This window comes from Antechinus flavipes, chromosome 2 (genome assembly GCF_016432865.1).
Source record: "Antechinus flavipes isolate AdamAnt ecotype Samford, QLD, Australia chromosome 2, AdamAnt_v2, whole genome shotgun sequence".
NCBI lineage: Eukaryota > Metazoa > Chordata > Mammalia > Dasyuromorphia > Dasyuridae > Antechinus > Antechinus flavipes.
The window spans coordinates 232740132-232812220 of NC_067399.1; the positions used below are offsets into that span (position 1 = coordinate 232740132).

Below are 72089 nucleotides of genomic sequence, written 5' to 3' on the forward strand. Positions count from 1 at the left end.
TGTTGAAAACTATCTTTTCATGTTTTGGGAAAAATAAAACACTATTATAAAAATGATTATTATAACAAATGAAAAAAATTAATTTGAAAGTGTTTAACAAAATAAATAAAGCTGCAATACAACATAAAAATAAATGTGCTATTATAGCTTATTTGTTAATATTTTATTTAAAAGTTTTACATCAATGTTCTATTGCTTTATAATTTTCCCCTCTTTTTTGTTTTCCCTAGTTTAGGCAGCAGAACCATATTTGTATTAAAGAAAGAGATTAAAAAGAGTGTCTGCTTTTCCTATTATTGAAAATAGTTCATGTAATATTGAAATTAACAATTTTAAGTGTCTAATAGAATTTACTTGTAAATCCAATTGGTCTTGGAACTTTTTTCTTTGGGAACTCATTTATGGTTTGTTCAATATCATTGCTGCTTGGTTGTTTAAATTATCTTTTTTTTTCTTTTGTCAATCTGTATCTTTCTTTTTTATTATTTATTTCCTCTAAATTATAAATTTTGTTGGCATGTTATTATGCAAAGTCATTTCCAATAATTTCCTTGATTTCTTCTTCAATTGTTGTGGATTCTCCTTTTTCATTTTTGATACTAAAAATTTGATTTTCTTAGCTGTTTTTTTTTTCAAATATCACCTAGTCTTATTTTTAAAAAATCCATTCTGATACTACTCTCTTCTATCTTCCTGTAAGCTTTTACAATCAGACTATATGAATGATTAAAATGTTCAGATATTGAGCTCCAACTTGGTGCTTACAATATACTGCTAGTGTTTTGAATAAGCCAGAGTTGGTATCAACCAGTGATGATGCTCCAAAGATTTCTCTGGGATTGGACACATCAGAGCCAAAATATTGTCCTGTTGACATTATCAACTTTTATCAAACTTTGGACTTGCTTTGGTGTGGCACAAATGGATAGTCTTTTGTCACTTATTTCATTGAGTTGTAATTCTATCAGTGACAGCAAAAGAATATTTTTCAAATGTCTGAGCTCTTATTTTTCTACTGTTTTCTTTACAAAGAATATTAATCTTTAGACTGAAAAAAAGTGGTTAATAGAAAGGTCATACCCAAGATAAACAGGGAGAGAGTAAAAGAGTGCCTGGTTTCCCTTTGATGAATTCAAATCACCAGGCCAAGATAAACTATATCCTGGGGTACTGAAAAGAACTGGCGAATGGGATTGCTGAGTCATTCATTGTTAGTGATATCTGAAAGATTATGGAGAATGAGGAAGCTCCCACAAGACTGAAGAAGAACACATTTTAAAAGAGGAGGCTAGAGAATCTGTGAGCTATAGATCAATGAGTTTGACTTCTGTCAAAATTCTAAAACATACAATTAAAAGCAGCCACATGGAAATAGTAGTGGATAATGTTGGACTTGGCATCAGATAGGCATGAGTTCAAATTCTGCCTCATACATCTAATAGCTGTGTGATGTTAGGCTAATCACTTAACCCCTCTCAGCCTCATTTTCTTTATTTATAAAACAAGGATACTAATAATTTGCAGGAATGTTATGAAGTTATAGTGATATAACATATATAAAGCATTTTACAAACCTTACAACAGAAATGCTGCCTCTTATTAAGGAGATTGTTAATGGACATCTGAAAAGGAAGTGACCACAAAGAACCAGTGTAGCTTCTTCAAGAACATCATGTCAACACTATCTTTATTTCCTTTTTTTCACAGGCTTATTCAACTGATAAATGTGGGAACTGTTCTATATATTCTATAGTTGATAGCATTTGACAAAGTCCCTCATGTTATTCTTATGAATAAGATGGAGAAATGTAGTCCAGAAGATGCTACAATAAGATGAATTTGGAGCTAGTTGAATGATTAAACCCAAAGAGTGGTTTTTAATGGTTCAATGGTACACTTTTGGAAAGGGTGTAGGGCATTGTAGAATGCCTTGAGTATTTGTGCTTAATCTTACATAGTTTAACTTTTCTGTTAAGATAATAATATAGGTAGTAGACTAATAATTTACATGTGATACATAGTCCTGAAGCATAGATGATATGCTGGATGAGATTCAGGAACCAAAAAGATCTCAATAGTTCAGGTCATTAGACCAAATCTAATCAGAGGAAATTTGATAGGGATAGATTTAAAATCTTACAGTTAAGATTTTAAAATTAACTTTTATTGGACATGAGGTACAATTCAGAACTTCCAAATTCAAGTGATCCACCAGCCTTAGCCTCTGCAGCAACAGAGACTATAGTGATTGAAACTGCTAGACACCAGTACTACAGAAAAGAACCTGATCATAGATTTGAAATAGAGGTAGGGACCACAAAAAGCAATTTAGATCACCATGACTGCCAACTATTATTATATGAATTGAATTGGGTTGGTGAGCTGAAAAGGGAAGACTGATTTCCAATGATCACCTGCTTTTTCTTTTCACATCTGAGTTCCTGAGATAGGATGTAGGTCACACAAACTTTTCTTTACTTTCCATGTACTATAGATATGGATGGTGTAGGAATTTCCTCGCAACTCTTCCAATTCTTCTCATCATGAAGAATTAGTAGAATCAAACTTACTGGAAGACTTAGATTTAAAGTCCTGCCTCTGATTTATAGTGGATATGTATCCCTGGACAAGTCACTTAATTTCTCCTAATGGCTGCCAACTCTTTAAGACTCTCAGTTGTACAGTGAAATGATTCAGGCCAATTCCAATAGACTTGTGATGGAGAGAGCCATCTGTATCCAGAAAGAGAAAAGAAAAGAAAAGAAAAGAAAAGAAAAGAAAAGAAAAGAAAAGAAAAGAAAAGAAAAGAAAAGAAAAGAAAAGAAAAGAAGAAAAGAAAAGAAAAGAAAAGAAAAGAAAAGAAAAGAAAAGAAGAAAAGAAAAGAAGGAAAGTAGAAGGAAGGAAGGAAGGAAGGAAGGAAGGAAGGAAGGAAGGAAGGAAGGAAGGAAGGAAGGAGGGAGGGAAGGAAGGAAGGAAGGAAAAAAGGAAGGAAGGAAGGAAGGAAGGAAGGAAGGAAGGAAGGAAGGAAGGAAGGAAGGAAGGAAGCTTTTAAGAAGATTATACCATATATGTACCAGAGACTATGAAGGGACAACTTGGTCGGTAGCTTGAGTAGAGTACCACCTAGTGGGCAACTCAGATACCATACCTCATCTAATAACTACAATGACATTACCTTTAGACTTAAGGATAATAGCATAAAAGTTGATTTGGACTTCTTGTAGTAGTACAAATACTACTGATGTCACACTCTAGTCATTTTTTCCTCAGGCTGTTCTTTATATCTGGAATATAATCCTTCCCTCTCCACTGTATAAAATCCCTACTTTCTTTCAAAGCACAGTTCTGGTAACATACCGACAAAAGACTATTACTGATTTCTCCACTTGTTTGTTCTCTTACACCACCCAAAATTATTGTGTAGTTATTCTATATCAATCTTATATATTTTATCTGTGTACATATTGTTTCCACTTAGTAGAATATAAACTGTTGCACTTTTGCCTGTGAATCTCTGTCATTCAGTACCATATGTGACACATACTAGACCTTCAATAAATATTTGCTGAATGTAATTTAATTACATTGAATTACTACCAACTTAATTTCTATTCTCTTTCCCCATCCACATTCTTTCTTTATCACTTCACAGTCTAGTTTCTAAAATCAATACCTTTAAAATCAAGGTCAAGGGTATGTTCCTCCGGGATAGTTTTAAGGCAGTTTCCTAAAATGGGACATGGAATCACTAACAACTGTGTGAGCAGTTTGTCAAACCTAAATGGCAGATCTGTTCCTCCCAGCATCTCTAAGCAATTTGTTCAAGCCATCCCCCACACATATAAAAGCACCTGGATGATAAAAGAGCTTTGGGCTTGGAGTTTAAAAAACCTCATATATTAGCTATGTGATCTTGAATGAGTCATTTAATGTATGACTTATTCAGTATCTTCTATTGCAAAATGGGGGGAAATCGCAGTGTCTTATCTCCTAGAATTGCTATGAGAATCAAATGAGATTATATTTGTAAGTCCTTGGAATAGAGTGGGCAATATATAAATGCTAGCTATTACATGGATTGGACCCAACCATTTCTATTTAAATATTTCCCTCTCTTCAAATCCACTGAAGATCAAATGAGATAAAAATTATAAAGCACATCTAAACCAAGAGAAAGAATTTATTGTATCTGAATATAGATTGAAGCATGCTTTTTTTTTTACTTTATTTTTCTTGAGGGTTTTTTTTTTCTTCAGAGAGGGAGATCTGTTTTCTTTTGCAACATGACCTTTTTTTTAATTCAATAGTATTTTATTTTTCCAATTACATGTAAAGATATTTTCCAACATTCATTTTGAGTGCCAAATTTTCTTTTCTCCCTTTTCCCTTATTTCTCCCCTTTCCAAGACAAGACAGTAAGCAATCTGATATAGATTAAACATATTTCCAAATTACTGATGTTGGGAAAGAAAAATCAGAACAAAAGGGGGAAAAATACAAGAAAGGAAAAGAAAATCAAAAAATTTTAAAAGGCAAAAATAGGATGCTTTGATCTGCATTCAGTCTCCATAGATCTCTCGCTGGATGTGGATTTTTTTTCTTTCCCAGGTCTATTGGAATTGTCTTGAATCAGGCAACGTGATTTTTATGGAAATATTTTGCATAACTTCACATGTACCCCATTGAGGGGTAGGGAAATGGGATGGGAAAAAGAGAAAGAATCTAAAACTCAAAGTTTTAAAAAATTGTTTCATATGTAACTGGGAAAAATAAAATATCAAAGAAAAAAGAATTATAAAGCACTTAGCCCATACCTGGCACATAGTAAGGACTATGCAAATGTTGGCTACTACTACTATGATGGTCATCATCATTATTATTATTTCTGATGCCATGTTTTACCTAAAGCCTTTTCTCTCCCTCCATATCCTTCTGCCTGCCCCCCATGAAAGTGAACTTTGTCTTTTCAAATTCTTCATAGCATTTTTCATTTGTCTTCCTCACATTTTACATTGCATGAGATTTCTTCATGAAATGAGGAGGGAGAACATTTCAGGCTCAGGGCTCAGTCAGGGAAAAGCTGAGAGATGAAGTGTCAAAATCCCATCTTCTATAAGAAGATTTTCCTGATCCTGCTTGGTTCTAGAGAATTCTTTATATTATTTATCTCCAGTTTATTCTGTCTAGATCTTGTTGTACACAATTGTTTTCATGTCATCTCCTCCATTACACTGTAAGTTATTTAATTACAGGAACTTTCTAGGAATCCCCAGCATTTAGTATAGTGCCAGGTACATAGAAGGTGCTTAATCAATGCTTACTGAATGATATAAAAGTTGGATAATAAATATTAATTGATTTGAATTCTGAACTTTTAGGCATTAGTGGAATTAGTAGAATCAAACTTACTGGAAGACTTAGATTTAAAGTCCTGCCTCTGATTTATAGTGGCTATGTATCCCTGGACAAGCCACTTAATTTCTCCTAATGGCTGCCAACTCTTTAAGACTCTCAGTTGTACAGTGAAATGATTCAGGCCAATTCCAATAGACTTGTGATGGAGAGAGCCATCTGTATCCAGAAAGAGTTCTATGTTGTGTGGATCACAACATAGTATTTTCACATTTTTTGCTGTTGTTTCTTGCTTTTTGTTTTCTTTCTCATTTTTTTCTTTTTGATCTGATTTTTTTGTGCAACATGATAATTGTAAAAATATATATAGAGCTGCACATACTTAACATATATTGGATTAATTGCTATCTAGAGGAAGGGGTGGGAGGAAGGGAGGGAGAAAAAATTGGAACACAAGGTTTTGCAAAGGTGAATGTTAAAAATTATCTTTGCATATATTTTGAAAATAAAAAAGCTATTATATTTTTTTTAAAAGACTCTAAGTTGTAAAGAAGATATTGATATGTATTATGATAAGCTCCCTATATTGATAAAATCACAAGCTTGGGGAGGAAAAATAGAGCTGGACTGGGGAGAGCTATGAGCTCCCACCCCAACAGAGCATTGTCTATTAAGTCTCCAAGGAAGGTGAACCTGATTGTGAGGAGACTCTCCAACTATTCAGAGGATTGGTGGAGAAACTAAAAATACCTACAAAGAAAAAAAGTAGAATGAATTGAAAAAGCATATTTGAATAATATTTTATTTTTTACAATTATATATAAAGACAACTTTTAACATTAATTTTTAAAAATACTGAGTTCCTGGAAATTGAATGGATGCCCATCAATATGGAGAAGTTATGGTATATAAATGTTATGGAATGTTATTGTTCTATAAGAAATTGTTGGAATCTTTACAAACTGCTAACTAATTAGAAGATTTTGGCCAGAACCTGAAACAAGGTACTAAGTAGAACTAATTAGTACAATGCTTGTGTTTACACCTTTGTGTTCACACCTCCCTTAAAGCTCTTTGGGCCAGAGAGCACTATGGGAGAAAACCCATAATCCCATTCACTCAGAAGATTCACATATAAGGCCAATGAAGAGAGAGCTATTCCAGAATATATTTTCCACTTGGCTGGCTGGTCGCAGAGGAGAGTTCAGCTGGACTGGAGAGGAGCGACTCTGGTGCAGACAGAGAGCACTTTGACAGATTTCAGCAGAATTACGCCAGAAGCCCTCTCTCCGAGGCTAGCCAGAATATTTTCCATTTGGCTGGCTGGTGGCAGAAGAAGAGTTTTCAGAGGAAGAAGCTACGAGTCGAGAGTTCAGTGGACAACCAGATTCATCTTCATCTCACACTACTGTGGTAGGTGGCTGGGCTCCTGCACTCCCCCCACTGAGACCAAGCTGGTCTGAAAGACTCACCAGAAAGCTAGCCGAGCCCCAAGTGAGGGAGACAAGAGATTCATTCCATCTCTGTGCTGGCTGGAGGCTGAAGAAAGCAGAGGCAGAGGCTGAAGGACCAGACCTTTGGATTTGGCGACATTCGGAGAGAGCTCTTGGAACCAAGCAGAGAGATAGGCCTCTAAGCTAACTGGGCTATATTGGAGATAATAAAAGATCTGAACTTTTATCACCTGGCTGTGTTTTGAGAAGAAAAAGCTCACCACAAGAAATGATCAGTAGGTTAATTTTAGGCCTGGAGAGACTTACATGAACTGATGCTAATTGAAATGATCAGAACTAGGAGATCATTGTAAATGACAACATCAATATTATACGACGATCAATTCTGATGGACGTAACTCTTCCCAACAATGAGATGACTGATGCCAGTTCTAGTGATCTTGTGAGGAAGAGAGCCATCTACACCCAGAGAGAGGACTGTGGGAAGTGCATGTGGGTCACAACATAACATTCTCACTCTTTTTGTTGTTGTTCATTTGCATTTTGTTTTCTTACTCATTTATTTTCTTTTTTTGATTTGGTTTTTCTTGTGCAGCAAGAAAACTTGATAAATATGTTTATACATATTAGATTTAGCATATATCTTAACATGTTTAACATATACTGAATTGCTTGCCGTCTAGGGGAGGGGGAAAGGGGAAAGAGGAGAAAATCTGAAACACAAGGCTATGCAAGAGTAAATGTCAAATTATCTGTGCATATGTTTTGAAAATAAAAAACTTTAAAAATTATTAAAAAATCATTTACCCACAGTCATAAACTTGTTTGTTGCTAACAAATAAAGAATAAACAAACAAAGATAGTTTAAAAAAAACTGAGTTCCATTTGCTCTTCCTTCTTCTACTTTCTCCCTCTTCTTTAAGACAATTTGATCTAGATTATATGTGATAGATTTTCACATATGAAAATATATTTTCATATTACAAGTTGTGAAAGAAAACCTAGATTATCCCCTCTAAACACACACACACACACACACACACACACACACACACACACACACACGAAAAATTGTATTTTTCCATCTCTTTCAGATTCCATCAGTTCCTTCTGTAGAGGTGGCTAACCTTTTTCATCATAAGTCTTTCAGAATTACCTTGGTTCATTGCATCGTTTAGAATAGCTAAGCCATTTACAATTGATCATCATACAATATTGATGTTACTGTTGTACAATGTGCTCCTAATTCTGCTCATTTCATTTCATTTTGCATCAGTTTAGCTAGAGATCTTTCCAGGTTTTTTGGAAAGCATTCTGCTCATCATTTCTTATAGTGCAATACTATTTTATTATACTCACAGACTACAACTTGTTCATCCATTCACTCCTTTAATTTCCTTTTTTAAAAATTCCATTTATTTATTTATTTAATTTTATTAAAGCTTTATATTTTCAAAACATACATGAATAATTTTTCAACATTGACCCTTGAAAAACCTTGTTTTCCAATTTCCCCCCTTTTCCCCCACTCCCCCCAGATAGCAAATAATCCAATATATGTTAAACATGGTAAAAAATATTTGTTAAATTCTGTATATGCATACAGATTTATACAATTATCTTGCTGAACAAAAAAAAATCAAATCAGATAGAAAAAATGAGAAAGAAAATAAAATGCAAGCAAACAACAACAAAAAGTGAAAATGCTATGTTGTGAACCACACTCAGTTCCCACAGTCCTCTCTCTGGGTATAGATGGCTCTCTTCATTACAAAGTCATTGGAAGTGGTCTGAATCATCTCATTGTTGAAAAAAGCCACATCTATCAGAATTAATCATCAGATAATTGCGTTGTTGCCGAGTACAATGATCTCCTGTTCTGCTCATTTCACTCAGTTTCAGTTCATGTAAGTCTCTCCAGGACTCTCTAAAATTATCCTTTTGATCATTTCTTATAGAACAATAATATTCTATAACATTGATATACTATAATTTATTCAGCCATTCTCCAACTGACAGTAATCTACTCAGTTTCCAGTTTTTTGCCACTACAAAAAAGACTGCCACAAACTTTTTTATACCTATGGGTCCCTTTCCCTCCTTTATGATTTCTTTAGGATACAAGCCCAGTAAAAACAATGTGGGGTCAAAGAGCTATGCTCAGTTTGATAGCCCTTTGGACATAGTTCCAAATTGCTCTCCAAAACGGTTGGATTAGTTCACAGCTCCAACAGTATGTTAGCATCCTAATTTTCCCACATCCCTTCCAACCCTTATCATTTTCCTTTTCTGTCATATTATCCAATCTGATAGGGGTGGGGTGGTACCTCAGAGTTGTTTTAATTTGCACTTGTCTCTGATCAATAGTGATTTAGAGCAATTCTTCATATGACTATAGATAATTTTTATTTCTTCATCAGAAAACTGCCACATATATCTTTTGACCATTTATCAATTGGAGAATAATTTATATTCCTATTAATTTGACTCATTTCTTTATGTATTGGAAAAATTAGGCCTTTATCAGAGATACTTGCTGTAAAATTTGTTTTTTAGCTTTCTGTTCCTTCTAATCTTAGTTGCATTGATTGTATTTATACAAAACCTTTTAAATTTAATAGAATAATTATTCTATTAGGTTAATCATAGAGAATTTTGGAATTGGAAAGGACTTGAGAAGATCATCTTTAATTTTCATATGAGGAAGCTGGAACCCAGAAAGGGAAAAACAGTAAGATGCCCAAGCTCACAAGCTACAAGAGTTGGGATTCAGGTTTGGAAGCCAAGTTTTGTGATTTCAGATCTTTGCAGGTTGGCCTGCCATGAGATGGTTTTCTCATCTTCCCTGGGCCGGTTAATCCAGTCCGTGGCTTGTTTGTAAATAACTGTGCGTGTATATATGTGGGAGATGGGGAGGATCGATTTACACACACATACACACACACAGAAACATATATATATATACAGATATGTATACATATATACACATGTACATACTACAAACACACACACACATTAGGAGCAGGGCAAACCTGTCTCTATCTTGTTTTCATGGAAGCCCGTGTCTAGTTTTCCGGGGCACTGCTGGAGAGGCCCCCTGCATCCCTGGGCCATTAGCTCCGGTCGAGCTAGTCCCTACGGTACTTGCACCGCGCAGCCGGCTAGGAGCGGGAGCTGGTTCCCAACTGATCCACCCCCGGGTAAAATCTTGGCCAATAAGGGCTCTCTGTCCTCGTCCCAAAAGGGGAATAAAGGAGAATGGAGGTGGGAGCTGTGGAACACCGCAACCTCACGGGGGCAGGAGGGCGGGTACTCGGTCCACCGCGGGTGCTCTGGCAGGGTAGTGAAATACACCATAGCAGGTACAAGGAGCCTGCGGTGCTCGGACCTCTGCGGGGGCCGGCAGGCCTCGAACTCACAGAGAGAACAACCGACGATCGAGGATAGGTTCGAACAGCGAGACCGCTGCGCCACAGAAGCGCAGCTCCGAGATCCTGCTCAGGGGCGGGCTGTTCCGAGCATTCGTGCTAGTCTGGCTGCTCCAGCCTCTAGAATCGCTGCGTTCTAGTAGGTCAACAGTCTACGCAGCCCACGAAACTCCCAGTTAGGCAAATCGCCCCCGGCTCCCCTTGGATTTCATAATCGATTCCTGCGTGGTTGGAGGAAGGCGCGAGAATAGAAAGCATTTCCCCATTCTTCTTTTACAAAGAAAATGAAGGGCTTAGGGAGGAAATTGATGGCGTCTCGGTTCCTGCGGTCTTGTTTAGGAGCAAAGGAATAGTCCTTCCCACGCACCACAAACACGCTTACTTGCCGCCCCCTGCCCTGGGACAAGGGTCCCTCCCTTTCTGTTCCAGAAAGTACTCCTACCATTGATATACGGGAAGTCCCAACCCCACTTCTTAGCCTCAGTTTCTTCAACTGGGAAATGAGGATAAACAAAACCTGCATTGTTAGCTCTGGGGATTGCTGTGAAATTTATAAATAAATAAAGCACTGTAGGAAGGAGTTTGTTATTAAAAATAAAAACTGGAAGGGCTAGCTCTGGAGTAAAAGAACCCGGGTTCTTTCACTTTTTCCTCCCTTTTCTTTTTCCCGCTTTCATTTTTAATAGTACCTGTTTGACTTTGGGTCCCAGTTTCCTAATTTGTAAGAGTAGTTGGACTAAATGGTTGGTCTTTAGTAGTCCTTTACATGTTGAATGGGTTACAGTATATCCTAGATACAATATATGTGTGCAGAACCGAACAGTTTTCTTGTTGCACAGGGAGAATTGAATTCAGAAGGTATAAATAACCGGGGAAGAAAAACAAAAATGCAAGCAGTTTATATTCATTTCCCAGTGTTCTTTCTTTGAGTGTAGCTGCTTCTGTCCATCCTTGATCAATTGAAACTGAATTAGCTTTCTTTATCGAAGAGATCCACTTCCATCAGAATACATCCTCAAACAGTATCGTTGTTGAGGTATATAATGATCTCCTGGTTCTGCTCATTTCACTCAGCCTCAGTTCATGTAAGTCTCGCCAGTCCTCTCTGTATTCATCCTGCTGGTCATTCCTTACAGAACAATAATATTCCATAACATTCATATATCACAATTTACTCAACCATTCTCCAATTGATGGGCATCCATTCATTTTCCAGCTTCTAGCCACTACAAACAGGGCTGCCACAAACATTTTGTAAGCCTCAGATATTGGACAAACGCGTGGTCTAGAAAAGGATCCCTCCCTCTGTTTTCTCACGTGTAAATGAGAGGTTTGGACCAGACGATTTCTAAGGTCTCTTCTAGTTTATTTGTGTGGTGCTCCCTGGAAAGCTGTTTTCCTTCATTTTCGAGGAAGTCTGTGACGTCAGAGACATGATGCCATGATATGCAAGTGAATTGGATTTAAGTGAGAGAGGGCTGTGCATCTCACCTGCCTCACTTTAGGTCACTAGCCTCACTTTCTCCATCTTCAGGTCCAGTGGCAAGATATAGATCAGGATGACTGGAATATGCAGTCATGGTGAACTCCTTTGTCCTTTTATTTCTCTCTATATACCCATAGCATATATTAAGTAATCACTGAAGTGTGCTTATATACCCTCATTTCACACTTCAACACTACTATTCCTCTCGTAATCAAATTCCAAATAACTAGATCGAAATGAACAACTAGAAATCACAGACTGATTTGCCACTTAACCAATTTTAGGTGCTTTCAAATATTTGCTCAAGCTTTTTGCACAGGCACCAGCTGTATATGTGAGTATAATTGGACAAGGGTTTTCTTCAAGGCAATCAGGAATAAATGAATTAATTGGAGAAGAAATTTGGAAAACCAAAGCAATGAATCCCCAATTAACTAAGAACATCGGATTTGAAGTGTGATAGAATGTGAGTTAATCCTGGCTGCTTCCAACTTGTGGATCAAATGAGAAAAGGTATGTAAAAGCATACTATGTATATCTTTATCAATGCAAATTATTTGGCAAGTCACATCTGCTTTAGTTCTCAATTTTATCTGTAAAATGAGACTAAAAGATCTCTAATGTCTCAAATAGTCATTTAAAGACCTGGATTTCAACACACCTTACTTTACTGTGAGGTCTTTCACAGATAATCATTTGTTTTCAGAATCTCTGATTTCTTTGATAAAGGAATTCTTATATCCTAGTAATAGACCTGGTTCCTGACCAACATTTATTAGTTGTCTTGCCATGAGCAATTAAGCTCTCTGAGCTTCAGTTTTCACATCTGTAAAATGGTAGTACTACTAGTTTTTATACAGAGCTGCCCTGAGGGCCAAATGAGAAAAAGTACAATATAAATGCCAGCTATTATGATTATCTATAGTTTCAGGAAGCACGGGTTAATTGACTTGATCTAGATCACACAGTTAATATGTCCAAATATATCTTCCTGACTCCAACATCCTATTGACCCTCAAACTAGTTCAAATTAGGGTTAAAAAATCAATAAAAACTTGCTTTTCTAGAGGAAAAGTTGAACTTTTTTTGTAACATTTTTAAATATATTTTGGAAAACCTATAACTGCTTCTGAGACAGTGCAGGTTACCATAGGATGAAGTTCTTCATCTGAAAATTTATCTGTGGGTATCCCAGAGTCACTAATATTTCTGATTTGCCCTGAGCAGTCCTTGAAGGATTTCAGATAAATTACTACATCTCTGACAAGAAAACAGAAAAGGAATTTGCTTCTTGTCCAATTTCCCATAAAATATTAAATATACATGTAGTTAATATTAGGGCAACTAGATGATGCAGGGCCTAGAGACAGGCCTAGAGACAGAAAGATCTGATTTTAAATCTGAGCTCAGACATTTACTAGTGTGTGACCCTGGGCAAATCACTTAACCTTGTTTATCTCAATTTCCTCAGAAAAGGAGGTGGCATACTTCTCCAGTATCTTTGCCAAGAAAATCCCAAAGGGGTTTTAATTTAGTGAAGAATCAAGACTGAAAAATAACTGAACAACAACTGATAGGTCAATATTTCCTTTGGGCATGTTAGGACATTCCATTCTCAAATGGAACAAGAACTGGCATATCTCTGCTTTCTCATAATCATTTCACTTGGCTTTGAATTCAATTTAATTCAACAGTTACCAGTTGTCTACTATGTGCACATCAAAGTGACAGATTAACAACAAACAGAGATGTAGGATAAGAAGTTAGAACCTGCACACTATATATATGTCAGTTAGAATCTGACATATATATACTGTGTGTAAGTATTCCCTGATGGGGAAGCTATAGAGCACAGCTTCCCCTCTGCTGGGATTCTTCTATGTGGTCACTCCATATCTCCAGTTCCCCAAATGTCAGATGAGACATCTATCCCATGTCCTCTGAGAAATAATTCTTCCCAGAGGTGACTGTGTAGGTTGACTTATTGAGGAACTTTATAGAACTCTATTCACTAAAGACATCAGAAAACTTGGATTCTAGCTCTCAACTAGCTTTGTAACTCTCTCTAGGTCTCAGTTTTCCCAAACTATAAAATGAAGGAATTGGAGACTAGATGATTCTTCTAAGTCCCTTCCCATGAGCTTATAAAGATTATTTCTATGATCTCTTTGTGTAATGTTCTTCTCTAAAATATAATGTTCTCTGGGAGCAGGTTTCTTGAGGGGCTTCTGGAGGCAGCCTTCGTTTCAGTTCAGTTATCACCCCAAATGCAGTCAGGAGTTAAAGTCCAAATTCTTTATCGTCTCCATCGAAGTCTTGCCTCTTTTCTTGGGCCTAGTTAGCTTTCTTAGAGGCCTATCTCTCTCCTTGGTTCCAAGAGCTCCTGCCGCTAGTCCTTTGCCTCTGCCAGCTTCAGCCTCCAGCCAGCACAAAAGTGGAAGATGGCATGAATCTCTCTCCTCCTCCAAGAGCTTCTAATAGGCTTGTGTCTGGCCCTGAGAGCTTCTTGCTTATATGCTCTAAACTGAGTACACACCAATCGTTATATCACCAGGAAACCATTATTTGTTGTAGGACTAAATCAATGCTAAATTAGAGTTAACCACTGTCTCCGCAATTCCACTTACTTAGCATCTTGTAAGAATCCTAACACCTTTGTGTTTCATGATTTATTGACTGTGGTCTTTGTGCTATAAAGGCAGACAGGACACAATACTCCTATTAAAGAGAAAGAAATGCAAGAAACACAGTACTATCTGGAAAATATCAGTTCTCCCAATATGTGGAAGAGGACCTTTGGCAACTCAAATACCATTTCTTTCAGGATATCTTCCATGATTCTTCCTGTATCTAACAATATACTTCCTCAGACCTCCTAATTCAGTTTGTTTTGTAACACTGTAATTCATTTATCATGCAATAATATGTGTTAGACAATGTGGTATAATGGAAATCCCTTAGAGCAAGAGAGATTGGGGTTCAAGTCCTACCCACATGACCTTCAGGGCAACAGTCCTCAAAGTGTGGCTGGGGGACCCCTGGAACTCCCCAAAAACCCTTTCAAAGTCAAAATTATTTTCATAATACACTAAAAATCAATTGATATAACCAATTACAAAAAAAAATTGTTTGGGGAGTACTATTTGACAAGTAGTAAGAGATTTAAGAATAAAAAGATATCAAGAAGTTTGAGAACAGTTGCTCTAGGCAAATCCTATAAATTGTAGAAAAGGTCCCCACCTGCTTTGGTAGAGAGATTTTCCTCATCTGGTAATTCCTCATGTCAAAAAAATTAAAAGTCCAGTCCTTAAATCCCTTCATTGTGTTTTAAAACTATCTTTATACACACATATCCTACACCCCCACTAAAAAGGGAATTTTTCTTACCTGTATTTTGTATTCTTCCAACGCTAAGTATTTAGTGCTACACAAAGCTGTCCTAAAATATATGTTAACTTCATCTTCTCTGGATCTTATTTCCTTCTCTGAAAAAAGAGCAATTATCTAGATCACAGGTTTTTAACTTGGTCTATAGACCTGGTATTTCAGTTTTTTAAAAAATATTTTGATAACTATATTTCAGCCCAATTGGTTTCTAATCCCATGTGTTTTATCCTATGCTTGTAAAAAAAAATATATTTTTTTGAAGAGGTCTGTTGGTTTTACCAGAATGCCCCAGGGGTTCATGACATACAAAAAAGATTAATCATGGCTTAGATGTCTTAAAGGCTCTTCTAGTTCTGACATTCTATGATTCAAATGTAAGGCTTCCATCCTTCCCACTTCTCCCCCACCTACATACCCACAGAGACAAAAATGACCAGAAACTCCTCAGCCTCTTCTCATAGGAGAGAATGAAGCCTGTCTCCAAAGTGTGCTCTTTTATTGTTTAATCTTTTTTTCTTTCATGAACACCTCTTCTTGATGCTGTAGTTTGCATTTCATCACATTCTTGGCATGAGAACAAGTTATCTTTGAGAGATCGTCTCCAATTGTCTCATTTTATAGTGCAAGGAAACAGACTCAGTGAGTGCCACATAGCTATAAAGAATCAGGACTAAAGAATGCAAAGTCTTCTGGAGTCTAACCCAATTCTCTAAGGTCTAAGGTCAGATCCTCCTCCCCATTTGGATCCTCAAAGATACAAAGAAAATATAATCCTGTGTATTCTGATAGAAGTGGATTTCTTTGACAAAAAAAAGATCTAACTCAGTTTCAATTGATCAATGATGGACAGAAGCAGCTACACCCAAAGAAAGAACACTGGGAAATGAACATAAACTGTTTGCATTTTGGTTTTTCTTCCTGGGTTATTTTTACCTTCTGAATCCAATTCTTCCTGTGCAACAAGAGAACTGTTCGGTTCTGCACACATATATTGTATCTAGATGGCAGTCCTATATATGCTTGCCATCTAGGGGAGGGAATGAAGAGAGGGAGGGGAAAAGTTGAAACAGAAGTGAGTGGAAGGGATAATATTGTAAAAAATTACCCAGGCATGGGTTCTGTCAATAAAAAGTTCTAATTATTAAAAATAAATAAATAAAACAAAATTACTATAGACAAAAAAAAAAAAAAGAAAGAAAAGAAAATATAATCCGAGGTAGAGGAACTCCATTCAATCAGAATAAGACCAAGCAGAGGCAGTTACTAGCACCCTTCCCTTTCCCTCCTCCCCCAACAGAAAAGCACAAGGGGAAGAGGGGAGGTAGGTTAGTCCCTGGCACAAAACTCTTTCAATTCAGGGACTAATGCTAGACAAATAAAACATCAAGCAGTATCAAAATTATTACTAAGTCTAAATCATCTGAAGATCTACAGATCTTTATCTAAATCTAAAGATCACTCCAAAAGAACAAGTAATAATGTAACAACTAAAACTAGAAATTAATAGTAAAAAATGGATGTTCTACAACTACTATATGAATTCCTAGGAGAAACAAAATAAGAAATCAAAAAGGAAAAAGAAACAAAAGCTTTGGAGGAAAGAAATGGAAAATAAGTAACTTAAAGCTTTCAAAATAAGATGCTCCTTGTGGAAAAAAATAGAGAACTAATGTACTACTGGTGGAATCATGAACTGATCCAATCATTATGAAAAACAATTTGGAATTATGCCCAAAGGGATATCATATTACATACCCTTTAACCCTATATCACATTATTATATGCACATTATTTTTATGCTTTAAATTTTCTCTTTTTTCTTACATCTTGTTTAAATCAAGGTTCTGAGTAGTAATAAACTTCTGTATTTCAACTTTTTAAGTCTGTGCCTGTTGAATTTGAATTCTGAAACTAGATTAATCTTACAATCCTATAAGACCTGGCAGATTCAACAACAAATGCAAGATCTTTGCAATATAATATTCCAAAAGACAAAGTAAAAAGGCTTACAATCAAGAATAATTTAACCTGCAAAGGTTAAGTATAATCCTACATGGGGATATTGTCTTTAAAGGAAGAGGATTTTCAAGTATTAATAATGCAGAGACAAAAACTGTGTAGAATTTTTAAATACAAACATGAGTTGAAATCCAGAAAAATAAATGAGGAATTGGAAGTTATGGTTCTGATATCATAATAATGAGAAAAGTAAGTGTCTCTTTAGAATCATAAAATCTTCACTAGATATTGAAGGAATTAAATGAAAACAAACAAACAAGGTGGGGGAGGGAGATTGGCTATATTCTAGGGTTTGAAGTGAGGAATGAGAAGGAACCGTAAAAGCATGAAGTATGAGGAAGCAGAGACACAGACATTACATTTTTGGACACTATAATTTGGTTTTGTTCATCTTTGCACACAAGGCAAAAGAAGGATCTTTTTTCTCTTTTTTAAATTTTAGAAAGTAAGGTAAGGTAAGGGGATTTAGCAGTAGTGATACAAAAAGAGGGGGCATGGTAACATTTTTTAAATGCACAGAATAGAAAGTTCATTTGGAAAGAATGACTAATAAGGAGGATAGTTTTAAAATTATATACTTTTTAAAAAATGATGTGCAGTGGAAATTTATAATTTCTTACAGATTCACTTTTTATGTTCTGCCACATGTGTACAGAAATGTTCTTTTGGGGGATAAATCCAGGATATAAAAAAATTAAAAATAAAATCTCAACACAGGTTTTGGTAGCCTCCCTGGGAAATTTATTTGGAAATGAACTATGTGGAACTACCACAGAATCTTCTATCCAACCATAGATCGCTTCCTTCCTCTCAGTCGTATCTCATCTAACTTTTTAAGCACAGGGCCTGACTTCTTGGATTCTGATGAGTAACTTTTTAGAAGGTCTTGGTACAGTGTCTCAGTGTTGGGGTGTGTGCTAAGGAAGGCCTTTTCTAGGACATATAAGTCTACACCTTTATCTTCAGGAAGAGCAGAAATAAAACTGAGCCCAAAGTCTATGAGTACCAGGCTTAGCTGTTCAGTAGGCATTTTCAGAAGCATGTTTGAGGTGGTGAGATCTCCATGAATAACATCTTCATCATGCATTTGTGCCAGAACCTTCCCGATCTTTTTTGCTAAGAGGGAGAGTTTTTCTGGATCTGTCTCAGTGGCCTGAATTGATTGAATATAGTCCCTGACAGTCAAGGATCCTTCAATATCTTCCAGGTATAGGCAATTGGAGGCATAGTCCACAAAAAAGACAACTGGGGCTAATATTCCTGTGGGAAAGACGGAAAAGAAAAAGATAGTTTTTATTAAATTATTTTTAAACATTTTCATTAAATACATTTTTAAAGATCCAAGAGTTTTCTTATCATGCCAAATAATTTCAGTAAGAGCAACAAAACTAGGGCTGGGTTTGTATCTTATCTAAACTTATTATCAAAAAAAAAAAAAGAATTCCGTGCTGTCAGTGTACAAGGGGTTGACTGAAGTTTTCCTCATGTGCCAGGAGCTTCAAAAAGTGCTGGGATAATCAATTGGAGAATGGCTGGGTAAATTGTGGTATATGAATGTTATGGAATATTATTGTTCTGTAAGAAATGAGCAGCAGGATGAATACAGAGAGGACTGGCGAGACTTACATGAACTGATGCTAAGTGAAATGAGCAGAACCAGGAGATCATTATACACTTCGACAATGATATTGTATGAGGACATATTTTGATGGAAGTGGATTTCTTTGACAAAGAGACCTGAGTTTCAATTGATAAATGACGGACAAAAGCAGCTACACCCAAAGAAAGAACACTGGGAAACGAATGTGAACTATCTGCATTTTTGTTTTTCTTCCCGGGTTATTTATACCTTCTGAATCCAATTCTCCCTGTGCAACAAGAGAACTGTTCGGTTCTGCAAACATATATTGTATCTAGGATATACTGCAACATATCCAACATACAAAGGACTGCTTGCCATCTAGGGGAGGGGGTGGAGGGAGGGAGGGGAAAAAAAAATCGGAACAGAAACGAGTGTCAATATAAAGTAATTATTAAATAAAAAATTAAAAAAAAAAAGTGCTGGGATACTACAAACACAGACCTCAAGGGGCTTTCACAAATTAAATTGCGTTTCTTCCCTTAATAGAAACCTGAAATTCAGACAAGGTTAGGAACTCTGTGGCAAGGCTTCCCAACTAGTTGCTGCAGTCTCCTCTGCTTCTAAGTCTTTACTTTACAATAACGCCGAGCATTTGTATGGCATTTTATAACCAAGTTCATTTGATCTTTTCACAACCTGGAAGGTTAAGGTGCAGCTATTATCATTTCATGTTGAGAATGGGACGCCGGTGAAAATGACCGACGCTCGGAGCCTGGGGCCCGATTCCCGGCGCCGCCTCCCAGCTTCCCTGCACGAGATAACTAGTATTTACTAGTATGTGTATATAGGAGGGGCAAACAAACTCCCAAGCCCAGGCGAGAACCCTTCCCGGCGCGCACGAGGCCCCGCAAGACCGCTCCGCCCACCCCCTGCGCGCGCGCGCGCACGCTCGCGCTCACCAGCGCGGCGGCAACGCAGCAGGGCCCGAGCCTCCTGCACCGTGCGCCGGCGGCTCAGCCGCGTGTCCAAGGCCGGGTGCCGATAGCGCTTCGGAAAGCGCTCCTTGATCACCGCCGGGCGGCCCAGGAAGTGGCCGCGGTACACGCGCGCCTCCGCCCCCTGCTTCACCAGTTCCAGGCCGCGCAGGAAGTCTCTGCTCCGCTCCCGTTCCCGTTCCAGCTTCCGCTCCTGGGGCGCGGCCAGCTCCTCAGTCTCCGCCGTCCCGTTCTCTGTCTTAGCGGCGGTTGCCATCTTGCCCGCCTCTCAACTGCGGCTTATTGGAATTCTTCGGCTCTTTTCGGAAGTCCTCGGTGATTGGTCCTCCTCTCTTTTTCCGGAAGCTCCGCCCCCTCCCCCTCGGAATTTTCTCAGGCCCGGAGCTCGAGAGTCGGGAGTTGTCCGAAGTCCCAGGCCTTGCTTTATTCTCCTAAGGCTTACCTTTTCAGTGGACGGGGGAGGGGCCGGAGGGAGAGAGAATTGGAATCCAAGAGTTTTTAAAATGAAAGTTTTAAAGTAATTTTTAAAAAGTTTAGGGACTTGCCTAATGTCACACCGTCTTGCCTCTTCTTTAGACTGTGACTCTTTGGTGGCAAGGTCTGTCTTTTGTTTGTGTCTACAATGAATGGCGCTTAAATGCTTGTTGACACAAATAGTTAGTGGCAGATATGGCGATTCAAACTCATTTCCTAAAATTCCAATTCTTCGTCGTCTACCATGAATGAATGAAAAAACATTGACTTATTTTAAGGTCTCACATTACAGAAGGCAAAAATATAAAAGTGAAGGTTGTCCCTGACCCAAGAACTTTATATTCAACTAGGGGAGGGGGAGAGTAGAGGAAAGGGGTGTTTTGCTTTGTTATTAGGAGAGTGAATGGAAGAATTAGGGGCTCAAAGTGGCTCTTTTTAGAAGCAGTGGCAGTAAACCCGTCTTCTAGTCCTGCCTCTGAAACAGCCTTCACCGTGGGCAAGGCGCTCATCAGTGCTGTAGACCACTCTGCATGCTGCAGAGAAGAGCCATAGTTTCCTCAGTTTTCTTGGCCCCACTACTCACAACTATCCAGGACCAGTTTGGGAAGGAACATGCCAAGAGAGGACTGGGATCTACTTGAAATAGTGAGCCGAGTCCATAGGTCCTGATCAGAGGAGTGGGTCACAAGTCACTGTTTGGGGGGAAGGATAGAGGATGAGTTCTGAAAGGTCTAAGCTCTCCAGGGCATTGCCTCTGGTCCAGGTTTCGAGGCAAAGGGCAGAAACGTAGCCCAGGATTAGGGAGAAAATGTCTAGTTTACTCGTTTCTCTGCTGAGCCCTCTCATCTTTCCAGAAGTCCTGTCTCTTCATAAGATCCTCTAGTCCAACCTACTCATTTTACAGGAGAGAATACTGAGGCCCTCAGAATGAACCTGCCTAAATCATACAGCTAACAGTAACAGAGTATTCCACTTCCCATAAATTCTTCATGGACTTTCAGTCCTTCCTATCTGCTTCCAGAAGGTTCTTCCAAGATGCAAGGTCATTTATTCATTTATTGCCTCATTCACCAAATATTTGCTGATTAGCGATTAGACATAGAACAAACATTACAGTTTCAACAGACATGTATTAAGGTATGTTTAGGTCTTGTTTCATGGGTGAAATTCACACAGGGCTTCTAAATCGATGAAGAAAGCATGTCTTCAGACTATGGCTTGCAGTTTTGTAGGTAGCCAATCCACTCTGTTTTACCTACTTGTGGATGTTCCCACAGGAGAATCTGGAGAGGAGGAGAAAGGGCGAGAGTGAGAGTGGGGAATGGAGAGAGAAAGAACAGTGGCTACATTTGGATTTAGTTCTCTGGAGGGATCCCATCATATCCAGGTAGCTAGTGAACAAAAGATCCAAATATAGAGTAGTTGATGGGCTAAAAGGTGAGGTGCAAGAAAATGAATCTGAGATAAAGTGGGAGGCCAGTGATAGATTGGTGAAGAACTTCTGGACCAAACTTTATTTACCCAAAAGAAGAGTTCCTGGACAAAGTGAGAGCTGAAGATCAGGAGTAGCAAGGGATGAGTTAATGATACAGAAAAGCAAATCTAGCTCTTGCTCTTTGGTGGGACAGTGAGTTGTAAGAGGTTTGTTTGTTTTTTCTTTATTAAAACACATATATGGACAATTCTTCATCATTAGCTCTTGTAAAACCTTGTGTTCCAATTCCCTCCCCTTCTCCCCATGTCCTCCCCTAGATGGCAAGTAGTCCAATACATGTTAAACATGGTAGAAATATATGTTAAGTCCAATATATGTATATACATATTTATACAATTATCATGCCTCATAAGAAAACTCAAACCAATAAAAAAAAGTGAAGCAAAATAAAATGCAAGCAAACAAGAGTGAAAATGCTATGTTGTGAACCATACTCAGTTCCCACAGGCCTCTCTCTGGCTGTAGATGATTCTCTTCATCACTGAATAATTGGAACTGGTTTGAATCATCTCATTGTTGAAGAAAGCCACGTCCATCAGAACTGATCATCGTATAGTCTTCTCATGTACGATGATTTCCTGTCTCTGCTCATTTCACTTAGCATCAGTTCATGTCTCTCTAGGACTCTTTGAAATCATGCTATTGGTCATTTCTAACAGAACAATAATATTCCATAATGTTCATATACCATAACTTATTCAGCCATTCTCCAAACTGATGGGCATCCACTCAGTTTCCAGTTTCTGGCCACTACAAACAGGGCTGCCACAAACATTTTTGCACATGTGGGTCCCTTTCCTTCCTTTAAGATCTCTTTGGGATATAAACCTAGTAGTAACACTGCTGGATCAAAGGGTATGCACAGTTTGATAACTTTTTGAGCCATAGCTCCAAATTGCTCTCCAGAATAGTTGGAGTCGTTCACAATTCCAGCAACAATGTATCATTGTCCCAGGTTTCCCACATCCCCTCCAACATTCATCATCTTTTCCTGTCACCTTAGCCAATCTGAAAGGCATGTAGTGGTATCTCAGAGTCATCTTAATTTGCATTTCTCTGATCAATATGATTTAGAGTACCTTTTCATATGACTAGATGTAGTTTCAATTTCTTCATCTGATAATTGTCTGTTCATATCAATGGTCAAAGGATACTTTGACTATTATAAATTTGAGTCAATTCTTTATATTTTAGAAATGAGGCCTTTATCAGAATCTTTGAATGTAAAAATGTGTTCCCAGTTTATTGCTTTCCTTTTAACCTTGTCTGTATTAGTTTTGTTTATACAAAACCTTTTTAACTTAATATAATCAAAATTATCTATTTTGTGATCAATAATGAATTCCAGTTCTTCTTTGGTCACAAATTCCTTCCTCTTCCACAGATCTAAGAGGTAAAGTATCCTATATTCTTCTAATTTGTTTATAATATGTAAGATGAGTTTTGTGATGAAGTTTTGTAGTTTGGTGAATGAAAAGGGAAAGCATTTTCTAAATGTTTTCTATTATGCTAACTGCTCTCTAAAAGTTCACTTTCTAACTAAGGAAGACAATACACAAAGGAGATTTTGTGTATTATTTTAAGGAATTTTACAGGCCACTAATGGTATCTGAGTCCCCACTTTTCAGAAAAGCAAACTTATATCCCAAAAGTTTAAATGACTCCATGTAAGACTATACAGCTAGCGAATATCTGAAATGGGATTTGAACCCAACTTTTATTCTCCATAAACACTTCCTTACAACTTTTTATTTAACCTTAAGTACGTTCTACTTTTGGGAAAGGAGAGGAGGGATAACCCAGATAATACTAAAAGAGAGGAAATATAGATCTCTGGAAAATGAGCTCATTTGAAAGTAGATGACGTGAATTTGTAATGAACCCAGTCTGGAGGGTACTAAAAATCCTCCATTGGTGTTCAATAGCTTAGTGGAACCAATTGAGAAGAAAGGCAGAATTGATTCAAGGCTAAAGATTGGTGGTAATGGTAGTAAGACAAGGCAACATGGGAGATAAAGAAAGGGGGATATTGAATAGTTATTAACTCTAGGTAGGATCAAGACTGGAGAGAGCCTTTACTATAACTATGCTCTGGAGATCTTAACCCTTTCAGAACTATGTCCCTTATCTCCCACACTCTCCCCAGAGCAAGGGTAATGTACTGGGAGAATAGGAAGGGATGAAGGGTCTGAAGGTTGTGGTGAAGATGAAGAACAAGTTTAAAAAACAATCATTCATTCAATGAGCATTAAGGGCTTGCTTTGCATCTGGCACTGTACTAAGTATTAGCAATTCCAAAAAAGGCAAAATCCCATGTGTGCTCTCAAGGAGCCCACTTTCTAATGGGAAAGACAATATGCAGTCGACTATATACAATCAGAATATACACTGTATAAATCTGAATTAATCAGTAGAGGGAGAGTAGTAGTTAAGGGGGAATCTGGAAAGGCTTCCTGTGGAAGGATTTCAAGAAGATCAAAAGAAGCCATAAAGGAGAGTATTCTGGGCATGCAGATTACTCCACCTCTTGTTAGAGGGATTGAAGAGGCCAATGTCACAAGGAATGCTTGGGGGATTGTAAAGTGTAAGAAGACCTGGAAGGTAGAGATAGAGACAGGAAATGTTTTAAAGGTAAAGTCATAAGGTCTTGTCAAGAGATTGGAGAGGGAGGGTTGGGGGTGAGAAAGAATGAAAAGCTGAGGATAAGAGACTAACCTGAGACTGATGGTAGAAGGAAAGAAAGGACTGGACACTGTGATCAGAGAAAGGAATTTCATAGTTCACGTTCATAGCTAGAAGTGATGGTAAGGTTTCTCTGTGATAGACTTACATGGAATGAAAATAAAGTCCATAGGAATTAAGGAGACAGGTGAAATGGGAGAGTGCTTGGGGATGTGGCTATATTGAAGCCCACCCCTACCTCACTTCCACTTTCCAAGCATGGGAGCAGGAGTCCAGGTGGAGACTGAATTGTGAGTCAGGCTTAAAATTCTAAGAAATGAAGGAAAGGGACTTGGAGGCCAAAATTCGATATGGACAAAATGATATAAATGAATGGACTGAACCTCAAAGGCAGAGAGAATGCTCAATGCTGATAGCAAATAGAATGAATGGAAATTCCTTGAAGATTTCATTATTTTATCTTTGTGTCCTTAGCATCTCCTGCTATATCTGGCACGTATTAGGCATATAACAAATTCTTGTTGATTGATTGATCTATTGATTAATAATGGTCATGGGGAGACAGGAATACACTTGCTTCGCCTAATCAGCATGCTGGGAAACATGAGATGTGGAACAATCCACCTTTGGAGAAGGGGACTCTCCCATCTGGAGAAAGCCCTATCTCACCAAATCCGGAACGATAATGAAAAGAGACAGAGAGTGAAGAGAATGGTTTGGTGATGAAGTGGATTTTCCAAAGGGCCAATAGAAAAGGCAGGCAGAAGACAGAAGAGGTTGGGGAATGATAGATCTAATCTATTTGCCAGAGACATCAGGGGAGGGATGTTTTTCTTTGCTTTTAGTAAAACAATGGGATTATCTCTAAAGTCCCAGCTTCAAATCCTGTGTTTCTGCTGACTTCCCACATCCATTCTTGCTGTAACTTCCCTTTCACGGTCTAGTTCTTGTCTTCAAAACTCTGGAATCTCAGAGGAGAGAAGGACCAGAATGGTTTAAAGTTGCCCCTGGAAAATCATTTTACCTCGCTGTGTCTCAATTTCCTTCTCTGTAAAATGAAGTCATTGTACTCATAATCTATAGCCTTGAAGAGCCCTTCCAGCAGTGAATCAATGAATTGTGACTTTTTGTTTGTTTGTTTTTGCATGGTTTTTAGAGGCAATTGGGGATAAATGACTTGTCTAGATTTACACAGCTAATAAGTGTTAAGTGGATTTGAACTCAGGTTTTCCTGACTCCAGGACCAGTGCTCCATCCACTGTGACATCTAGCTGCTCTGATCCCATGATTTTTAAGTGAACAATAAAAACTTACATTTCCTTGATTCTTCACGAAGCACAGGACCTTCCAAAGGAGATAGGGCAGGCATTCTCATTTTACAGAGGGCTTCAAGAAAAAAAGTGACAATGCTTGTGGTCTGATCAGAACCAAAATTTTCCCAATTCATGTACACCTCTTCAGCCCATCGGTAAGGTATTTCTGGTTCTCATCTACCCATCCATTTTATACAGCTGGAAATGAAAGGGAAAAGGAATAATAACTCCCCCTATTATTGTTTATACTTCATTCTCAAAGAGGACCAGGACATCAGGGAGATGATGTAATGATATGCAAGTGAGTTGGATTTAACTGAAGTCAGGCTGTGCAAGGTCACCTGCCACACTTTCCCTTCTAAAGCCATCTCAGTTCAGTGGCCAGATAGAGATCAGGATGATAGACCTCAGTTTAATTAAGGCAATGTCCAATTAGTGATTAAGGCTAGGGAAGAAATGAGGAAGAGATATATATGAGGAGAGGAGGGGAAGACCTTCAGGATTTCTGGCCAAAACAGAAAACAATTGCTATTTACATTCACTCTGAGCCAATTAGGACTCAAACTTAATGAGGTGAAGGATGTACCCACCTTGGACAACCAAACCAACTCCACAAAGGCCTGATAACAGAGCTGTCTGCTATTGCTGTCTTCATAAAATACAAATTCTTGATCATTTTCTCTCTCAAAACAACTAAAGCCTACTTTACAGCAATCATCCCTCCATTATTTAGTTTTCAAATTGATTACTCACTTAACATGATTATTGGTATTATTGTTATAACCATCTCCAGAGTTACCAACCCTTTGGGGACACCTGCCTAATTAAGTCCCTTTGACAATCTGTTTTTGAATTCCATCTTAATAAGATTATATAGTCTTATATAATAAACAGCATCTACCAGTCTCCTTATTCTATTATTATATTCATTCTATTATCCTTCAGTTGAATAACAATATCTCTAGTTTATGAAGCTTTTTGAGTATAAAGCATTTCTCATACATTTTCTCTTTTCACTTCAGAGAAGGTGCCAAAGGCAGTTATTATTTTCATGCATTTTATAGAGGCCTGTCATAATGTGAAAGAGAAACAATTATTAATTATCCACTGCATGCCAGGAATTGTGCTAAGTATTCTTTACAAATATTATCTTAGACAGTCCTGGGAACAAATCTCCCAACTCTAGGAAGTACATGTTATTATAATTCCTCTTATACAATTGAGGAAACTGAGGCAGAAGTTAAATGGCTTGTCTAAAATCATAATTGGATTTTAATTATTGTTTGATTAGTGTTTGAGGCCAGATTTGAATTCAGGTCTGCCTGACTGTGCACCCATTGCTTTATCTACTGTACCACCTACTTGGAGATTAATTCTCTGATATATTGGTTGATTGTCTCAATCTGTGGGATCACCTATTTTCAAGGATCATTTTCTCATCTTCTTGGTGGACACTATTGCAGTCCTGGGTATAGAAAGCTTAACGAGCTCTGAATAGGCAGATGAAACATCAGTATATGATAGACCCTGAGGAAGACAAAATTATCTGAGGCTGTGTTGCCTTCATGATATACTGTAATGCCTTTGTTGTTCATAGTAATGCTGGGTCCAGTTCCAGCTCGCTCCCTTTCCTAACCCCTGTGACACTTACCTGTTGGCATTTTATTACATCCCACTCAGGGGTATCCAACATAGGGTATTTAAGAATATTTAATAACTATGTTATCCTACTGAGCTAATTTACTTTATATCTATAATTAAAGCGATAATGTGCTACAATGAATAGAGATCTGAACTTAGTGCCAGTAAGAACCAAGATTCAAATCTTTCCTCCAACATAACACTGGCAGAGTGACTCTAAGCAAGTCATTTTACATCTCAGTTTTCTAGGTAATTCCCCAATACTGTAAATGGTAGAGAAGGCACAAGCCTACATTGGCAGAAAGTGTTTCTCATATCAATGAATTATATTCAGGTTTTCTCTCCTTTATTTTTAATATATATATGGTAAACTCTAGACATTTATTTCATTTGAATAGAACAGGGAAGTGTGCTGGAAACCAGAAAATGTTGGAATCCCTTATTCAAATTTATTCTCAAAGTCTTCACAAAGGAGCAGGGATGTTAGAGCTGTTAGGAATTGTCTAGCTCAAATCCTTCATTTTATAAAGATCAGGCTCTCTGAAGAGAAGGGAAAATGAGGTGGGAAAGTAGAGTAAAGCTATAAGAAAAAGGGACTTGAGAAAACTAAATTTCAAAGCTGGAAGAATTCTTAGAGATGTCTAGTCCAACTTTCACATTGTAAAGAGAAAAATTCATTAGGATCAACTGGACCATAGAACCTATAGTGACAAAGATTGTGTCTTTTACTTTTCTCATATCTGCTATATCCTCCAGCAGAGAACTAGGCACATAATTGGTGCTACAATCCCAGCTTGCAGATTCAATTTTTTTATTTTTAAAATTTTTATAATAAACATTCTTCTTTTCTGAATATATCCCTCATCCTCCCATAGCTAGGAAATCAACCTAACAAAGATTGTAACAAAGATTTAAAAAGGAAAAAAAGCAGTTCAATAAATCAACTAATAGCAACTTATACAATATTCCACATCCACAAACCCCATCTCTTTAAAGAGGAAAAGGAGGTTGGCAATTAGTTTTTTCTCTTTACCTAGAAATGGCAGAAAGAGTAGTACTCTCTTTATAGAAGTCTGTGCACACAAGACCTATTCCAAACTTACTTTCATGATTTGAGCAACTGATGCCAAACCTAATTGTACTTTGGTCAGTTGTAAGTTTAAAATGTGAAAGGCAAGCAGAAAAGATCTATTTCAACAGCCTCATGATTTCAAAGACAAATTAAGGGAAGTTTTCAGAATAGAAATAGATTGCCATCTGTTTCAGTGTGAGAGACATCTGCCCAAGGCCATCCAATGCTCCAAGAGCTGGGTTAATGGGATTCTGTTGTAAAAGGGTCACTTTAAAGTAAAATTGAGTTTAGCTGAAGTTTCATTAGTACCAATTTTTTTTGTAGTGGCAAGAAATTGGAAACTGAGTGAATGTCCAACACTTGGGGCAGGGCTGAATAAATTATGGTATATGAATGTAATGGAATATTATTGTTCTGCAAGAAATGATGAGCAGGCTGATTTCAGAAAAGCCTGGAAAGACTTACATGAACTATTATTAAATGAAGTGAGCAGAATCAGGAGAACACTATACACAGCAACAAGGTTATGTGATGATCAACTCTGATGGACTTGGTTCTTTTCAGTAATGAGGTAGTTCAAGGCAATTCCAATAGACCTGTCATGGAGAGAGCCATTTGCATCCAGAGAGAGGACTGTGGAGATTGAAGATTGTTATGGGCCAGAACTCCAAAATAAGCATTCTTACAAGGTGTTAACTCAGTGGAATTGATAAAGACAATGGTTATCTAGTTTAGCATGGTGATTAATAGTTCTCTAGTTCAGTACATGTACTTAGTACTTAATATAGTTCTACAAGATTCACACCCATGCTAATGTAATTATAAGAGAGCATATAAGGTGGGACAAACTCAGCCAGAGAAGACAAGCAGACTGGAGGTGGGAGCTCAAGCTCTTGGAGCCAAGGAGAGAGTCTCAGAAGGGCTTGGAGAGAGACTCTGAAAGGCCAGACACAGACTGGGAAGGGAGGCAGAGCCAGATTCATTCATTCCATCTCACACAACCTTGGTGGCAGGGCTCTCCTACTTAGTTTCTCCACTGAAAACAAGACTCCAGAAGGCCTCTAAGAAAGCTGGCCCGAGCCCCAGGAAAGGAAACAAGATTGTGAAGGAGATAATAAAGGATTTGGACTTTAACACTTGGCTACTTTGGTGGTGATTACTCTACTGAAATGAAGGCTGCTCCCAAGACCTCCAGAAAACCAATAAGAACATTACAGAAGGTAGATCACAACATAGTATTTTCACCTTTTTTTTCTTGTTGTTTGTTTTCATTATCATTCTCCTCTCCCTGCCTTTGATCTGATTTTTTTTGTGTGTGTATGTGTGTAGCATGGTAAATGTGGAAAAATGAACAGAAGATTTATATATGTATAACTTATTTGCTTGCTGTCTAGGAGAGGGATGTGGGAGAAGGGAAGGAGAAAAATTTTGGACAGAAGGTTTTTCAAGGGTAAATATTGAAAACTATTTTTGCCTGTATTTTGAAAAATAAAAAGCTACCATTATAAAAGAAAAGAAAAAAGAAGGAAAGAAAATATCTTTCTAGGGCAGCTAGATGATGTGAGGATAGAGCACCAGCTCTGAAGTCAAAAGGATCTGAGTTCAAATCTGGCCTAAAACACTAGACTTAACTGTATGATCCTGGGCAAGTCACTTAAACCCAATTGCCTTACCAAAAAAAGAAAAGAAAATATCTCTTGGGGCAGCTATCTGGCCCAGTAAATAGATCACCAGTCCTAGAGTCAGGAAGGTCTCATTTTATTTTATTTTATTCTAATTTATTCTCAAAGCCTTTACAAAGGAGCAGGGATGTTTGAGCTGTTAAGACTGTTAGGAATTGTTTAGCTCAAATCAAATTCAAAGACTTAGCTATGTGACCCTAGACATGTCACTTAATCCCAATTTCATCACCCTCCCCACCCCCCCAAAAAAGAAAAGAAAATATCTTCCTGTGCAAAAATAGCAACCAACAAGCATTTATCAAATGCCTGTCAGTCAATCACACACTTTTTGAGCACTTATTATCACTGTGCTGGGATCTGAGGATTCAAAGACAAAATTTAAAACAGTCCCAGTCCTTCAGAAGCTTACATTTTTATGAGGGAGCCATAGATATACCTATTGTAAGTACCTGAAATATAAAAAGTAATTTCTAGGGGACACTAGTTGTTAGAGAAGATCAGCCAAATTCTGTTATAAGAGCCAGTACTTAGCTAAGTTTGGGGGGAAGCAAGAAATTCTAGGAGGAAGAAGAAGGAAAGGCATTTCAGACATGGAGAACATCCTTTGCAAAGGCATAGAGGTAGGAAAGGGATTGTTTTGTCCTAGAACAGTAAGTCAGGTTGGCTAGAAGGGAGAGTATATGAAAGGGGAGCAATATGTGAGGTTTGGGAAGTTTGGCAGAATTGTAAAGGGTCCTTAGATGTAAAACAAAGGAATTTATATTTCATCCTAGAGGCAATAAGGAATCCTTGGATCTTTTTGAGCAGGGAAGTAACATGGTAAGACCTGTGCTTTAGAAATACCACTTTCATAGCTGTGTGGAAGCTAAATTCGAGAAGGGAAAGACTTGAGTCAGAGAAATCAGTTAGTACTTTGTTTCCCCCAGTAATGTAGATTCTTTAAATTTCATTTTTTAAAATTTTGAACTTAGAATAGGTATTTCCATATATATAGTAGAATTTAAAAAAAAAAGGACTATACATGAAGTTACAAGTTTGATCATGTGCAGCTTGCTTTTCTTTGTATATATAAAATGATATAATGTAATATAACATGACCATTGATACATTTTAAAGAAGTACTACTTGTGATTCTTTATGACTTTTTGTTCATTAAACAAATATTCTCTTTCTTTAATAGCATGGAATTCTTTTTTTGTAAACAATAGCTTTTTAATTTTCAAAATATTTGCAATGATAGTTCACCCTTGCAAAACCTTGTGTTCCAAATTTTTTTTCCCTCCTTTCCCCCCATCCCTTCCCCTAGACAGCAAGTAATTCAATATAGGTTAAACACATGCAATTCTTCTATATATATTTCCACATTTATCTTGCTGCACAAGAAAAATCAGATCAAAATGGGAGAAAAAGTGAAAAATAAAAAAAGCAAAAAAGAACAACAAAAAAGGTGAAAATACTATTTTCTTTATTATAGTTTTTTATTGATAGAACATATGCACGGGTAATTTTTGCAGCATTGTCCCTTGCAGTCACTTCTGTTCCAACTTTTCCCTTCCCTCCTTCCACTTCCTCCCCTAGATAGCAGGTAGTCTTGTACATGTTAAACATGTTAAAGCATATCTTAGATACAATATATGTGTGCAGATCCGTACAATTCTCTTGTTACATAAGAAAAATTGGATTCAGAAGGTAAAAATAACCTGGAAAGAAAAACAAAAATGCAAGTAATCCTCATTCATTTCCCAGTGTTCCTTCTCTGGATGTAGCTGATTCTGTCCATCACTGGTCAATTGGAACTGAATTGGATCTTCTCTTTGTTAAAGATATCCACTTCCATCACAATACATCCTCATACTCTATTGTTGTTGAAGTGTATAATGATCTCCTGGTTCTGCTCATTTCACTTAGCATCAGTTCATGTAAATCTCTCCAAGCCTCTTTGTATTCATCCTGCTGATCATTTCTTACAGAACAATAACATTCTATAACATTCATATATCACAATTTACTTAGCCATTTGCAGTTGATGGGTATCCATTCAATTTCCAGTTTCTAGCCACTATGAAAAGGGCTGCCACAAACATTTTTGCACATATAAGTCCTTTTCCCCTCTTAAATATCTTTTTGGGATACAAGCCCAGTAGTAACACTGCTGGATCAATGGGTATGCACAGTTTGATACCTTTTTGGGCATAGTTCCAAATTGCTCTCCAGAATGGTTGGATCTGTTGACAACTCCACCAATAATACATCAGTGTCCCAGTTTTCCTGCATCCCCTTCAATATTCATCATTATCTTTTCCTGTCATCTTTGCCAATCTGACAGGTGTGTAATGCTATCTCAGTTGTCTTAATTTGCATTTCTCTGATCAATAGTGATTTGGAATACCTTTTCATATGAGTAGAAATAGTTCAGTTTCATCATCTGAAAATTGCCTGTTCATATCCTTTGACCATTTATCAACTGGAAAATGGCTTGATTTCTTATAAATTAGAGTCAATTCTCTATATATTTTGGAAATGAGGCCTTTATCAGAACCTTTAACTGTTAAAAAAAAGTTTTCCCAATTTGTTGCTTCTCTTCTAATCTTGTCTGCATTAGTTTTGTTTGTACAAAACCTTTTTAATTTGATATAATCAAATTTTTTTATTTTGTGATCAATAATGATCTCTAGTTCTTCTTTGGTCATAAATTCCTTCCTCCCCAACAAGTCTGAGAGGTAAACTATCCTATGTTCCTCTATTTATTTATAATCTCGTTCTTTATGCCTAAATCATGAACCCATTTTGATCTTATCTTGGTATATGATGTTAAGTGTGGGTCCATGCCTAGTTTCTGCCATATTAATTTCCAGTTTTCCCAACAGTTTTTGTCAAATAGTGAATTCTTATCCCAAAAGTTGGGATCTTTGGGTTTGTCAAACACTATAGTTATTGACTATTTTGTCCTGTGAACCTAACCTATTCTACTGATCAACTAGTCTATTTCTTAGCCAATGCCAAATGGTTTTGGTGACTGCTGCTTTATAATCTAGTTTTAGATTAGATATAGCTAGGCTACCTTCATTTGATTTTTTTTTTCATTAGTTCCCTTGAAATTCTTGATCTTTTGTTCTTCCATATGAATTTTGGAAAATACTATGTTGTGGATGCAGATGGTTCTCTTATCACACAAGTCTATTGTAATTGTCCTGAATCACTTCATTGTTGAAAAGTCGATTATCACATAATTATCACATAATCAAGTTGTTCACTTGGTTCTATTCACTTTACTTAGCATCAGTTCATGTAAGTTTCTCCAGGCCTCTCTGAAATATTCTGCTGATTGTTTGTTATAGAACAATAAATAGTATTCTATAACATTCATATACCATAACTTATTCAGCCATTCCCCTGATGAGCATCCATTCAGTTTCCAGTTCTTTGCCATTATAAAAAGGGCTGCCACAAATATTTTTGCACATGTGGGTCCTTTTCCCTTTTTTATCTCTTTGGGATATAGACCCAGTAGAAACACTGCTGGATCAAAGGATAGGCACAATTTGGTAGCCCTTTGGGCACAGTTCCAAATTGCTCTCCAGAATGGTTTGATCAATTCACAACTCCACCAACAATGTATTAGTGTCATGGCATGGAATTCTATAAACTATATGGCATATGAGACTATAGATATTACCTTGTTCAGTGATCCATTTGAGCACTGATATCAGGTAATATATGAAGATAACTATTTTTCAAAGGTTTTGGCCGCAGCATAATGGAAGATGTTCTACTTGAGGTCCAAAAAAAAAAAAAAAAGACTCATTATTTTAATGATGGCAAAATTCTCCAAATGCTCTATTTTTGGATAGAATCCTACCAAATGCATTGAGCTACCTATGCATGTAAGGCCATGATAATGAAAAAGATTGGTCAAACCATCCCCACAAGAAAAAAAAATGGATTAAAAAATATACATGGCCTAGATCAGGGCTTCTTAAACTTTTTCTACTTGTAACCCCTTTTTGCCCAAGAAATTTTTATATCACCCCAGGTATATAGTTATAGGAAATAGAGATACAAATCAAACTTTTATCTATAATAAACTTTAATTTTGTAGTCCCTTTCCCACATTCTGTTATGTAACTCCATATGGCACCATGACCCACAGTATAGGAAGTCAGATGATACATTCAATATGTAGAATTAATTGGTCCATACATATTTTTAGCTTGGACAAGTGTTGAAGTAGAAATGAAATGGAATTCAATAGGAAGTGGGTATCAAACTGACTTATATTTGGGAAATGGTATTTTCTTATGGGGCAGAACTTTGAACTTGAAACAAAGGATTCTTACAAGGTACTAAGTCAGTGGAATTGATAGAGACTATAGTTATCTAATTTAGCATGGTTCAGTATGATTGATTTAATCCTACAAGTAGATGTTATGGGCCAGAACTTGAAACAAAGTACTAAGTGGAATTGAGGAGACAATGGTTGAATCTAGTTTAGCATTATATCCTGGTGATATAATGATTGGTGTATACTCAGTGTGGGATATATAAGCAAAAAGCTCTCAGGGCCTGAAGGACAAGAGCATTGGAAGCTCTAGGAGGCTGAGACAGATTCATTCCATCTTCCATCTTTGTTGTGGCTGGGAGGCTGAATCCTTGGAAGTTGGGGAGATTCAGAAACCAGAGAAGGCAGGCGGGAGCTTAAGTTCTTGGAACCAAGGAGAGAGGAAGACCTCCAGAAAACTAGCTGAGCCCCAAGTGAAGGAAACAAAAAGGATTTGGACTTTAATCCCTGGCTGCACTTGTGGTGATTACTGAACTGAAATGAAGGTTGCTTCCAGAGGACCCCAAGAAAACCCCAAGAAGAGAACATTACATTTTAGAGAAGAATATTACAGTATTTTGTTTTCAATCACTCCAAACTGCTTGTTTCTCTAACAGCCAATCTCTTTACCAACATTATTCTGTTCATGTGAACCCATGGAATTCCACTACCTCAGAAAAATTGTGATCACAAATAATCTGAAAGGCACTAGAAAGATTCATTCTGGGGAGAACATCACTTAGCATGTTACTAGTCATAAATCCTAGGATCAAAGACCTAGAGCCTTGAAGGGACCTCAGAGGTCACCTAGCCCATTTTACAGATGAGGAAACTGAGACCCCCCCAAAAAAAAAAATTGAGTTGGCCAAAGAGATGTTAGAAAATAGAATGGCTGTTTCTCCACTTGATAAATGATCAACAGATATGAACAGACAATTTTCAGATTTAGAAATTGAAACCATTTCTAGTCATGTGAAAAGGTGCTCTAAATCACTATTAATCAGAGAAATGCAAATTAAGACAACTCTGAGACACCATTACAGACCTCTCAGATTGGTTAAGATGACAGGAAAAAATAATGATGAATGTTGGAGGGAATGTGAGAAAAGTGGGACACGAATACATTGTTGGTCGAGTTGTGAACAATCCAACCATTCTGGAGAGCAATCTGAAATTATGCCCCAAAAGTTATCAAATAGTGCATACCCTTTGATCTAGCAGTGTTTCTATTGGGCTTATATTCCAAAGAGATCTTAAAGGAGGGAAAGGGACCCACATGTGTAAAAAAAAATTGTGGCAGTCCTTTTTATAGTGCAAGAAACTGGAAACTGAATGGATATCCATCATTTAGAGAATGGCTGAATAAGTTATAGCATATGAATGTTATGGAATATTATTGTTCTGTAAGAAACGATCAGTAAGATGATTTTAGAGAGGCCTGGAGAGATTTACATGAACTGAAGCTGAGTGAAATAGTAACAACAAGATTATGTGATGATCAATTATGATGGACATGGCTCTCTTCAACAATGAGATAATCCAGACCACTTCCAGTGATCTTGTGATGAAGAAAGTCATTTATACCCAGAGAGAAGACTGTGGGAACTGAGTATGGTTCACAGGATAGCATTTTCACTTTTTTGTTGTTGTTTGCTTGCATTTTATTTTCTTCCTCATTTTTTTCTGTTTGATTTGGTTTCTCTTGTGCAGCAAGATAATTGTATAAATATGTATGCATGTATTGGATTTAACATATATTTCTATCCTGTTTAACATATATTGGATTATTTGTCATGTAGGGCAGGGGTAAGGAAGGGAGGAAGAGAGAGGGGGAATTGGAACACAAGGTTTTTCAAGGGTTAATGTTGAAAAATTATCCATGCATATGTTTTGAAAATAAAAAGCTTTAATATAAAAAAAAATTAAGTAAAAAAAAAAAAAAAAGAAAGAAAATAGAATGACTGTGCCTGAGAGAGCTGGGTACTCGATCTATGAGTGAATATTAGAGATTGAAGAGATTCTACATATAAAACATTAGAGCTAAAAGATCTTGGGCTATAGAATTTTTAAAATGCCAGTGCTGGAAAGGACCTTTGAAATAATCTAATTGAAATATCTCACTTTGCAGAAGAGAAAACTGATTCCCAGAGTGAGAATGATCTATCCAAAGTCATACATTGAATTAGTGACAGACTGTGACCTAGGTTTCTTGACTCACAGCTCAATTTTCTCCATTAAACCATGTGGTCTCACCTCTCTGAGAGTTTGCCATCTTTACTTTTCTGGCTAAACCAAATTTTGCTTGTCTATGTGGCAAAATTAATAGAGTATTGCTCCCAGAATCATGAAGACTTGAGTTAAAATCTCATCTGGGATTGGTAATGGGAAAGTCACTTAAACTCTGCCTCAACTTCCTCAGTTATATAATGAGGATCATTATAACATCTCCTTCCTAGGGTTGTAGTGAAGATCAAATAAGATCATATTTGTAAAGTACTTGCAAGTGCTTACTAAATTCTTGTTTTCTTTCTTCCTTATTCCCTTTTTCTCTCCTTTAGGAAGCTGAATCCTTTAGGTGACATGTCTCCAGACTAATCAGAATGATAAGCAAGGGAGTCAATAATTTGTTCAAAAAGAGCAATAATGGCCTAAATTAATCTACTTATTCAGTGCTGAACCAATCAAATTACAAAAAACATTATTTAATAGATCTGGAAAAAATAATAAAATTCATCTGGGAGAACAAAAGGTCAAGAATATCAAGAGAACTAATTTTAAAAATGCAAAAGATTACCAGATCTGTACCAGTTGTATCAGATGTAAAACTGTATTATAAAGTAGCAATGATCAAAACTTTTTGGTACTGGTTAAGAAATAGAGGTGGTAATTCAGTGGAATAGATTAAATACACAAGACACAGTAGTAAATGATGAGAAAACTGAAAAATAGCATCTCAGAAACTAATGATAGGGCAACATTTGCAATGTATACCAAGATACAACCAAAATAGGTATATGATTTAGACATAAATGTTGATAATATAAACAAATTAGGAAAGCAAGGAATAGTTTACCTGTCAGATCTATGGAGAAGGGAAGAATCATAAACAAAGAAGAGACAGAGAACATTATGAAATGCAAAATGTATAATTTTGATTATAATTAAAAAAATTTTACACAAACAAAGCCAATGCAACCAAGATTAGAAGAAAAGCAGAAAGCTGCAAAACAATTTTTACTGCCAGTATTTCTGATAAAGGCTTCATTTCCAAAGTATATAGAGAACTGAGTCAAATTTATAAGAATACAATTCATTCTCCAAATGATAAATGGTCAAGGGATATATGCAGGCAGTTTACAGATGAAGAAATTAAAACTATCTATAGTCATATAAAAATACTTTAAATCATTATTGATTAGAGAAATGCAAATTAAGACAACTTTGAGGTATCACCTCATACCTAACAAATTAGATAATATGATAGAAAAAGAAAACGATAAATGAAGGCGATGTCGGAAAATGGAATATTATTGTTCGATAAGAAATGATGAGCAGGTAAATTTCAGAAAAACCTGAAAAGACTTAATTGATGCTGAGTGAAGTAAACAGAACCAGGAGAACATTGTATACAGTAACAGCAATATTGTTTGATGGTGATCAACTTTGATAGACTTACCTCTTCTCAGCAATACAGTGATCCAAGAAAATTTCAGTAGACTCAAAGTAAATTATGGAGTCTGAATGAATATCGAACATACTAGTTTCACTTTTTTGTTATGTTATTTTATTTATCTGTTTCCTGTGATTTTTTTCCTTTTGTTGTGGTTCTACTTTTGACTAATGTGGATATATGCTTAATAGAATTGTATATAATCTAAATCAGATTGCTTGCTGCCTTTGAGGAGGGAAGGGAAAAAAAATTTGGAACTCAAAATTTTATAAAAGTGAATGTTGAAATGTAGTGATTCAAGGCAATTCCAAAGCTCTGGGATGGTAGGTGCTATCTACATCCAGAGAGAAAACTATGGAGACTGAAAGTGGATCAAAGCATAGTACTTTCACCTTTTTTTTTTTTTTTGGATCAAAACATAGTTATTTCACTTTTTTTGGTGTGTTTTTCCTTTCTCATGATGTTTTCCTTTTTGGTCTGATTTTTCTTGCACAACATGATAAATGTAGAAATATGTTTAAAGAATTGCATGTATTTAGCATATATCAAATTACTTGCTGCCTTGGGGAAAGGGAAAAATAAAGGCTGGAGAGAGAAAAATTTGTAGCACAAAGTCTTACAAAAATGAATGTTGAAAACTATCTTTACATATATTTGGAAAAATACTATTGAAAAAAATTTGAAGTGAATATTGAAAACTATGTGATTGGAAAAAAATAGAAGACATTAAGTGGGAGGAAAAAAATGACCAGTAGTGGTCCATCATTCTTTGTGGCCTCCTAATTGCCACTTTATGCAATCAGATCTTGAACTAGAAGGTTCTTTCAAGATGATTATTCACTTTGCAGATAAGGAAATTGAAGTCCAGAGAGATAAAGTATGCCCAAAATCATACAAGTAGCATGTGGCAGGAGTTTCAATTTAAACTCTGTTTCTCTAACTCCGAATCCAGGCTTCTTTTCTCTGTATCACACTGCTTCCAAAGAAGATCAGACCTATTAAGAAAGTGAGCCAGTGATAATCTAGCCCAACAGGTGTAGAGGAAAGAACAGTGGATTTGTAGGTGGGATATATAGGTTCAAACCCTGCTGTCATTTATTAGCTCTATGACCTGAGTTGTCATACGACTTTGGGGGCTATAGTATTTATTCTCTTTCCCAAAATGAAGAATTTGAGGCCGCAGATAGGATGCAAGGGACTGATTAGTTTATCTTTTTGCCTTTGCTCCTAACACAGTGCTTAGCATATAATAGGTGTGTGATAAATGCTTGAAAGTCACTGGATCTAGTAAATTCTCTCCAGCTCTAGAGCTTCTAGTACTTAGGAAACCTTTCATTTTACAGAGGAACAAACTAAGGCAGAAAAAGAAAGTGAGCCTAAAGGCACCTATCAAGTAAATTAGGATCAGAGCCAGAATCCGACTCCTTTTGCACTTCTGAGTATTTAACTTAAAAGCCAAAATAAATTTAATGACTCTAGGAAAATGGTGTGAGGCTCAAGAATTGTTACTGGCAAGGAAGTTTAATCATGTAAAGTGAAGGCATTGGGCAAGTGAACATTTTAAGTACCTTACAAGTCCTCTGTTAGAAGGTCCACTAGGAGCAGGGGAAGGCAGAAGAGAGTTTGTTTTCCTTTCAGGGCCACACCTAGATGGATTTGTTTATACTCAGAGAAGCAGTTGGGCCTCCGGTACAGGGACTCAAACCTGTTTGGATTTTTGAATTCAATATTTTCTTATCCGGTTTGTCTTCCCCAAGGGCGAGAAGTGCCAGTCTCGCATTCCAAAGCCCTTAGGGAGCCGGAACGATGTAGGTTGGGCAGGATCCAGATTAGCTAATCCTGCTGGTTGCAGCTGCGGGATCCGCTGTGGGCCAGTCAGAGCCTAAACCTGTGCCCGCGGGCATTCTGCCCTAGAATCCGGACTGCTAGTGCTACGGGGCAAGAGGAAATGGATCGCTGGATTCAGAGCTAGAAGGTTCTTTAGGGATCACATCCATTCCAATGCCTTCCACTTACAGATGGGGAAGTTGAGTCTCAGAGAAGAGAAAGGACTTGCCAATGCCATAATGCCAAGTGATAGTAGAACCCGGATTTGGAATTCCGACTCCAGATCCTGGGCGCTAGGCATTCGTTCCTACAGCACAGGTCCCCTATGGTCAGAGATGCGGAGCCGAGAGCTGGACGTCTGTCCAATGTGAGGCCCGAGGATTGGGGCTGGTTGGGCAGGGGCGGGCCCCGGTATTTTGCCCCCTCCCTCCGCCACTCCTCTCCTAGCTGCTAGGGGGCCAGAACTGGGACCGGGGCCGGCCGACGTGGCGTGGGCGCAGCCGGGGATCGTGCAGGGAGGAGAGCTCAGAAAGTTTGCGGAGAGGCTGCGGGGCCGTACCGAGGGATGCGCTCCGCTCTTCCTGCAGCCCCCGACCAAGTCGGGTCTCCGGGCACTGCCGAACCCGGCTAGCCATGGGTAAGTAAGAGGCGGCCCCGGAGCGAGAGGAGCCCCGATCCTCGGCCCAGCCCCTTCGCAGGGATTCACCAAAGAAGGGGAAATCCTATCAGGCCGTGTCCTTAGTTCCCACAGCTCCTCCCAAACTCTGGACATTTCTGGGCCCTCCTCACTTGGGTCCTCTGGCCGCCTCTTCGGGCTCCACCCTCTTTCCTCTCTCTCTTTGCCTTTCCCTACTTCCCATCCACTCACTTCCTTCTACGCCCCGACTCCCATCCCGGGACCTAGTCCGAGTACAACCAAGTGCCTGATTTTGTCCCGTCCTCTATTGCAACTACCACTACTTATCCACCTTTCCACAGGGCATTAAGGTTTACAAAAGCACTCTTCTCAAAACAATCAGATAGTTCAAATGTTCAGTTGCCCCAAATACTCCACTGTGATTTCATGGATGTGGATGTTCCCTCCAATGACCCATCCATTCTTTCACAAGGCTCGTACTACTCCTTGTTGTCCCCTTGTTGGGTAGATATAACTCAACAAGAGTTCTACTCAAAAAACTGGAGTCTGCCTTATCCTCATCTCTGCCTCTTCCTCTCCCTTTGCCTCTCCTTTTCCTTGATTCTCTCCCTTCCCCCCTTCCTCCCCAGCCTCTTTCTGTCTCTCTGTTTTTTTTTTTTTAAATCTCTCTGTGTCTTTGTCTTTCGCTCCCTCCCCTCTCACCATGGATCCTGTGTTCTATCCATCTATGCAGATCCATAAACCATAATTTACATTTATTCTGCCTTCTGGATTCCAAATCTCATCTGTTTTCTGTTCACTACTCCACATTCTCATCTCCATTTTAAAGATGAGGAAACAAACCTCAAAGAGGTGTTGTGTGACTTCAAAATCCAATGCTAATATAACAGAAAAAACATTTGAACCTATGTTTCTCTTGCCCCCAAGTCCAGGATATTTTTCTGTATACCACTTGAGGATCTTTTTTTTTTTGGTTGTTTATTTTCTTAAGAGACTGCATCTCCTGCCCAGGCTGGAAGGAGAACTGCCACTTCTGGGCCCACTGCAGATGGCCATGGAGCTTTGATCTACTCCGTTTCTCATTTGGGTCAATTTGACCCTTCCTAGGCAGCCTGATGGTTATCTCTTCATTAAGGGTTTCAACTAAACTCTCAAACTCAAAAGATCTACCAACTTCAGTCTTCGCAGGAGCCAAGATTAATCTAGCTTTTCTTATTCTAGAGAGTAAATTAAAATTTAGAGAAATTAATTTACTTGTATGAGTTGACACAGGTAATAAGTAGCAGAAATTTCGATTTTGAATCAAAAAATGAGGGTTTTGGCTGGTATGGTCCGTCAGTCTGGTCCTGAATTGTCCAAAGAGAAGACTACCCATGCTGTATTCATAGCTAGTAACTTTCCATTGCTACTACTCAACTGGTAAGGAGCTTTTCCAATGTCATTCTTTACTTCTTCAATCCTGCTTCCATTCTCAGGTTGCTAGAGACCTGAATGTGAATCCTGTCTGTTACTTACTGGTTATGTGACCCTGAGCAACTTATTCCTCCTACCTCAGGCTCAATTTCTTATGTGTAAAATTCAGATATTTGCACCTATTCCACAGAGTTGTTGTGAGGATCAGATGTGATCATATTTGTAAAACACTGCAAATCTTAAAACACTATATAAATGCTAGCTATTATTATTTCAATTGTCTTTACACAAAATGCATGCCCAGTGAGTTGTACAGTGCACAAAACTACTGTGCATTGAAAGAAAAACTGGGAGTACGTATTACAGGCAATTAATAGAGGCACAAAATGTTCATTGAATTTGTTTGAGTAGGTATAACTGTTTTATGATCTCTCTCACATTATGATTCCTATCTTAATCTTAGTTTTTAATTCACTTCTCTCTTCCTCAGCACCATCATATCCAAAGGAATCAATGGTCTGATTGCTGCAGGCCTTGCCACATCATTCAATCAGAACTTTAGTTCAATCTAGAGAGTTCTAGAACCTTCTGCCATAACAAAAAATTTTGCTTAAACTAATTTCCTTTTTCTGGGCCTTTTCATTTTATTGTAAAGCCAGATCTCTGACTATGCTGACTCTGAGTATCTAATGTACTTCCTCTCCTCCTCCTTCCTCACCCTCCCATCCTCCTTTCTAGGTCCTCCAATATGAATTGAATATGCCCAGTTTCTCCAGTTTTCTCTTCTCTCCACCTCTGCCCCTCCTGTGCCATTTTTGCCTCTAATAGTATTCTTCCAAAGATGTCTATCACAACAGTATTATTACATTAGCATATGGCATGAACATTTTCTCTAGAGCCTGCCTCAGTCAGGCAAGGATACGTGCTCAGGTTCACCTTATTTGGTTAACATTTTTCTAGTTTTTCAAAATCCATGAAGATTCTGTGTAGTTTAGGCATAGACTCTTGGGCCATCAGCCCAGTTAGCAAAAAAGGACTGGTTGGGCTTATAGGACTTACTGGTTGGACTTAATTAACAGTCAACATTTTGTTGACTTTTCTTTCCCTTTGACCCTGTGAGGAACCAGGAAGTTATATACTTTGTGTTTTCATTGTGGTCATTCATAATCTAGAAAAAGACTTTTAAAATGTCAAAATTGATAAGACTTGAAAACATGCAATGTGAAAATCAGAAGCATATAACATTTAATGTCAGAGTCTGAAGGACTTTAGAACATGGAATGTCAGAGCCAGAAAGGATCTTAGAATATAACATGCCAGAACCAAGGGACCTTATAACATGGAATTCTGGAGCTAGGAATTAAGATTACAGACTTACTGCATCACTCGGCATCTAAGTGAGGGGATAGAGTGCAGGGGTGGGGGGAATTTGGAACGCAAGATTTTGCAAGGATCAATGTTGAAAAATTATCTATGCATATGTTTTGAAAATAAAAAGCTGTAATAAAAAAATAAAGAAAGAAAAGAAAAAATATAAACTGTTAAAACTAAAGGAAAATTAGAAGATGAGCTTATTGTATCTGAACTACTGGGACTTTAGAATACAAAATGTCAGAACTATGTTTGAATATAGAATGTTAGAGCTAGAATTTGATTCTATTCAGCAACTATTTTTCTTTTTTTTCTTTTTATTTTTTATAATAACTTTTTATTGATAGAACCCATGCCAGGGTAATTTTTTACAACATTTCCCTTGCACTCACTTCTGTTCCGATTTTTCCCCTCCCTCCCTCCACCCTCTCCCCTAGATGGCAAGCAGTCCTTTATATGTTAAATATGTTCACCAACTATTTTTCAAAGGTCCACAATGTTTAAGGCATTTGGCTGGATACTAGGCTTACAAAGACAAAAATAACATAACCCTTGCCCTCTATGAGTTTACATTCTCTTGGGGGTGGGGTTCTGTGAAGGTGATTACAATATAATACAACACAAATAAATAATAGTAGAAGGAAAAATGATTTACTTTCATGGAAAAGGTACTTGAGCATAGCTTTGAGGGGAGACTAATTTTAAGAAACAGAAATGAGGAAGGAGTGTTATTTCAGGCAGAAGAAATTGCTTGTGTGAATGCACTGAAGTGAAAGCTGGTGAAATGAGTTTGGGAAGCAGCTAGCAGTTCAGTTTCCCTTGAATGTAAATATAAGAAAAGGTATAGTATGCAATAAGGCTGGGAAATGTTGGAACAACTAGGTGATACAATGCATAGAGCACCAGCTTTGGAGTCCAGGACCCGAGTTCAAATCTAGTCTCAGACACTTAAGATTTTGTAACCTTGGACAAATCATTTAGCCCTGATTGCCTCAAAAGGGGGGAAAAAAGGAAAAAGAAAATGTAAGCGAGAAACCAAGAGTGAGGAACACAGAGAAGTCATTAAAAGTTTGTGATCAGGGAAGCTACATTATTAAGCCTCTGTCTTTAGAAGATCATTTTGGTGGCTTTTTGAGGATGAGATAGCCTGGGAAGGGGTAGAGATTGAAAGCAGAGAAACCTTTTAGGAGGCTTTTGCACTAATCTCAGTAAGAGATAGCAAGGACCTGAACTAGGATGGTGGCAGTGTGTGTGTGTGTGTGAGAGAGAGAGAGAGAGAAAAAGAGAGAAAGAGACAGAGATAGAGAGAGAGAGAGAGAGAGAGAGAGAGAGACAGAGAGAGAGAGAGAGAGAGAGAGAGAGAGAGAGAGAGAGAGAGAGAGACAGGGAGACAGAGAGAAAGAGACAGACAGACAGCAACAGAGAGAGACAGACAGACAGAGAGAGACAGAGAGAAAGAGACAGACAGACAGAGACAGAGAAAGACAGAAAGACACACACACACACACACAGAGAGACAGAGAGAAAAACAGAGAAAGAGAGAGAGAGAGAGAGAGAGAGAGAGAGAGAGAGAGAGAGAGAGAGAGAGACAGGGAGACAGAGAGAAAGAGACAGACAGACAGCAACAGAGAGAGACAGACAGACAGAGAGAGACAGAGAGAGACAGAGAAAGACAGAGAGAAAGACACACACACACACACACACAGAGACAGAGAGAAAAACAGAGAAAGAGAGAGAGAGACAGAGAAAGAGAGACAGAGAGAGACACAGAGAGAGAGACAGAGAGAACGAACATGATTGTGGGGTTATTGTTGTTGTTCTTTGTCCTTCATTTTCAAAGAGGACCCATGGCATCAGAAAGATGATGTCAGGACTTGCAAATGAATTGGATTTAAGTGAGGGAGGGTGTAGAGTGACCAGCCTCATTTTAGGTCACTAGCCTCAACTTTCTCCTCCAGAGCCATCTAGGTTCAGGGTCAAGATATAAACCAGAGCAGCTGGAGATGACCCTGGATGCAGGGTTGGGGGAAGGCAAATGAGGAAGAAGGATCAGTGATTGGAATAACATAGTAAAACCTTAATTAATCTGAAGCTTTCGATTCCTGGAATTAGAGGGAAGGTGACACTATGAGAAAGAGGAAAATGACAAGAAAATCCATGCATTTCTTTTTAAAAATACTGGTGATTGATTAAAATAACAGCAGTGTTAATACCTAGCATTTATATAGCTCTCTAAGGTTTGCAAAGCATTTTATGCATGTCATCTAATTTAGTATGGATTTGATCCAATGTACCAAACTGTGGGTGCTATCTATCATTTTCCCCATTTTAATGATGGGACAACTGAAGCAAATGGAGGTCAAGTGACATAGCTAGTAAGTGGTCAAGATGAAATTTGAACTTGGGTCTACCTGACTCCAGGCCTTGGGCTTTACTTACTACACATCCTAATTGTCTGGCTAGGAGAACAAATTTTGTTTTTTTATTTTTTGATTCCAACCCTGGCACTGCTACCTGAGTTACAAGGAGTGGTGTGAACTTCAGTCCCCTGTTCCAATTTTCCCATTTCTTCTTTGTGTGATCTTAACAGAAATCTTTTCTCCATTCTGGACTGAAGTTTCCTTAAGTATAAAGTTTGGACTCAGTGATTTCAGCTATAATATTTGTATCTTGTGTTTATAGCTTTGGACAATGAATACTAATTAAGAGAATGATCGATCACCTTAGTGCTCCAGGAGATCCCTTCACATGAAAGACAAGTTCATTTATGTTAAGCAAACTCAATTTATCGTGGCATAAAAAGGCACATTTCAGTAAAATTCTCAACAAACTTCAAGCAGAAGCCATTGAATTATTTAATTCAGTTAACCAAGAAATTCTAGTGTGCAGAATCCGCGTTTTGTACATGTAGAGAGCTAACTATGACACAGCTCCTCCCTTGCCCAAGCCATGAGAGGCAGAGGTAGTTGTAGGAAGCCAACATGCTCTTCTTTGCCTTTCAGGCCTGCGATCTCCTGTCCTGCTGTTGTGTGCCTCTGTCTCCTTGCTGGGAGGACTGACTTTCGGCTATGAGCTGGCCATCATCTCTGGGGCACTGCTGCAGCTGCAGTTGGATTTTGGGCTCAGCTGCTTTGAGCAGGAGGTCCTGGTGGGGACCCTGCTCCTCGGGGCTCTCCTCGCCTCCTTAGTTGGAGGGTTCCTTATCGACCGCTACGGGAGGAAGAAGGCCATCTTACTGAGTAATCTTGCGTTGCTTGCTGGAAGCCTGAGCCTGAGCCTGGCAGGATCGCTGCCATGGCTGGCCGTGGGCCGAGGCACGGTGGGCTTTGCCATCTCTCTGTCTTCCATGGCCTGCTGCATCTACGTCTCAGAACTGGTGGGACCGCGGCACCGGGGGGTGCTGGTGTCCCTGTATGAAGTGGGCATCACTGTGGGCATCCTGTTCTCCTATGCTCTCAACTATGCGCTTGCGGACACAGCGCAGGGCTGGCGGCACATGTTCGGCTGGGCAGCTGCCCCGGCCCTCATGCAGTCCCTCAGCCTGGTGTTCCTCTCCCCCAGTCTGGTGCCGCAATTCAAGTCTGAATCGGAGACCCACAAGGGCCTCATCCCGCTCCGAGGCCTTGAAGAAGCAGAAGAAGCCGCAGCCAGTCTCAGCAGGAAGAGAGAGTACTCTTTCTTCAGCCTATTTAGGGCCAAAGCTAACATGCGGGGCCGGACGGCTGTGGGCCTGGGCCTGGTGCTTGTCCAGCAGCTCACTGGCCAGCCCAATGTGCTCTGCTACGCATCTACCATATTCCACTCTGTGGGGTTTCGAGGGGGTTCTTCAGCCACCCTGGCATCTGTGGGACTGGGAGGGGTGAAAGTAGCCGCCACCCTGGTGGCTATGGGACTGGTGGACCGTGCTGGGAGGAGGGTGCTGCTGATGGCCGGCTGTGCTGTCATGGCCGTCTCAGTCAGTGGCATTGGGCTAGTTGGCTTTACTGTGTCAATGGACCCCATCCAAGGCTGCCACCCACCTGCTGGGGTGCTTAATACCACCTCTGCCTCCAGGCTTCCTGCCTTCCAGGTGGACCCCAGTCTACCTCCTCTCCAGGGCACCGGTGGGAACCCAGGGAGTTCAGGCTTTGCCAGTACAAGATTGACTTCCCTAAAGATGGACACATCTGGTTCCAAAGCCAGAGGGACAGTGGCTAATTCCTCAGGGGCTCAGGAGACGATTCCTCCAACTTATATACCGGCATATGGCACCAGTAACCTGGTTACTGGCTTCTCGACCAGTGAGCACTGGGTCTTAAACTGGATCGCCTTACTCTGCATGATGGCATTCGTGAGCGCCTTTTCTTTTGGATTTGGACCAAGTAAGTGCATGCTATCAAGCCTAACCTTAGCTACTCCCATCCTCAAGGAACCTCCAGGACCCATCCTAGTGGTGGTGATTGGATCCACTTTTATATGTAGACAGCGCAGGTAACTTCTATCTGTCATGATAGCAGAGGCACCCCTGGGATTTCCTCCCATATGGAAATCTCTCTCCCACATCAACCAACCTGAAATTCCACTAGTCATTTCTTTGGATAAATAACCATTCCTTGGGAAGGAGAAAACCCATTCTCCCTAATCTTTCCAGAGAAAAGACCAGACTTTAAGTTTTTTCTCTGGAAAGATTAGGGAGAAAGTGAAGTAGAGAATGTACTAAGTGACTTGGAGTCAGGAAACCTGGGTCTCAATACTTGGTTCTGATGCCTCTTAGTGTTGTGACAGGGGCAAATCACTTTTCTTTTCTGAAAAATGGGTATAAAATACTTGTGGTTTGTCAACCATAAATCACAGCCCATTTTACAGAAACAGAAACAGACTTGGAGAATTAAGTGACTTGTGACAAACGTGGGATCTCCTGATTCTCACTCTGGTTGTTTTCACCATTTTGTGAAACCTCCTAAGAAGATCTGAGGTGACATGAGAATGTCTATGCCAAGAGATGCTCCAAAAGCCCCCCAAAAGGTTAATATATTTGGTACCTTAGAAGCCTTGTAGTTTTACAAATCAGTCACTTAGGCCGAGAGTGATTAAATGAGCCAAGGTTATAGGTAGTAAGTACAGAAGTGGGTTTTTTTCTTTTTTCTTTCTTTCTTTCTTTTTTTCCCTGAGGCAATTGGGGTTAAGTGACTTGCCCAGGGTCACACAGCTAGGAAGTGTTAAGTGTCTGAGATCAGATTTGAACTCAGGTCCTCCTGACTTCAGGGCTGGTGCTCTATTCACTGTGACACCTAGCTGGCCCAGAAGTGAGATTTAAAAAAAATAGTTTTATTTTCATTTAAAACCAAAAAAAAAGTTATTAATAGGCATTTCCATGTACAGAAAAGGGGGTTGCATGTGAAACTACAGATCTCTATCATGCACAGTTTAATCTGCTTTTGGAATATGTAGCAAATTTAACTCCTAGCTTTCGAAGCTATCCTGCTTGTCTGTGCGTCTTCTTTTTTCTTCAGAGAGTAGGATTTAGATCCAAGTCCTCTGATTCACACATTTTCTGCCATAACACACTACCTTCTTACTAGGTTAGTTATTAGGGCATAGCAAAGCTAACTTCATCTGAGGCTAGCTACGCTGCTAGACAACAGCACTAGGTATGGCATCAGGAGGGGACTGGGCTTTGATCCCACTTCTGGCAGCTATTTACCATGTGACCTTGAGCAGATTTCTATATTCTAATTTGTAAAGAGACATCTGATTAAAATAGGCACACTTTACAGAAGAGCGTATTCCTGGGAGTCAGGAGATTGGTCTCTGGAGGCCCAAACATGTCTCCAACTTGCCATCTCAGCCTGAGTAGGTCACCCTTCTGAGTCTGAAAGTTAAGGGAAAGGGATTTCCTGAATAGGTTCTAAGATCCTTTCCAATTCTGATATTCTGTGTTCCATGTTCTTTTTTTTTTTTTTTTTTTTTTTTGGTTACATGTTCTAAGGTCTTTTTCCATATCTAAAATATATGTTCCATACTTTATTTTATTTTTAAACATGGTAAAACATATATGTAAATCGAATACAGGCATGCTTATTTATACAATTATCATGCTGCACAAGAAAAATCTGATCAAAAAAGAAGAAAAATGAGAAAGAAAATAAAATGCAAGCAAACAACAACAAAAGAAGTGAAAATGTTAGGTTGTGATCCATACTCAGTTCCCACAGTCCTCCCTCTGGGGTAAATGGCTCTTATCATCATAAAATCATTAGAATTGGTCTGATCATCTCATTGTTGAGAAGCATGTTTTATATTTTAAGAGCCCTTCCAATTTTAATATTCTATGTTCTATCTTCTAAGGGGCTGTAGCTTTAATGTTCTGTATTCAATTTTTAAGGGCCCTTTCAACTCAAATAGTCAATACTCTATTCCTAAATGCCCTTCATCACTAACATTCTATATTCTATGCTCACCTTTCTAATTGTTATTAAATGCTACGCATTGCAAAGTCCTTTGTGTTTTAGCTATTCCTCCCCAAACCCTGCAGTGTAGCCTTGTTTTATAAAGGGAAATGTATAAATTGGACTTATGCATAAGTCATAGACTATTAGGAATGAGAAGGGCATTAGGCATCATCAAGTCTTTTATTTTTAAGTTGTCTGACTTCCTCACTCCTTTTGGGGTTTTCTGGGCAAACATGCTGGAGTGGTTTGCCATTTCCATCTCCAGCTCATTTTACAGATAAAGAAACAAAGTAAATAGGATTAAATGTCTTGCTCAGGGTCACACAGCTAGTAATTGCCTGAGACTGGATTTAAATTCAGATCTTCTGGATTCCAGGCTCAGTACTCTATTCATTGAGCCACTTAATTGCCTTTCCTCATTGAATTTAACCCTGTAATTTTACATGTAGAGATGGGAAAAATCAATCTGAGAAGGAAAGTGACTTGACTAAGGTCACACAGTGAATTAATGATTGAGTTGAGATTTGAACCAAAGTCTTTTGACACCCAAATCAGTTTAAGAGAGACTCTTTGCACACCCCTAAGCGAATAGTAGCATTTATATAATACTTGCTATATGCCAGGGCTAAGTGCTTTACAAATATTATTTCATTTGATTCTCACAACCCATCAGGGAAATGGATACTATTATTAGCTTCATTTTACAGCTGAGGAAATTGAAACAAACAGAAATTAAGTGACCTAAGATCACATAACTATTAAGTGTCTGAGGCCAAATTTGAACTCAGTTTTTCTTGACTCCAGCTAGACCCAATGTTTTATCCATGACACCTAACTGTCCAAAGGCCAAGAGAAAAAGGGAAGGAGAAATCTATATAGTAAAATGTAACCACTAGCTAGAGATTAGAATGTTGTGGCAATTTTTATCTGTAGATGAAATAAATAGCTGCCTACTTAGTATGATCTGGGGCACACAGAACAGAACCCGATGATCCCAGATATCTCCCCTACCCTATCACTCCTGGTTTATCAAATTTTACAAGTCATTATTTTGGGTCACAAGTTTTGAACTCTGGTTCTAACCTTTTCCCCAATCCAGGACAATTTTCTTTATCATTTGACCTGAGCTCAGACTTAGATCTCAGGTTCTGTTTAACTCCTTAAGGTTGAATTGACCTGATTCCTCCCCATCTTATCTGTCCCCTAGTCACCTGGCTGGTTCTCAGTGAGATCTATCCAGCTGAAATCCGAGGACGGGCATTTGCCTTCTGCAATAGTTTTAACTGGGCTGCCAACTTGTTGATCAGTCTCTCCTTCCTTGATCTGATTGGTAAGTAATTGTCCTTAAGTTAAGCTGCCCTTCACCTGCCTACAGGGGAGTGGCAAGCATGGGCTTTGTCACTGGTCGGGAACCTTTGATGTCAGAATTACAGGTGGGTAGGTGTTTGACATGGTATAAAATGGGAGCTGGGGATAAGGGAATAAAATACTTCTATGAAATCATAATTGAAAAAGTTCTACATAGTGTGATTTCAATTTAGTTCAAGTCAAGCTGGAATCAAGAGACTTAGTCTTGAATCTTAGCTTTATATGTTTTTCCTCCTCATCTCTACTTCCTAATTTCCCTTTCTTTTTTCAAGTCTAGCTAAAATTCTTTCTTCTATAGGAAGCCTTTCCAGAGTTCCCTTTAGTGGTCTTCTTCTTTTGAGGAAGATTATTGCCAAATTATTCTGTATATAGGTTGTTCATACAGATTTTTTTTTTTTTGGCACATCTCCCCCATTAAACTATGAACTATAGGGGGAAGTGACTGTCTTTTATCTTTCTTTGTATCCCTGATGCTTAGTTACACGGTACCTGGCACATAATAGGAATTTAATAAATGTTTATTGCACTGCAAAAGTGAAGATCACTGAATCATAGAGCTGGCCCAGACCTTAGAATTTTTTTTTTACTGAGACAATTGGGGTTAAGTGACTTGCCTAGAGTCACACAACTAGGATGTGTTAAGTGTCTGAAACCAACTCAGGTCATCCTGACTTCAGGACTGGTGCTCTAACCAGTGTGCTACCTAGCTGCCCCAGACCTTGGAAATTATCATGCTTTTGAATCAGAGAACTTGTGTTCAAATTCTTCTTTATAATTTACTTTTTATGACTTTGGCCCAATCATATCATTTCTTTGGGCCTCAGTTTCCTCAGTTGTTAATAAATTTAAATCAGTTCCCTTCTACCACAGAAGATGTGATTCTTTAAATAGCCCTAGTCTAGATCTAATCTCCGACACTCCCATCACCATTTTATATAGAAAGAGACTGAGGTTCAGAGTACTTAAGGGAGTTTTCTAAGGTCATATAATAGAATGGGGTGAGGAAAGAAACAGTAAATTGAGAGTCAATCCAGTTCAAAACCAAACTCTCATCCTGGACAAGCTATGTAACTTCTTAGTGTCTCATGTAAAATGAAGGGGTTGGACTAGATGTTTTCAAGACCCTTTTCACCTCTAAATGCAGTCAGCCTGAGCAAGTAGATGGAACAGAGTCAAGAGGACCTGAGTTCAAATTTGACCTCCGATACTTGATGCTTACTAGCTGCCCTGAGCAGGTCACTTAACTCTGATTGTCTTTCAGCAAACAAACAAATAAATGCAGTCATCCTAAGTAACAAAGCTAGGACTTGAACCTAGATTTCCTATTTCCTAGTCCAGGACTCTTTCCATTAAACTACTTTGTATTTTTATACATAGATTTCTTCATATTCACATACATATAACTTAAAATGCAAGCTCATTGTGAATGGGCATTGTTTAATCTTTGTGTTCCTAGCCTAGTACCTGGCATATAATAGACATTTAATAGATACTTGGTTGATTTTTGTTGTTTAGTCATATTTAGTCATGTCTGACTCTTTGCTCCATTTGGGGTTTTCTTGGCAAAGACTCAGGAATGATTTGACTTTTTCTTCTCCCCATTATTTTACAGATAAGGAACCTGAGGCAAACAGGGCTAAGTGATTTGCCTAGGGTCACATAGCTAGTAAGTGAGTGAGATAGATTTGAACTTAGATCTTCCTGATTCCAGACGGAATCTATGCACAGCCCTACCTAGCTACCCTTTTGTGATAGATTGATGTATGTTACCCTTCCCCTTCTAAGGACTTTGTTTCCTCTTCTGACGGGATGAAAGGGTTCATAGATTTGGAGCAGCAAAGGTCTTCAGAGGTCATCTAATCCAACCCTGAGGAACCTGATTTACCTGAGGTCACAAAGGTGATCAGTGTCAAAGACAGGATTAAACCCAAATTCTCTGTAGAACTAAAACTTTTTCCACTTTATCACAATGTCTTCTCAAGGGAACTGTCCATAATAAACTCTGGAAACTCATAATAAGGACTAGTTTCTTCCCTGTTTCCTCCTACAAGAACCAAATCACTATGTCTAAGATAAAGATCCTTGATTCTTACTGTGATCTGTTACCACAACCCATTGCACACATTGTTCCTTTTGTCTCCTTAGGAGCGATTGGCTTGTCCTGGACCTTCCTGCTGTATGGGCTGATGGCTGTGATTGGCCTAGGTTTCATTTATTTATTTGTCCCTGAAACCAAAGGCCAGTCACTAGCAGAGATAGACCAACAGTTCCAGAGAAGACGGTATGTGTCACCAACAAGTCAGGATCAGAGCTTAAAATCTCCACAAACTATTCCCTTATACCTGTGACAGAGAAAATAAACCCCTGATAAACAGCTCATGGATTTTATGGTCTGTATTCTGCCTCCTTCCCACTACTGCTTTCCTTTCTTCCTAGCTACTCTATGTCACCCCTTTTACTTCTTGGACCCATCTATTGCTTGCTGGTTTTTCTCATGCCTTCATGGCTCTTTTTTGGGCCCATTCCCAAGAATTATTAAATCTAAAAACCATAAAATTTTAGAGCCATAGAATCCTGGCATCACAGTGTTAGAGCTGAAAGAGACCTTGCTGATCCTTTGTCCACTTTTTACTCCTTGCAGGGATCTCCCCTGAAGCATCCTTACAGATGATCACCTAGTATCTTTTAGAACAAAGCTTCCTAAACTGTGGGTTGCAACCACAATGGGGTTGCCTAACTGAATGTGGGAGTGTTGAAAAATTTGGCAACAGTAAGAGGTATCAAATATTCTGCCAAGATTTAATTTTTTATATAAAAATAAACAAGCTCATCCATCTCACTAATATGCAAATTTGCTTTTGTCTTTAATAAATAGTAAAATTATATACATATATATACCAAGATGTTTGATCTGTATGCCTATTTTATATACCTATATATTCAGGGTTATGACCAAGAAATTTTTCATCCAAGAAATTTTTTCATGATCCTGGGTATACAGGTTTATATCAAACATTTACTGATAATAAATCATGATTTCACAACCCCCACATTCAGTTACAGGACCCCAAATGGGGTCATGAAATACAATTTAAGAAGCTTTGTTCCAGATACAACCATCACTACACAGCTTACTCTATTATGAACTTGTCTTTTCCATATTCCACAATTCCAAATTATTAGCAATTATTTTACTTTAGGGTTAGTAGGGATGGGAATTTCCTTTAGGAAGAGAGGCTGAAGCCCACCTTTTCCTCTAACTTTCCTCCTTTCATAGGTCCTATTTTTCTCTTGCCTTCCATAGATTAAATTTAGTCCCGAACTCTTCAAAATTTTGAAGGTTATGATTAAATCCTCCCCAAGTCTTCTGTTCTCCTAGCTAAATATCCTCAGCTTCTTTCTCCCCACATAACTTTATGAAAGCTGTAAGTGGTAGGAGATGATACCCAGGAGCCAAAGAGGCATTTGGGGCAAACCAGGCTAGCTAGAGGTCAGAATTTAGGAATCCTGGAGAGGAAATAGAAGGGGTGGCGGCAGCAGGCCTGGTCACAGGGGCTGGATGTAGATGACACAGTCTGCTTTAGTCTAAAAAGGGCTATTCCCCTTAATCAGATTTTTAACATGATAGTAATGTCGTTAGAGTTGGTTTTAAATGAGGAGACACAACAGAAAATCAGTCTTCCTCAGCACAGTTGAGTTCCTAAACCTCACCCCACCTAAGGTCCTACTTCAGATTCTGAAGCCCAAAATGAGAGGGCTATATGATACCTAAATTCCTGTGGAGCCCATAGGTCCCCTGTTCTAAGGGCTCTCTACAGATGACCTGTGGCTTAGTTGCCTCTAGGAATAGGCTTGATCTAGCATCCTCTAGGTGTGGCCCTTAGCTCCAAACCTTCCCTGGGGCTCCCCTCTCCCTTTCCTCTCCCTATCCTAAAACCACCTGTGCACTTCTGTCTGATCGTACTTCTTGTCTGACAGGTTCTCTCCTGGGAAACTGATCAGCAGCCATCTGGGCCAAGGACCCAGCTCAGCTTGGGCTCAGTACAGCCTGGTAGATACAGCTACTGCCTCCTGAGACACTGCAGCTTCATGGAAGGAAGGACACAGATCCGACATAACTAGCAGTTGGGATCACTGCAGCCACTGAATATTTTCATCTTTCTCTGATAAGAAATCATTGTGTCCCACAATGGAGAGGACTCAATTTCAATTTTTTGTGTGATAAGAGAGAAAAGGCCAAATTGTGACTGATTATTTCCTCTCCCTACCCCAAATTCCCTCTCTTCTTGATGACAATCATAAAATCCTGAATCTTTGGTCTCAGTTTCAGGCTGACTGATGGCAGATGGTGAGAACCAAACTCCCTGATGTGCTCTGCCTTAACTTCTCCCTTTGGGCTTTTATAATAGGGTATTTAATGTGAAATATAATATTAAAATCACAGTTCATAAAATATTTCAATTTTCAAAACTTTTTACTCTCTCTTACTATTACTGTGAGAGTTAGTTGCAAAGTCTTCCTATAATAACAAAGAAGAACCAACTCAAACTTTATGATCTGAGTATTGAGTTGGGAAGGAGTCAGGAAGACTTGATTTCAGATTCTGCCTCGGACTCTTACTTGCTATGTGACTTTTGATTAAATGGTTTAACTTCTATCTGCCTTAGTTCCTTCATCTGCAAAATAGGGATAAAGGATATTCCCAAGGTTGTGATAAAATGAAAAACTTTTTTTTTGTTTTCCTGGATGAACCTTTTGTTTAAGGTTTTATGTGTACATTCATTTTTTACATTTTTCCATATGAGTCATGTTGGGAGAGGAAAATCAGAACATGAAAAAAACAACAACAACAAAAAAAACAAAAGGTGAAAATAGTATGTATTGATCCATATTACGTTCTCCCTTTGGATGTGCATGGCATTTTCCATCTCAAATTTATTGGAATTGCTTTGTATCACTAAGAACCAGTTCTCTCCTAGTTGATAATAACATAATCACTGTGTACAGCATTCTCTTAGTTCTGCTTGTTTCACTCAGCATCGGTTTGTGTAAATCTTTCCAGACTTTTATAAAATCACCAATTTTTTAATAAAACAATAATATTCCGTTACTTAAAACAGATATTTATAAGATGCTACATAAATACTAGTCATTATTATTATTACATTACTGTTATTATCATATCTCAGGATACAAATTCCAGTCCTAACTGAGCTACAACTAGTTGTGTCACCCTGAACAAATCAGCTACCATTTCTGAACCTCAATTTTCTCATCTATAAAACGAGTTGGAGTAAATAATATCCAAGGTCCCTTTTGGCCTTATATTCTATAATAATATGAAGTTTGTTGGTTTTTCTCCCCATCTTTTAGTTGGTTTTTGTTTGGTTTTCTTTTCTTAAACATTAAATAATGAATGAAGCTGTAATTGGCAAAGATGCTTAGATTCTAAAGTACTCTATAAATTCATTGGCGACTGGGTAGTCAAGCCAGGCAGGGTTCAGCAAGTTTGGGAGAATGGGTCTGAAGTAATTGGTTTGGATGTGCTTTAATTTCAAGCAGCCTCTGACTCTGGAGTCAAAGAATCTGAATTCTAGTCCTGTCTTTGGATAACCTTGGAAAAATTATTTCACTTTGGTTTCTTTCATTGTAAAGTGAGGGGATTAGATGAGGTGCACCTCCAAAGTCACTTCCAGCCCTAGATCTTTGATCTAAGACGTAACTCTGGATAATGTCAGCCAATTCTCTCCCTTTCCTCCACAACTCCCTAACCCTTATATAGCTCCTTGAACCTCTTGGAGATTAAGAACCCTTATATTCCTTGGGGCAGGCCTCCCTCAGATTTTAACCTCTGGGGAGAAATCAAGACCCCTCATACCCTTTAAGGCCATTATCCTACTTGAGGTGTCAGGTCTGAAAGGTTTCTTTTGATTATCTGGGAGTATTAGGGCCTATCTGGGACTCCTCTCCATTTCCTGACTTCCCTGATTTCCTTCAAGACCCAACTAAAACCTTTCCTTCTAAAGGAATCCTTATCCAATCCTCCCTTAGTTGTAGTACTTTCCTTCTGTTATTTATTTCATGTTTATCCTGTCTATATCTTGTTTGTTTATATTTGTCTGCTTATTGTCTCCCCAAATATTCATTTGGACTATTTGTTGCTCCGAGTTCATATTGGACTGATCAGCCACGGTTGGACATACTGCCCCCAGACTCTAACCTACTGGTGTCATTTTGGTCCTCTTCCAGAAGGAAGGACAACAACCAACCCACTGTCTCCCTCTTTAGATTTTAAGCTCCTTGGGGGCAGGAATTGTTTCTTTATATTTTCTGCATTTAGCACCATGCTTAACACATGGCAGGCATTTAAATGGCAAGTTTAAAGACCCCAAAGGGCTATTCAGTGCTGGGAGCATCAGGATCTTTTATTTGGAATGTTGAAGGGAACTTGGCTTAATTGAAGATACCCAAAAGACCATAAAAAAGAAGGAAAAGACAAGCTGGGAAGAGTATTAAGATGAATTTTCCACTCACCATCACTCACTCATTGAAGCCAGTACCAATACCTCTAAAGTTGGGTGGGGAAGGGATACAAACAGGGCTATCACCAAAGAACCTACATCTCAGTCTCTAGGCCATGGCAAGAGGAAAGACTCCACAATAGTTCAATAAAGGGCTGCTTCCAAAACAAGATTCAAATAAACTCTTTTTTTTTCAAATATAGTTTGAAAGACATCTTTATTCCAATGTGTCAAGATGGTAGAGAGAAAATGCAGAGGAACAGGTTTTATGGGATAGGTAACACCAGGGCAGTTGTGTTGAAGATGTATTGATTAGTTTCCCACCTCAAAGGTCACAGGCAAAGAAGTACCAGTTACTGAAGTTGCTAGAAGCCTTTAATTTGAAAGGTACCAAACATAGAAGATTCCAAGATTGCTCACCAAACTGCGCAAATCAGTGTATAACGAGCCTGTCACGTAGAGAAAGATTAAACCTTCCACACTAGCGATTTTTTAGTTTTACCACAGGGGGTCACTGTGATTTAGCCATTAGATTCTGAATTCTCAAGGATGATCAACCAGATTGAAGAAAGTATGTATGTATTGGGAGTTAGGAATAAAGATGTGTACTTATCCAGGATGGAACAAATAACAGAAAAAATTGGTGTCAGTAGGAAGCCTGAGTGAAGTCAGAACACACATGTATACAGGTAGAGGATGATTGAGATCATTTCCTGGAGCAGTTGGGGTGGAATTTTTCTAATCTCCCTTATCTATGAATTCTCCTCCAGCTGCCCAGTGTCATTGGATGTCAAACTGAGAGGGACCTCAGCAAGTATGTAGTTTAAGCTTTTTTTTTTTTTTTTTAATAGATGAGGTACCCGAAACCAAAGTTACTTTCACAGCTGATAAATAGCAGAGCTGAGACTCAAACTCCAAATATACCCTTGCCATTAGACCATTTTTGAGTCCGCACACCATCACTTGTCATTGGATCGTGGAGAGGCTTATAGCAATTTACCTCTAATGGACTGGACTCATTCCCAGGACTCAAGGCCACTCAGTAGAGTGTCAGGTTGCCCCTAGGAAGGCTGTTCCAATGAACTCTGGTTAGAGTTAAGGAGTAATATTCAGAGGATGATGGGAGAGAAAGTGGGTTGAGGTTAAACTATGGTTCTTGAATGCTGGGCCAAATTGCTTAGATTTTATAAATAAACCACTTAACCTCATTGGGCTTCCATTTCATCACCAAAAAAATGAGGTGGTTTGCACTTCATTTTTTATGATAATGAAATGGAGGTCCAATGAGTTCCAAGAACTAGGTAGTGCCCAACATTCCTTTCACTTCTGGTCCTTTGATTCTGCAATTTTATTGTTTGATCCTGCAGGACTGAGGAGTTATTGAAGGCTCTTGAGCAAGACAGTTTCTATGTTTTTCCAGCACCTTTTTTCCTTAGCCTTTCAACCTCAGTATCATACAATCATGGCTATTTTAGAATGAAAATCAAGAATGGACTCTGAAAATCATCTAACTTTACAAAGAAGGAAATGACAGAGATCTGTACAAGATCACATGGCCATCTTTTTCCATTGCACTAAGCACAGACACAGATGTCTAATAAATACTAAGTGAGAGTGTAATAGAAAAAGTCCTCTATGAAGTGTCAAGAGAACTGAGATTATGCCCCAAGTTTGCAATAACTTTTTGTATGACCTTGGCTAAATCATTTCTTCCCTTATGGCCACTGCCAAATAAAAGTGATTGAACTGGATAATTGCTAAGGTTTCTTGTGCTCTAACAATCTAAGAATCTGCAAACTTACTTATTAAACTAATCAAAAACTCATTAAGATTAAAAACTAATTAAATTAAAAGTTGTAATGTGATTGGTGAATTAAGTACTAGAAGGAAGGGTCAGAATCTGGGTCAGTTCCTAATTTGCTATTTGAAGATCAAGGAACAATATCTGATGATTTAGCCTCAGTTTACTCATCTATAAAATGAGAGGGGTGGATTCTAAAGGAATTTTAAATATAAATTTTAACTTAATCTTATCCTTCAAACTGTCCCTATTTTTCAAGCAATCCTCAGTCATTGCTGTAATTATCATCAATCATATCAGCATTGTAGTGATATATTTCTAAGTACTTTTATATTGTGTTCTACTGAAGAGCCAAGTGGAATAGAAAGGCAAGACTTATGCTCCTGCTTTAACAAAGGAGCATTTTGAGTCAAAGAGAAAGTCACTTGTCCAAGATCACAAAGCTAATTAGACACTTGGCCCTATATGCGTTGGGGGAATGAGATGAAAACAGTCCACCCAAAATTACTAGAATTCTACTTTCAAGAACCTTGGGATCCAATCCCTCTATTTTTGTCCACCTGCATTTTTGATTTCCTTCACAGGCTAATTGTACACTATTTCGAAGTCCAATTCTTTTTGTACAGCAAAATAACTGTTTGGACATGTATACATATATTGTATTTAATTTATACTTTAACATATTTAACATGTATTGGTCAACCTGCCATCTGGGGGAGGGGTTGGGGGGAAGGAGGGGAAAAAGTGGAACAAAAGGTTTGGCAATTGTCAATGCTGAAAAATTACCCATGCATATAACTTGTAAATAAAAAGCTATAATAATAAAAAAAGGAAAATAAAATACAAAAAAAGAACCCGGATCACTCCAGATGTGAGTGTGTCCAAGAATTTTGAGATCACAGAGCAGTGGACTTCTTTCTACCATTCTTTGGGTGAAGAGAGAATGTGGGGATGAGTACATCCGAGGGCTGGTGAACCATGGCCTGAATGACCAGTGGAGGCGCAACCTGGCAGGATCTTCATCCCTTGGACTATAGTAAGGAGGCAGTCTCATTCTCAACTTGGCCAAAGAAGCTCAGCAGTGCCTCTTGCCCCAGTTCCTGCAAGGTAAGAGCAGCTAGCTCTGTTTCAGCAGGTGCATTGGAAAGCAACACCATTATCTGCCACTAGATGGTGCCCAGAGATTATGTGGATATATTCATTACTTCAAAAGTCTTCAAATCATCCTGTCCTTTCTCAACTGGAGCAGCTGAGATATGGTGGGAAGAACTCTTGATTTCTAGTAAAGAGCCACAGATTTGAATCCTGCTTCTGTCATTCACTAAGTATCAGTCTTGTGTAAAGTCACTCCATCTCAGTTTCCTTATCTGTAAAATGAGGAAACTATACCTAGCTTCATGGAGACATATAAAAAGTGCTTTGTAAACTCAAAGGATACTATAGAAATGTCGTCTGGTTTCATTATTGCCCAAAGTCATGCAGATGGTTAATGGCTTGAGCAAGGGCTGGAACCCAGGTTTCTTGCCTTCTAGGACAGGACTCTTTACCATTGTAATACCATTGCATCAGTATCCCATTGAGTTTTCTCTTCAATAAGAATGTAAGCTTCAGGGAAGATATTTGCTTCTGTCTCTCTCATTGAGTCAACACAGGGCTTAGATGTTGAAGTATATGAATTATAAGCTCAGTGGTGATGTGTCACATACCCCATCTCCCTTACCTGGATCCTACTCCTTGAAGAAGGGTCTGTGAAAAAGGGAAAAGCTGCGTATATGGCACTTAGTTCCCTTTTGGGTGGCAGAACTTTTCAAAGAAAGACAGAGTGGTAGAGTGGAAAGAGTATCTGCTAAAAGCCCAGCTCTGCCACAGTGTATCAAGTCAAATACTTTCCCCTTTCCAGGCTTCCGATTCCCTTTTATAAAGTAACAGAATTGGACAAGACAGTCTGTAAGGGCCCTTTCAGTTCTGATATTCTGGGTTCTAAGGGCCCTTCTGGCTCTGACATTCTATGTTCTAAGGGTCTTAGTCTGTGAGTTAGGAGGAAAGAAGAAATCAGCAGACTTCTGAATATCTATACCTTCTGAAGATACTGGGGCTGTATCATTGCATGGGAAAGGGGCAAAGAATCTGACAGTGAAACAGAGATGGAAATAGGGTTAAGAGAAAGTGGAAAACACAAAGCCAGCTGATGCAAGTTATTTTCTGGGGCATATTTGCTTATTCAAAATTCCTTTCCTTTTTCTTGACTTGCTGCCCTCCCTACATGGCTAAAAGCTTCTCTAAGAAAGGTATGCTATCTCTCAGTGGAACTTAAATGTGAGACCATTTTTTTCTCTCTAGTTTCTTCTCTAACTAAGCATGACACTTTTTGTTGGATAGGTATGCTTAGGAGAGTGGAAGGTCCAGCTGAAACAGGCCACAAGATCTTTTTCCAGAGAGAGGAAGATAATACAAGACTTATTTTCCCCGTTTCATAAATAAGAATATTGTGACTCAGAGTGGTCCGGTGACGTGCTGGGATATGTCAGAGCCAGTTTAGGAATCCAGATTTACTTGACTTCAGGTCCATCTTGTTTCCATGACTTAGAGGCCATCTGGTTCAGCCCCTCATTCTGTAGATGTGCCTTAGCCACATGGATTTTGGGAGTGTTTTCTGCTTTCCCCACTGGTGTAGTAGTAATCTTTAGAATCTTTCTTATCATTTTATTTTCTATACTACTTTATTAAGTGTCTTTTGTTTTGAATATAAGTGTCTTCTGGCTTAGTTGGCAAGGGTAAACTCACTGATGGATGCCATGAGCTATAGTTTTGAGTGAGTGCTGATCCAGAGTGCCTTGAAGCAAGGTAACTTTTTTTTTAGACTGTGTGTGTGTTATGTACTGCATACAAATAAAAAACTGAGGTCAATAAAGGTTAAATGTCTTTCATAAGGTCATACAAGGAGTAAATAGAGTTGACATTTGAACTCTGAAGCACCTCTTCCCACTTCCAACTACCCACAGCCCCCTTATCTAAACAAAGACAGGTAGGGTATAACCCAAAGCTTTTTTATTGTGTATGTGTTCTGTCAACCTTTTAGATTTTTTGTGGCAAAGGTTAGTGTGGAGTTAGGAAAGCAGAATGTCTGACTCTGAAAGTTATACAATGTTAGAACTGGCAACATACTCCAAATCTCTACTATACTATGCTGGATCCAAGAATCTTAGGTCTGTGCCAGGAAAAAAAGGATCAAAAAGTTCTTCCATGGCCTCCAGCTATGTCTAAAAGCTAAAACTAGCCCTTGACCAGTAGACACCTTCTGGTCATTGTCCCCCAGTAGATGGTAGCAAAGAACAAAATGTATGAAGAACTGAGGCTCAGCAGATAGTGTCAAAGGGCATTTAAGCTACATGAGCCCCATGGAGATTCCATGACAGAGAGGAGACTCGGTGCCTGACTAGGTGCCTAACAGAACACATAATGAAGACTTTACTAGAAGATTATCATTTACTCTCCAAAGGTACGTGTGCTTTGCCCACATGGAGTTGGGGAGTGTTTTCTGTTTTTCCCACTGTTGTCGTGGCAATTTGTAGAATCTTTTTTGATCACTTTACTTTAGTTATACTATTTGATTAAATATCTCTTGCTTTGAAAATATGTGTCCTCTGGTAGGGTTGAGAAAGAAAAATTCACTGATGGGAGCCCATGAGCTATAGTTTTGAGTGAGTGCTGATCCTCTGAGTGCCTTGAACCAAAGTAACTTTTCTTTAGGATCTCTTTGTGTCTGTATTGGGGATGGTGGTGTCCAATGTACTGCATGGAGGTAAAGAAATGGGAATGAAAGAGAGGTTACTTTTCCAAAGTCATAAAGATAGAAGTAAGAAGTGTAGCTGGGACTTTAACCCATGACTCTGGACACCAGTGCTCTTTCTGCTGGAATGTCAGAGCTAGCAGGGATTTTAGAAATACTTTAGTCCAATTCCATATGTGGACATGATCCTTCCCTCCTTCTTTTTTTCCTTTACCCCCTTTTTTTCTTTCCTTGAGACAGTTGTGCTTTTAATAATAAGGTAGACACCCTATGATGGGGAATGGGGAAGGAAGATTGGCCAACACTTGGAGAAGGCAGCCCTAAACTAAGCCAGACCAGAGAAGACTTAACTGGGATTGTGAAGTGAGTAGGACTTTGGAGATGGACAACCCTCTGGACACATATCTATTGAGAGTGAAGAACAATGCATTTTCCACAAGTGGTGATTTTTCCAGAGCCTTGAACTGACAGAAAACCAAGGAAATTTGGCACACAGTGGGAGAAATCCAGCCTCAATTTTATGGCCTTGGGGAAAGACTTTGAGCTTGTAGTTGCTTTTGTTTTCACCGTAATTTTCTCCACAATTCTGTGCTTCTCCTCTTAGTGTGCCCCCTCCCCCTCAATCCTCAAGTCTGTGAGCTTCCCTCCAATCTGATTCCTTCTTTTTCAAAAAGACTTCTTTTGTCATCCCAAGAACAGGAGCTAGAGATACCACCTCTGAGATTAGTGGCTCTTATTACAGTTTTTCCTTAGAGCAATAAGAGAGAGGGACAAGAAGGCAATTAGATGCTGGGGCATGAAAGAGGGAAAGTGGAAATTTTAGGATTGAGGAAAAGGCTCAGAATAGGCAGGCAGAAATGTGTGGTAAGGGCAATGGATTGGAAACTGAAGTCCTCCTTCTGCCCCTTTATCTGTTTCCTTGGACAGTTTTCTTTCTTCCTCCATGCCTTAGTTTCTTTTTCTGTAAAATTACTCAGTTGGATTAGCTGAAGTCCAAAGTCTGCAAAATCTGACATAATTATTTAACAATTCTTAGAGCTTGATGGATTGACCTCTGTGTTTGTATATGTATGTATGTGTGTGGGATACAGAGAAGAGAAAGAGAAAGAGAGAGAGATAAAAACAGGAGGGGAAGGAGGGTTGGGGAGAGGGAGAGGTAGTTGAGAAAAGACAACAAGACAGAGACAGAGACAGAGACAAAGACAGGGAAAGAGACACAGAGAAAAAATCAAGGAAGAGAAGGAAGAAGAAGAAGAAGAAGAAGAAGAAGAAGAAGAAGAAGAAGAAGAAGAAGAAGAAGAAGAAGAAGAAAGAGGAGGAAGAGGAGGAGGAGGAGAAGAAGGAGGAAGAGGAGGAGGAGGAGGAAGAGGAATAGGAGGAGGAGGAGGAAGAGGAAGAGGAAGAGGAAGAGGAAGAAGAAGAAGAAGAAGAAGAAGAAGAAGAAGAAGAAGAAGAAGAAGAAGAAGAAGAAGAGAGAAAATTAAAATAGGACTAACTATGCTCTAAGTAGTGGGGGAAAATATGTGAGAAAGACAGCCCATGCCCTAAAGAGTTGCCCTTCTCATAGGTGGAAACAACTATAGAAGAAGAATGTGCATTCAAAGCATCATGGCATGGAGATGATATGGAAGAGAGATGGAGACTTAGCTCTTGCAGGATGAAGTGAAGTTCCCCAATAAGAGCCCAGGGTAGTTTCAGAGTGTTTTGCAGTTATAGTATCTCAGAGCTGGATGACACCTGAGCAGCCACCTTGTCCACACCTCACCACACCTTACCAGGACAGAAATCCCCTCTACAACAGTCAGCCACCCAATGTCCAAATTAATCCCTCTAATGATGCTGAACTCACATCTTCCCTAGTCAGCTCATTTCACTTTAGGAACATAGAAAAGAGAGAAAAAATCACTCCTATGTGATTTGTTAAAACCCATCAGTTATAGCTAGAACCCGGGACAAACTCCCTTTGCCTGCTCTGCCCAGCTGAAATAACAAAGATTAGGAGCCAGGAGGGGAGTAGGTCAGAGGGCACTGCCGTAGGAGAATTGCGTTTGTGGTGATGAGTGAGATTGGGTCAGGCAGGTGGTCCTTGGCAGGGTTGCCCCTGACCAGTCAGCAGCCAGGAAAGTTTGAATTTCTTGGAATTTTCCAGATCAGGAAATGTTACTTCTATACCAACCCCTCTCCTCTAATTGTCCATCTAGATGTGAACAGATAGTCCTTTACCAAAAGTTGATGACTGGGTCTATTTTGCCAGTCTCTCAATTTTCTGGACCAAGGTGAAGGAAGGATGGTGAAATGTGTGACGTTGGAAGTCATAAAATGCTAGGACTGAAATAGCCCTTACAGCCTAGATCATCCAGAGTCTGGCTGTGTAGTCTATCTTTCCAGACTTAGTTCACACACACTTTCCATTACTGCCAAACCTTTCTGCTCTCTGAACCCAGCAAACTAATTGCCGTCCCAGATTACTGCAATGAATTTCCTCCATCCTTCTGCCCCTCTAACCTTCTTCAGCATCTTTAGCTCAGATACCACTGCTTGTAGAAAGTCTTTCTAGATTCGCCCTCTCCCAACTGTGAGTACTCTCATTTCCAATATCTGAAAGCAAACAGGGCTTTGCCCCAGGGCACCAAGGTAGAGGGACACATTTCCTCCCCAGAAGATCATCCTTGAGCCTTATCTTACAATTCTGTATCCTTCCCATCTCCCTGAGCCGCAACCCCATAGTCACATTTCCATAAGACCCTTTCCGCAAGACTTACCTTTCTCCCCATACTCTCCAGGAAGGGCTAGTGCTAGTAGGCAGGCTGCCCCCTCCCCACTTCTACTGCATCCACTGTTGGACTGTTCTCCCTGACACCACTGCTTTAACCCACTCCCGTTGATTTTGTCCCAAGTGAAAAATATTTCTATTTTAACCATCTAATGGCAGAAAATACAATAATTCATCGGTGGCCCCATGCACGTTCTGGTTGACTTCACATGTCTTGTTAAAGCAATTATATTGGATAAGTATCATTTAGGTCTCTACCAGAGAGTCCTCAATCTATTCCCAAAGCCTGGCCCCTGTTTTACATTTACATTTGGTTTTACATTTATGGACTTATTCTTTATCTTTGGAAATTTCTATATTTGAGCCTTGGCAAGACCTTCAGTATATGCTGGTTTCATTCTGCAAGGGACCCTCTCTCCTCTTTCTTTAAGAAGCAATAAATAGTAGATAATAACTTAAAACACAGGCTACAGAGCTGGGAGGGCCACTGGAGATCAACAAGTAAAATAAATTGAGGCCCAGGGAATGGATGGGACCTGCTCCACTTTATATCATTACTCAGTGGTAGATCCAGACTTGGACTGCCAGGAGTATGTGTGTGTGTGTGTGTGTGTGTGTGTGTGTGTTTAAATTATGACATGATTGAGCGACAAAGGCATGGTAGACTTGGTCTTGCTTATAGAAGACATGTTCAAGTGCTGAGTCATATGTCTCTCTGAGCCTCAGTTTCCCCATATGTAAAAAGGGAATAATCCTTATACTACTTATTTCTCAATGTTGTTGTGAGAAGAGTGCTTTGTACCTCAAGGTTCTCTAGCAATGTAAGTTATTTTGGGGGATATACTTCTTTTTCTGGTGTCTGATTTTGATAAGATTGAATACTCAGTCCCTGGAAGAAAGTAAAGCCAAATACTGGAAGAAGATTGTGCTATAGAAATGGAAGGGAAATTGTCCTGGGAGGACAAACTGGCTGTGGATAAATGAGAGTTGGCTGGACTCTGTAAGACATCCTTCAGAAAGCCTCTTCACTCCTGTCTCTGCTCCAGTACCCCCCTCCCCCCCAAAGACCTGGTGTATAGATCCTTCTCCTTGCCAGAGTCAGGAATGGTTTCCATATTTGTTTGAATTTGTCTATTTTATTTTCCAGTTTAAATATTATTTTTTCATCTGTGGCTTTGGTGGATGGAATTTTGATGGGAGGCAAAAAGGGAATCACTCAGCCACCCTCTGAGAGCTTTTCCTGAGTCTTATGATGCCCCTGGCTCTGCTCCCAGGCTTGGGGAAGCCTTCCCACATACATTGGGCTCCTGGGGGAGGGGAAGCAAACTTATTCTACTTTAGGTGAGGATCCCTACCTCTCTACCTAGATGAAGGATCAGTCAATCAATTAGCCAACAAGAATTTATAAAGTGCTTACTATGTGTCTCTGTGTTTATTATGTGCTAGGCACTGTGATATAATACACACACACACATGCATATATATAGGCATATAAAGAAAAACAAAAACCAGTTTCTGCCCTCAAGGAACATGCATTCTATTGGGAAACAACATGTAAATAGCCAAATATCTCTAAGATATATATATATATGTATATATATTTAGTAGGAGGAGCTCTTAGTGAATGGCTTTATTTTTATTTATTTATTTTTGGGTGTGTAACACATGAGACTGAGGGGAGTGTTATGAGTCAAGAACTTGTAAGCCATTAAACACTACGGAAATGTGAATTGCTATGGCTAACGGGAAGAGTCTTCCCTCCTAGTCACTTAGGCTTGAAAACATTGAGTTATTCTAGATTTTTCTTTTCTCCCTCCCACATCCAATCCACTGACACATCCCCAAAATTCCATTTCCACCACATATCTCTTATCCATTTCTTCTTTTTAAAGGGCCATCATTTTAGTTTGGGCTTAAGACCTCACACTTAGACTATTGTAGCAGCCTCCTAAATTAGTTTCCTTTCCTTAAGCCATCCTTCACACAGGTGGCAAAAACAAGCAAGCAAACAAAACTCTTTTACTTGTAAACCTTCAATGGCTCCCTTTTGCCAATTATAATTATATATTTGTAAGTAAGTAAATGTGTATGTATATATATCTCCCTTATACTATGTTAAAAGTCTTCTATAATCTGGCTCTAATGTTATTTTCCCTTTCAGTGTTATTTCTCATTGTTTACCCAACTCCATGCCAACTGGACATGCCAACTCTTCCCTAAAGTTGAAATCTGACTTCCATTTCAGTATATTTGTGGAGGTTCTCTTTCTTATAATCCCTTCTTTATAGAATACTTATTTTCAAAACTTGGCTCAAGTACCATCTCCTCTTGAAACCTTCTCTGATGTTGAGTGTTCTTCTCTCAATTGAAGAATGGTTGAGAAAATTGGGGAATAGCTGAAGAAGTTGTGGTATATGATTGTGATAGCATACCATTGTGCTTTGAGAAATGAGGGGAATGATTATTGAAAAACCTGGGAAAACATATATGAACTGATACAAAGTGAAGTGAACAGAACCAGGAAATAATTATATACATAGTAACTAATATTATAATGATGATCAACTGTAAAAAACTTAGCTACTTTAATCAATAACTTCATCCAAGACAATTCCAAAGGATTCATGATGAAAATATTATTTATTTCCAAAGAAAAACTGATGAATTCAGTGGAAATTGAAGTATAACTTCTTTTACATTTTTTATTTTTCTTGCCTTTTTAAAATAATGTGGCTAATATGGAAATATATTTTGCATGGTTTTATGTATATATTTGATATCATATTGCATGTTTTCTCAATAGGTAGGGAAAGGCCTAGGGGGAGGGAAAAATTTGAAACTCAAAATTAAGAAAAATTAATGTCAAAGATAAATGATAAATTGCAGGGGGAAATATTCTCAAATATTATTAGTGTTCTTTGTATTTCTCTTTTGCCCGATGTCATAAAGGGAGATATGAACTTTCAGGTGCTATCTTGTGTTCAGTACATGTCATAATTCCCCCCTTCCATTGTATAGTTATTTTTTATCTTTTCATAGACAGCACCTAGTATAGCAGCTTGCATATAATAGGAATGTGATAAATGTTTGTTGAATTTAATCCAGTGGAAGATATAGAGCCTTGTCCTGTTCTGCCACTAACTTACTTGGGCAAATCTATTCCTTTATGTATTAGTTTCCTTCTCTATAAAATGAGGGATTTGGACTAAATTATTTCTGAAATCCCTCCCAGGTCTGGTTCTTTGACTGACTTTATAAAATTCCTTCTGATTGGTAGTCAGAGAAGAATTGTGCTGAGGGGAAAGAGAGCTAATTCTATTTCCTCTTTTCTGGGTTTGCACCAGGGATGTGTCATGTAGGGAAGATGGGACAAGGGCATCCAGCCCATGAGGAAAAGGAATTTGTGCCTCTTTGATATACAGCAAAGTTATTGTCACAAAATGGCAGAAAGGATGCAGTTACAAATTCCTTGGATAAATAAGTTGTTAAAATTCTCTGGGTCTCAGTTTCCTCATTTGTATTTTCATTTCAATATTTCATTAGTGGGATTACTACCCATCTCTCGATCTTGGACAAAACATATTTATAATCTTTATATGCTTTAGCAAATGTATGGGTTAGTTTTTTTTTAATTGTCATGGCTGAAAACTGAATCCTTGCAACCAAAAAGATGATAAACCCCCAAAAGGCCAATCTTTCTTACATAGTTACATGGTCCATCCTTGTACTCTGCTCTGTATCTTTCCAGGACAGTAAGATCTGCCATAACTTGTGCCGTAACACCAGAACATGGGAATTTAGGTCTTCTGTGTCAGAACCAGACTGTGTCAATAGACAAAAATCATACAGACAAATATAGATAGATAGATAGATATAGATACAGATATATAAATGGGAATGACAATTTCTTCACTCACATTTTGCATGTATTCTTGATAACTAATGTTTGAATTACAAACTTTCAAATATATTATCTATGTTTTGATGGGGATCACATCTCTGATTTGTATTATACTGGTATTATAGTGGTTATAGGATAGATAGGAGATGCAATGGGTAGAGTACTGGTTCTAAAGTCAAAAAGTCCAAAGTCATCTTTGTGAGTTCAAATCTGGTTTCAGATGTTTACTTAGCTGTGTGATCTTGGAAAAGTCACTACAATTGTTATAGGCCTTTTAAAAATTGCTTTTTCATGAGTTTCAACAACTGTATCTATAAAGCACATATGGTATCATTGTTCTAACATTATTTTTTCCCAAGTAAGGAAATCCAGTGAATGAATATTTGTTTTCCTTGTCTACTGCAAACTAAAATCTCAGGATAAATTTATCTGACATTTTGGACATATATTAAATTTACAGTATGCCTTGAAAGTCAGCAATTGCTCATTGACTATTATGTATACATCCGGAATAAATGTCTTCTGATAGTTTCCAATAACAGAATACCCCAGTGAAGATGCTAGACAATACTTAGCCTGATATATAGATTTTGTGAGTAGGTTTCTTCTACTGATAACACCACAAATGATAAGACGACCAATGAATTTTTTTCTAATTCATTTAATGTAATGGACCAGTTAACATTGCCTGTTACTCACTAGCTTTCAACACTTGTATATTTCTGAATAGTTCTAAGCATTGGTTCCCTAAATAAAATTCAAAAAGAACAAATGAGATTTTTGTCAATAATACAGATTGTAGATTACACCTTGGGACCAGAAAGCTATGTTATAATATTTAGCTGTTGTAATCATTCTCACACTGCTTCAAGGCACAGCAGCCTATTGCTATGCAGAATCAGTTTTCCCTTTCAGATATCGTGACTTTTAAGTCTCTTTTTCTGTGTACTCAAATCCAAGAAGAATCATTTTACTCATTACCTTTTAGATTATCAATTATAGAAGGAACTTCTATAGATCACAGAATCAGATGTAGAATACTCTTTCTTTGCCTCATATATTACAATTGTTATATTTATGCCATTCAATTCACTGTCTGAAAGTTCCATCAAATGAGTCAGATAGGATATTTCTTACAAATTTTAAAATCTGTTCAATAAAATATAAATAAATAAAATAATAAAATAAATAAAAATATAAAAATATAGTATCAGTAAGGATGCAAACAAAGCTGTTATTATGACAACCAAATTATAAGTTCTGAAAATCTGAAGAACTAAAATAATTTTAAGTAGTGCAAACTACTGGAAAGCTAAATTTTTTTTACTCTTTAAATACATTCACAAAATTTTAGAAATAGGTGATAAATTCTACTGATGCTCGAAAGAAATGATCCAATAGAAATAAATGTAGGAGCATTTCTTCTTATTCAAAACAAAAGTATAAATAAACTATTTAAACACATGCATCACTTGATACATCTTATTCTTCTAGATAAAACCACATGTTTCCTTTTGGTAGTTGATAAGTTCCAGTTAGGTGACAGTGAATAGAATACCAGGTCTTGGAGTCAGGAAAAACTGAGTTCAAATCTTGCCTCAAACACTTTACTAGCTGTGTGACCCAAGGCAGTTCACTTAACCCTGTTTGTCTCAGTTTCCTTATTTGTAAAATGAGGTAGAGAAGGAAATGGCAAACCATTCCAGTATCTTTGCCAAGAAAACCCCAAATGAGATCACAGAATCAGACATGACCGAAAATGCATGAACAACAAATTTCCTTAGAATGCTAAAGAATATTGATAACAAAGATTTAGAAAAAGTCATAAAGTCTGGGGTAGAAATACCTAAGCATTTTTGAGTTGCAAGTATTTAAATTTTTTGGAGGTCAATTGATGCATACTATGTGGGAACATCAGAGAAGACCTTGCTCAAGACTTTAGAGATGCTGAGAGATTCAAATAGGAAAATATTGATGAAAAAACTTTGAATACCTGAGACTCCAAACAGGCAGAGGCAGATTGACATTTTACCACTTGAGTTCACCATAAGAGTTGTCTACAAGAGCTATCAATAAGAACAACAAAAGAAGGACTGATTAACTGACTTAGTGAAGGAATGAATGAGAAATCATTTATTAGGTATTGACTTCAAATAAACTTTTGTACTAAGTGGGACCACAAAAAGAAAAGTAAGAATTAGTTCC

General features: G+C 38.4%; 2 protein-coding genes across 2 annotated transcripts; one reads left to right on the forward strand and one right to left on the reverse strand.

Moving 5' to 3' along the window:
• Positions 1–17845: 17845 nt before the first annotated feature.
• On the reverse strand, positions 17846–20003 carry TP53RK (TP53 regulating kinase). The gene is made up of 2 exons (XM_051976520.1): positions 19669–20003; positions 17846–18387 (listed from the first exon to the last, which is right to left on the reverse strand). The coding sequence occupies exons 1-2, from the start codon at positions 19958–19960 to the stop codon at positions 17909–17911; spliced, it is 771 nt and encodes a 256-aa protein (XP_051832480.1). The 5' UTR covers positions 19961–20003; the 3' UTR covers positions 17846–17908.
• A 19530-nt stretch (positions 20004–39533) lies between these two features.
• On the forward strand, positions 39534–56536 carry SLC2A10 (solute carrier family 2 member 10). Its single transcript, XM_051976519.1, has 5 exons — positions 39534–40515; positions 46302–47660; positions 50938–51060; positions 53244–53379; positions 55077–56536. Exons 1-5 carry the CDS (start codon positions 40512–40514, stop codon positions 55171–55173), a joined length of 1719 nt encoding a protein of 572 aa, XP_051832479.1. The 5' UTR covers positions 39534–40511; the 3' UTR covers positions 55174–56536.
• The last annotated feature ends 15553 nt before the right edge of the window (positions 56537–72089 follow it).

Bases quoted from the DNA above. Each gene is read 5' to 3' on its own strand.
- TP53RK (XM_051976520.1), bottom strand. From the start codon at position 19,960: ATGGCAACCGCCGCTAAGACAGAGAACGGGACGGCGGAGACTGAGGAG. The intron at 18,388-19,668 runs GTGAGCGCGAGC...TCTTTCCCACAG, and splicing joins GCTGCGTTGCCGCCGCGCTG to GAATATTAGCCCCAGTTGTC.
- SLC2A10 (XM_051976519.1), top strand. The intron at 47,661-50,937 runs GTAAGTGCATGC...TCTGTCCCCTAG, and splicing joins TTCTTTTGGATTTGGACCAA to TCACCTGGCTGGTTCTCAGT. The intron at 53,380-55,076 runs GTATGTGTCACC...CTTGTCTGACAG, and splicing joins CAACAGTTCCAGAGAAGACG to GTTCTCTCCTGGGAAACTGA.